At 42.8% G+C, this 72,089-nt stretch overlaps 1 long non-coding RNA gene and 1 other non-coding gene across 3 annotated transcripts; both read left to right on the top strand.

The window, feature by feature from the left end:
• The first annotated feature begins 15,956 nt into the window (after positions 1 to 15,956).
• LOC144240957 (uncharacterized) lies at positions 15,957 to 57,358 on the top strand. Of its 2 annotated transcripts, XR_013337898.1 has the most exons (5): positions 15,957 to 16,271; positions 17,116 to 17,266; positions 22,345 to 22,489; positions 30,689 to 30,903; positions 57,305 to 57,358. It is a non-coding gene; the product is annotated as an uncharacterized LOC144240957 (long non-coding RNA). The 2 variants fall into 2 exon arrangements; XR_013337897.1 differs by lacking the exon at positions 57,305 to 57,358 and having other exon boundaries at positions 30,689 to 31,067.
• Positions 41,617 to 41,724, top strand: LOC144241040 (U6 spliceosomal RNA). The gene has a single exon (XR_013337951.1). It is a non-coding gene; the product is annotated as a U6 spliceosomal RNA (small nuclear RNA).
• Positions 57,359 to 72,089: the final 14,731 nt, after the last annotated feature.

The following is a 72,089-nucleotide window of genomic DNA, read 5'->3' as shown; positions in this document are numbered from 1 at the left end:
CTTCCTTTTTGTTTTTAAAAAAATTTTTTAATGCTTATTATTATTGAGACAGAGAGAAACACAGCATGAGTGGGGGAGGGGCAGAGAGAGAGAGACACAGAATCCAAAACAGACTCCTGGCTCTGAGCTGTCAGCACAGAGCCTGACGCGGGGCTCAAACCCATGAACTGTGAGATCATGACCTGAGCCAAAGTCAGATGCTCAACCAACTGAGCCACCCAGGTGCCCCAAAAAGTCTCTCTTCCTTTACTTTGGATTTGCCCAATGTTTTTCTCTGATTCACAGTTGTTTATTTGGACTCCAAATGTTCTTAGAGAGGGAAACCTGCCTTTTAAGATGTTCCCCCTGGGGTTACACTTGAGATTATGCACGTTAAAATGGAGACCCTGAAGGCCTCAAGTCATAGGCAGACGCTGGGCCTTAATCACTCCTTAGCCATATCATGGAACAGATGCAAAGGGAGACATGATGAGGCAGGTGTCCGTTTTTGTTGCAAGAATATGTGGCGTGCTCTCCCATTACAGTCTACTCTTGTAGACATAGTGCGTGGCTTCTCTCATCAAGAACTCTCCAGTGTTTGCCCGACAATGACTTTGGACTGATGAAGATGGTGCCACCAGCAATCTAGCCTCCAAACCCTCCCGCCTCTTCTCCGTATTTTGAGCACATACTACTTTTTACCTTCGATGGCCTCCATGAACCGCATTTCTTCTGCTGTTCTGGCAACGTTACCTTACATACTGGTTTTTAATCTGTGACTTATTATTATGACACCACCACTGGTGATAATAATAGATTTCTTCTGTGCAGCAGATACGTTGCATATAAGATCACATTTCAGTCCTGAAAGGTAGAGCAGATAGCATTGGTTTCATCCTGTAGATGCAAAAACTAAAAGACAAGGAAGGTGACATGACTGGCCCAAGTCTCTCTGAAGCTCTACCAGCGCTGTGTGCTGCTTGAGACTCGTGGCTGTATGTAATGGGTCCAGTTTTCATTCTGCGAATAGAGAGGAGGTCCTCTTGGGAATCAGGAGACGCTTCTTCCTCAGAATCCTTTCTTCTTTCTCAGCCTTCTCTAAGAAGCTCTCATTATTCTATGAGATAGAAAAGGAACTCTAATGCAAATAACATCTTCAAGTACACTCTCCAGGCTTATATCAGCCACAAGGAACAAAGGGGACAGAATGCTGAGAGCCACTAACATACCGCGAACACAGCCCCCACTCTGTAAGAACTGGTCACGTGTCACTTGGTATTCTAAGCATCTTTCACATAGTTTTCCATTCTGTTCTCCAAAGTAGCCTAGCTACATGGATGGCAATAAACAACATTGCAAAGGAAATGCAGTGTCAACCGGAGGGGTTAAAAATTATTTGAAAATAAAAAGAATTCTTGATTTATTAGGAATTAACAACTACTTTTATCTGAATTCCTTGAATGAATCAAAACATATCCATCTGTTTTGTCTCTATTTTTTCCCCTTTTTTTGGCAGGAGGCAAGAATAGGAGGGGTTTAAAACTTTATCAAAAAATAAAATATTCAGTTTTTACAGGGAATTCAAAAAGGATATAAAATGTTGTACACTATAGCAATTCAGCTGTTAGGTGTCAATGCTATATAACGTATATTAACATATATAATGTAGCAGGACTACATGTACAACTTCCAGAGAGTTTTCTCTATATATGAACCCAAATCCTATTATTAGGATCTTAATAATAGATCCTATTTTTAGGACCCTGTGTTCATATTAAATGAGCTTCATATTAACAGAGTTTAATTCAAAGCCATTTGAAAATTGATAATGAAAGAATTTAAGTCAGGAGTGAAAGGACCTCCATTCTAGTCTCTTCTCTGCCTCTCATTCTGTGATCTTCGACAAGAAACCTAAATTTTCTGTAAAAATAGTGACCAGAAATGCCCATACAGACCTCCCATCTTTAATGTTAACATTTACACCTTCACATAGACTGAAATTACACAGAAGCAGCTTCTAAGGACTCCAACTCTCTTTTAGTTGATCTGAAGGTTAGAAATAGAATAAAACTAACTGCTGAATTTACTCAAAGTTTCTATTTTTAAAAAGAACTTATAAGGAAAATGTGAAAAGCTTGATTTGGAACTTTTTGCCCAACTTTTTATATAATAGTAACTATTATAATACAGACTAGTACTTACTAAGTACTTACTATTTGGCTGGTACTCTAAATGCTAATGCTTTACATACACGATTTCACGGATCCTTACAACATATGCATGTTATATGCATATCTCCCTTATTATATAATATACATGTATATAATGTATAATATGTCATATAATGCCCCTTGCTAGATGAAAAAACTGAAGTTTAGAAGATTCAATGGCTTTCAGAAGACACACAGCTGTTTAAAATCTAAGTCCATCTGACTTTGGAGTACTCACTAAACAATGATTATTACATAGGATGTTAGGGCCTTAGTCTTCAAAAAATGTAGAGAGATATTAAAATGTGAAAAGTAATTGACAAATATAAGTAAAAAGTTAACTCTTAAACTATCAACTTACTATAGATATACTTTCATCTGCCATTCCTTTCCATTTAATGTTATTTTTACAGTAAAAAGAAAGGAAACTAAAGTGATACTTTGTGTGCTTTGAGTAGAAAAAAAAGGGAGCAATGGTTGAACCCATTGGATTTCCATTCTGCTACAGCCAATCCTTTAAAGAAATGATTTTGTAATATAAATGAATGTACACTTGTACCAGAGGGAAACATATATAGTCTTTAAAGTTATTCAATTTATATTGCTACTCAGTTGTTAAAGTGTTGGTGAATGTAGCATGTATATAAATATGACACCAGTGACAGCTATAAAGATAAACCTTTTATGTTGTAACTTCTCAATTTAAGCACACAAGACTAAATTTGGGGAATAAATCATGATAACGGGTAGCTACTACATTCATATGAAAATGAATAAATGTCTTATACTATCAGTTTATTAACCTATAATGAGTAGATACTTCATCATCGCTTTGTAGATTTTTTGAAATGCCTTGGCACAGTTGTGTTATAGATAATGCAGACTCATCTGGTTGCTAAGAGATTAATTTTATTACCTAAGAAATTGATTGTCTCAGTACTCGATAGTAGATTAGACTGAAAGAATGTGTGACTGACCCAACACATTAGCCAGCTATGTGACAAACCCAGTGGGGGTATGTTCAGTTATATTCTTCCTTTATCTGGGGGAGATAAGAAGGGAGGAGGATTATAGGCAGTAAGAATCCTCAGGGTGCAGTGATGAAAAGCCTCTAGGAGCAAGTTCCCAGGATTCTGCCACAGTAATAGATATTATGGGAATGCTTCTTATCTTCGGGGGAGAGGAGGTACCCAAAGGCAGCCCCTCACATGGTATACTGTGGGCAACCATTTCTCTAGTGAATATGAGGGTCAACACAAGATCCTTTGGCCACCCTCCTCACCCAGACAATTCCACTTGACCCTCCAAGTTTGACTGTGAAGTTCACACCTATAGGTGCATCTCTTCTGTGCTTCTAAAACTTACCCCAACCAGGGCATTCATCACTATTGTAATTATTTACTTTTCTTTTTTCCCTGTGATTCTGTCAGTTCCCTTAGAGCTGACCAAAATAAATTAAAAATAAGAAATAAATTAAAAAGTCTTGTCTCTGGAGTTCCTGGGTGGCCCAGTCAGTTGAGCGTCCGACTTCAGCTCAGGTCATGATCCCAACGGCTTGTAGGTTCGAACTCCACATCGGGCTTTGTGCTGACAACACAGAGCCTGCTTGGATTCTCTGTCTCCCTCTCTCTCTTTGTCCCTCCCCTGCTCATGTTCTCTCTTTCTCTAAAATAAATAGATGTTAAAAAAATAATTTTTTAAAGTTTTTTGTCTTTATATTCCTAGAACTTATTTCAAAGCTCACCACATAGAAGTGCTTAATAAACCCAGCCTCCCTTTCTCCTTGGAGAAGATTAGATAGCCCTCACTTATGGAGCAAGTGCAGGCTTATTTACTTTCCCAGTACCTCTGGAGAAGAGCAGACTTGCCTTATTCCAGTTTGTTTAGTTGACTTGGCAGATTTTAACTACTTTGCTTAAAATCGACTAGCTTCCAAGTGGCAAAGCAAGAAGTGAAATCTCGGCCTTTCAGGTCTTACTCCAGTGCTCTTTCTCTTTAACCCCAGGTTTAAGATGTGTTTATTTAATTTTTAACACCCTTGCCTCAGTCCAACAGGGAATTTATTCAACAGATCAAGTATGAACCATATGTCAGGCACTGTTCTTTATTTAAGAACATAGTGATGCATAAGACAGATCAATAGGGGGTTAGATGATAAACAGTAATTATTTAATTGGTCTATGTACAAATGAAATATCTAGCAGCTGCTCTTTGCACTATTTTGTATGTTTTTCATTTATAGATGAAGAAACTAAAGCACAGAGAGGTGAAATAATTTGACCAAGGCCACACAACTGGAAGTGGCAAAGTTGGAATATGACCCCAATGTGGTTCTCGAGGTCTGTGTTCATAACTGCTCTCCCTCAGGCTGCCGGTATAAAATGTTCCATAAAGTTAGGTTATGATAAATGTTCTAAAATAAGTGAAGCAGGGTAGGAGGCAAAGGGAATAGAGGACGATGCTGCTTTAGACACGGTGACCAGGAGCAGCCTTTCTGAAGAGGTGACACTGGGGCAGAGGGAAAAGATAGGGTGAAGCTTGGAGAAGGAGAGCATGGCAGGAAGAGGGAACAGAAGGTGAGATAGGAAAGTGCTTGGTGAGTGCAAGGAACAGCAGGAAGGCAAGTGTGAACAGGGAGACGAGTGATGGCAGATGTATTTAGAGAGATGATCAGGGGCAAAATGAGGGAGAGGTTGCCTTTTATTGGCCATAATAAAGAGTCTGGATTTTATTTAAGTTTGATTTGTGGTCGCTTATAGAATTACATAAAGAGTAAAAACAAAATCAAATGAGATTTGAAAATTATGCAACACCAAGGGTAAAATTAGGTATAAGATGTACACCTTACATTATGCTAGTGAAGTAGGTCATATACTTTGCTACTGGCATCAGGCTACAAATTTGAGCTTGAGCTTCCTTGTGGCCATTGCAAAAAGGGAATTATGGACAGCGCCATAGTATGAAAAGATAAGAAAGAAAGAAAGAAAGAAAGAAAGAAAGAAAGAAAGAAAGAAAGAGAGAGAGAGAGAGAAAGAAAGAAAGAAAAGAAAGAAAGACACATGTCATTTAGAAGCACACCTACACTTAGTACTGAGACCTTCGGTTATTCTCTAGCTGACTGAGAAAATAAGTTGGAATCTTGAATTGGTCAAAAGGAATGTTAATGCACTTTGTAGCTAGACAGAGGTATTTTGTAATTGCAGGAAGATATACAAAGTTTTACTGGTTTGCTTATGGTGGAAACATTGAAAGTAGATATGAAAATCTTCCTGTGTTTCTCTACATACAGAAATTTCAGTCCACATGATTTGCAAAGACCGTATTTTGAGGCTCAGAACATGTCCATAATGCTAAAATATTTGATTCAAGAACTGGTTGGTTACATGGTTTAGGCCAATCCAAGGAGTGGGGAGGGGAAGCAGAATGGTCAGTCTTCTCACACCATTATTATGACCGTCGAGAAAAAGAAATAGACCACATACTGGTCCCCTAGAGGCCAGGCAAGGGCAAGGTGTTTCTCATTTCTGCCGGGTAAGAAGAGAAAGTAATTTGCTCTCTTATTGGATTCTTTTGACAATCATCACTGCAAACCAGTTTTTTTCCTGCTTACTAAAAAATGGAGAAAACAGGCAGATTGGCTAACGAAGCCAAGAGGGGGGAGTTTCTCCACTAAGCTGTGTGCTCATTAATACTCAAAATACCTCCTGTGTTTTGAGCCACTTACTCCATTCAGACAAGTTCCATCTCCCCCCGCCCCCCAATACATTCCCAAGTAAAGCTCTTTACCTTCTGGAAGCAGGCACTTGATAGGATTTAATGGGACAAGGAGCCTCATAGGCCTTGGGTGGTGTGTCTTAAGTAGGTCCCAAAGTTTTGACGACCTAGTAGAGGGAATAATTGAAAGTTGTCCAGGCTATTCAGAAACTACATTATATTGTAACTCCAAGGTTCTAATGGGTCCTAGGGACTAAAGAAAGGCCAGGGCTGAGGATGGAGAACACGGGATCATGCACAGGGGGAGCCGCTGATGATGGCTCCAAGGAAGAGAAAGAGAAAGGAACAGGGGTCATGAATGAACCCACACTCTTGATCCCATCGCCTTCAGTTCCCTTCTGACCCTTTGCATCGCTTGAGTCTCTGATTTCCCCTTCCTACAACCTTGCTCTTCTCAGGGAAGGGTAGGGAGGACTGACAAAAACACCATCAGGTTTGTTGTTAGAAAGTCATGTAGCCTGTCCTGAGAGCGATTGCAAGAACAGGACAGGCGGGAACAAGGCTCAGAAGGAAAAGGTGGTGAGGAGGCGGTAAGTGTAAGGGACTCACCATGAAAGTGAGTCAGAGATGGGAGGGAGAGAAATTGTATGGTGGTTTGAAGATGCAGAGGGGGCAGGCACGTTCATATTCAGTTTCTAATTTGATCCTCATGAAAGCCCTTAAAAGACAATAAGAAGGACAATTACATCCATCTCCATTTTATAGATGAGGAAGGAGACTAAAGATAGTCTCAGGAAAGTGAGTTTGAACACTCTAGTTTCCTTCGTGCTTCCCTAGTCCTGACCTTGCCCTTCATAGCTCTATCACAGTTGTAATTACGTACTTGTGTGATTGTTTACCTAAAGTCTGTCTTCCCTGCTAGATTGTAGCTCCATGGACGCAGACTGAGGGTCCCATTCATGGTCATCTTCGTAGTGAATCCTGTTTATCATGGAATCCTCAATGCCGAGACATGTAGTTGGTAGATTTGCTCATGGAGGTGCCAATGGAATCTCTTGAACAAATCCATTTCTTTAAAGAAAGTTTACAACTTAAGGGCACTTGTAAAATTGTAGGAATTGAGATGCTTGGAGTCAGAAGCTTAACCAACTGAACTACTCAGGAGCCTCATCATTCAGCTTTATTATTTTTATGGAAACACTCTCTGCCTCTTTACATTCATAGTTCATCTGCTTTAAATTAATTAATTTAAATTAGTATAAGTACTAATATAAATTTATCAAGTACAACACTAAAAATAAATCTAGAAATAACTACAGCTCTTGGAAAGTATCCCACACAACTGATAGGAACAGATACTCATGTGCTTGTTAGAGCAGCAGCTTTCAAACTCTATGAATGTACATTCAGAGTGAGAAAGGCATTTGCCAGTGCAGCCCAGGACACACATGCGAACACACACATGCACACACACTTGCACACAGCCCCCATACAAATACAAACACACACATGCCCCTCAAACTTAAATTTCAGAAAACACAGCTTTCCCTTACAATGTATCATGCACTTTGATGGGGCTTTTTAAAATCTATTTTACTCCTTTGTTGTTTTTTAAACTCTGCATGCAAACTAAATCATTTTGATAGCATGCTCATGGCTCTCAGCCATGGAGTTTGCAAAGACCCTGTACTAGCCGAGTCAGTTTTTAGTCGGGAGTGTTGGGTGTGCTGTGGTTCACGGCCAGGGTGCTTTATGGAGGGGATGGAGGGGGTCAGTGGGCCTGGCAAGCCAATTAAATGGAGGTTGGTTAGAGTTTCGAGTGTACGTGGAAACACTTTGTAATCGTATAAGGAGCTCTGCCTGTGTAGGGGTTGAAAGCAGGCTTGGATTTCCTCTTGAACAAGGCTCCCTGGTAATTGTTCTTAATCCCTGTGCCAGATCCCCCAGTGGTCCCAGATAACGGGGTATGAGATGGATTTCCTATGCCTCTCTCAGGGTAGCGGAAGCCAACCCAAATAGAAGCGCTGTGCTCTGGGCCAGGCACTAGAGAGACCCAGGACGGCGCTGGAGACAGAGCGCCGCCAGTTTTTGATCCGCAGGGACACATCACGCTCCTCCTCTTGCACACAGCAGTCCGGCAGAATCAGACCAGATGAGTGTGTGTCCCATGCTGAGAGGGCTGTCGGCTCCGGCTCGCCGGGGTGACTCGCAGACCATTCACCTTTAAGTCTGCGAACTCGTCAACCCTGATGGAAATGATCACTCAGCTAGCTGTTTGTATAGAAAGCATGAAGGACTCCTCTGTGGCCTGAGATGAAACCCAAAGACAAATGGAAATACTAGAAAGGAGAAAAGACAAGGAAATGATCCTAGGCTGCCGTTGCCCACCCAAACCAGACATGAGTCGACCGATTTCCAGGCAGTCTGAAGAGCTCCGAAGCTTCTATCAGCTTGGAGGTGCTATACAAACACAAGTGCTTTTTACTCCTGATTTCATTGTCTGGCACTCTGAAAAAGTATGTCCTGGAAATGTTCATTCCCATCTCAACAAGACTTTCGACACCTGACAAAACATGAACCTCATTGTCAGCTGAGGCCTCCTTGCCCCTTAATATCCAGAGAGGATGGGCTGGAAACTTCATTCCACACTTCGTGGCCAGTTGAGAACCTCCTTGTATATTTCTATGAATTCTTAAGAGTTAGGGGATAGTTATTTTGGATTTGAGGGCTTCTCAGCCTAATTGTTCAGTTACGTGCATCTGTATATGTGACCACGTTGACCCAGATGTACAACTGAGCCTTCCCTTGATCCCCACAAAACTCTGCTCACACAGGCATTTGTGAGCAGTGGACACATCAAGAGTGTTAAAGAGATAGAAGTGGGGTTTCCTTGGAGGGGGTAACTATTTCCGTGGATTTTTAGACAATCTCATTCTTACAATTTTTGCCCTCTTTCCCCACCCTGAGTCTTCCACCCACCCCAGGCACTTTTTCAAGACATCTTTACTCCATGCACTACCCACACTCTCACATTATCTGCCCGGCCTCTCTGCGCCCTTCCACACCCAGGAAACCTACCTATTTTTCTCTCCCTCTATTAATCAAAGCAGTTCCATTCTCTTTGACCCTTATCACCAAACTCAGCTCTGTTCCTCATCTTGGCAAAGCCAAATCACACCCAATATTCAATGGTGGAAGAAAAACAGGGTAATTGCAATAAAAATATTTCATTTAGGAAAGGAAAAAATACAACAACGTACTGTGGCCACTATTTAAAACCGGTGATATCTCATGCTGGACAACAATAGCCCATCCTAGCTGCCCCGCCAGTTGAGTGAGCTCTATGATCGGTCAGTTTGGCTGCCCCAGCTCTGCTCTCTCAACGGCCCTCTCCTGTACACTGTCCATCATGGCTCCTTGTGAGATAATCTTAGAGGAGAGGTTCCCCTCCAGAGGTTGCCCACCTCCTGTTGGTATGCGTTTGGGACCTCTCATCTTAGGGCTTGAGCAATTATAAGGCCAATTACAAAGCCTTTGAAGGCCAAGCTTATGTTCCTTTGGCAATTCAAGTTGCTTCAAGTTATTTGTCCATTATTTTGGCTAATAGTAATCGGAGCACGTAACATGGTTGCTGAGTGCCTCTCATGTTCCAGCACTCTTCTGAGCTCTTTATGTGTATTATTTTAACTAAATCTTCAAAAGAACCACATGAAGTAATACTATTATCATCCTTCTTTTGTAGGGAAGGAGATGGAGGCAGAAAGAAGTTAAATAACTTGCTCAAAGTCACACAGCTAATGACATGATCGAATTCAGCCAGACTGATTCCAGAATGTAAACGTGTGTGTGTGTGTCTGTGTATGTTTTTTAAATTGAGTATAGCTGACACATAATGTTACATTAGTTTCAGATGTACAATGTGATGACTGGACAAGTCTATACATTATGCTGTGCTCACAAGCGTAGCTATTGTCTGTCACCATACAATGCTCTCACAGTATCACTGATTGTATTCCTATGATGTACCTTTCATCCCCGTGACTCATTCATTCCTGGAAGGCTGTGTCTCCCACTCCCCTTCACCCATTTTGTCCATCCCTCCATCCTCCCACTTCTGGAAACCACCAGTTTGTTCTCTGTATTTAGGTCTGTTCCTGCTTTTTATTTGTTTGTTCATTTAAATGTTCTTTAGGGGCACCTGCATGGCTCAGTCAGTTAAGCATGACTTCAGGTCAGGTCACAATCTCACAGTTCGTGAGTTCAAGCCCCCCTGTCAGGCTGGAGCCTGCTTCAGATTCTGCGTCTCCTTCTCTTTTTGCCCCTCCCCTGCTCATAGTCTGTCTCTGTCTCTGTCTCTCTCTCTCTCGAAAATAAATAAACATTAAAAAAATTTTTAAATGTGTTTTAAATTCCACATGTGAGTGAAATCATATGGTGTTTTCCTTTCTCTGACTTATTTCATTTTGTACAATAGCCTTTAGATTTATCCACATTGTCTCAAATGGCAGGAGCTCATTCTTTTTTATGGCTGAGTAGTATTCCATTGTGTATGTATGTGTGTGTGTGTGTGTACGTGTACTGCATCTTCTTTATGCAATCATAAAAACCCAAACTTTTTCATACTCATGTCATTTGTTTAAACAAACCTTGGTAGAGTTATGGTACCTTCAGTATAGACCAGGCGCCCATGCTTCTATTTCTTAGCAGCATGTCCTTTTTTGCATATTAGTCTTTGCCCCTGGGCAATGCTAAACAATAGCCTAGGTGGGGAGGAACAGCCAGCATGCCTCTTGTTCCCAGAGGTTGGTCCAGTGGATCACTCAGCACGGTGAAATCTGATGATGACCCTCTGTTAGGTGGGAGCTCTCAACCAACCAGGGTTCAGGCTTCTCCCAGATCCTAACCTTATCTCCCCCTGAGTTGCTAGCTTTTCCCCTACCTTCGCTTGCATTGACTGTAACTTGGGAAAGATAATTTAATTTTGCCAAGCCTTCAAAACTCAAGAATACCTGACTGACTGCCATCTAGCACTGCTGACCAGGGGCTAACGGATCTCTCCACACAAAGTTGTGGTTTCCCCATCACACTTTCAGATGGGTCACCTTGTAGAAAGCTTTTTCTTTCTTGTAGGCCCATACTGAAACCTGCAAGGTATAATCCTGATGTTTCCTTACAAGTCACTTAAGGCTTGAGCTTTGATAGGAATATGGTTTAAATCCTAAGATATAGTGGGCCCATTGGCCATGAACAACTAAATTACACTGCATTAACCAACACCTCTAAAATCTCTGTGGTTGATAACTGCTCAGGTTTATTTCTTCCTCATGTTTCATGGTCTTTGGTGGTCAGCAATGGGTGGGGGTGGGAATGCCCATACATCATCTATGCTCAGGAATCCAGGCTGAAAAGAAGCCAGCATCTTGAACATTGTTGGTTGCCATGTGAGTGCAAGGAGTGTTCTGGAAAATCTCACACAGCATTAAATGCTGAATACTACTCAAAATTTATTGGCCAGAACAGGTTGGTCACATGGCTCCACCCAATCACAGGGGCCATAAAATTCAATTCTAACATATGTCTGGAAGGCAAAGAACTGCAAATTTTCAGTGAGGTACCAATGCCTACAAGACTAAACTTCATCACCACATGGCAGGGGTAGTTACCAACATTCTGGCCAGGAGATCAGGAAGACTCAGCACTCCATCTTTCCTCCTGACATAACCAGTTTTGTATTTTAGGTTTAATCCCTTGTGACTCCCCACCTGAATATCTGCTGTATTCAGGATTATATGGGTTGCCAGTAACAGAAAAGTACTGCAAGTTGGCTTCTAAAAATATGGGATTTTTGTGCACACTATTAAGAAATGTAAAGCTGTATTGCACTTTGGACATAGCCGGAGCCAGAAGTTCAAATGATACCTCTAGGATGCTGTCTGTCTCCATTTTTATTTTTGGGGGCTTTGGTTTTCTTTATGTTGGTCTCATTCTCAAGAAGGATTTTTTTTAATAGGTGGCAGAAAGAGACAACCGCAGCCTTGGGCTTACATCCTATCAGCTGAGCAATCTTCGTGGAGAGTATGCCCTGGTTTTTCAGTAGCATTTGCAGGAGTTACTGGGCCAACTTAAGATACACACACAGCACCCATCTGTGGCCGTGGAAATATGGTGCTCTGAGTGGCCGTTGTGAGTCTCATATCCAACCCCAAGCCTAAAGGGAGGCAAGTTCTACCGGGACTTTACAGACCAAGAACAGACGAAGAACAGTTGCTAAGAAAAAAAAGAGATGCATCATAGTTAAAAACAATAGATATTCACTATAGTTATTTGCCACCTGTATCCCCATTATCTGGGTGAAGAAACTGACTTGCTACAATTAGATGTCATTTGCATCCCTATTTTATGGTTGAAGACATTGAGACTTTACGAGATTAAGTAGCAAGCCTTAGATCATTCAGTGGTAGGCTTGAAATCCAAACTTGTCTGATTACAAATGACGTTTGATTATTTGCTGTGCTCTGTTGCCTGCCCTGCATTCCTATTACTAATCTAATAGCTGAAATGTATGACCAAAATGTAGCATGAGCCTTTGAAAGTTTAAAGAAAAAAAATTAGATCTACAGTATTTCTTAATATCATTTGGAAAATGTTGATGAAAAACATGGACTATAATATGATATGAACCCCCAAGCCATCTAAATCTTGCTACAAATAGAAAAAAAACAATGATTTTTTTAAGTTCATGATCTCCTTTAGAAAAATTAAATGGTGAAAATGAGTTAATTGATAAATACAAATTCCTTTTTAGAAAGGACACAGATTTAATATAAAATAATTGCCTCTTTATGACTGATTTATCTTAAGCCTGACTGCATTTAAATTATATCTTGCCCTTATTCAGACCTTATCTAGGGAAATAAATGAACCTTTCATTCTGGAAGGAGATAGAATGGAGAATGCCCCATGAGGAGACAAAGAAGAAATAGTCTGAGTTCTTAAAAGATGGATTGAGATCCTTTTCTCTCCTCCTGGTTGGTGAGGAAGACATACATATCCCACTGCAATAAATCGTGCATCACTTATAAAGCAGTCACTTGTAATGTAGATCTATTAGGAATGCCTCTCCTCCATCCCCCAGAGCCCACCACCACTGTCTTGTCCATTCAGAGCCTCCTTTGGGAGGCTAATGAGCAGTTACCTCCCCCCGCGGCCCATGGGGACACCACTGTGGTTGCTGTCTGTGGAGACAGGGTGCAGCTTGCTCAGCTCCTAAGACTCCATTCTCATGTGGAGTGTTTTTCTTTGAAGTAAAATATGTGACATTCCAGACTTTGGGCTCTTCTCCCCAGGAAAATGGAAAGCAAACACTGAGAGAATCGCTCAAATCCTTCAAGGCCAAATAGCTCCAACTGAGGCAGAAAGGATGGGGAGGGATGCGGGGAGGCGCAGAATGTCTTAGTTATTCTACCTCTTTTCCTAAGCAATCAAAGTTACTGAATAATTGTTGATATACCACTTTGTATGTGTTGACCTAGACAAGTTTACATTTTCAATTAAATGGGCTCAATTATCTCATATAATTGCATTGTATATAATAGGGGCTAGAGAGCTAGACATGCAGCATTATCAAATTTGGGGAGCACTTAGGTAAAGTCTCTTTCTTTCTCTTTGTGATAACCTGGGTGTTTACAAATACGCAGTTCGGGGATAGGTCTCAGAAGGGCAATAGATAGCTGACCCGAGGCTGGGCAAGTCCTTGTTGTAACCAGCCTGGCCTTCACTGGTGACCTTAATGAGAGTCTTTTCCACAGGATGGTGGGAATGAGATTTTGGATGAAGTGGATTCAAAAGACAATGAGGGTGGCTAAAATGAACACTGAGTGCAGAGACATCTCTTTCAAGGACTTTTCCTGTAACTGGGTGCAAAGGAATCTGACTATAGCTACAGGGTACATGAGATCAAGAGAGTGTTCTTTGTTTTATAGTGAATGGGACTGTGGGAGAGTAGTATGCTTATGGGAACAATCCGGTATCGAAAGAAAATCTGGAGATTGCTGAGCTGCATCCTTAAGTAGAGAGAAGGAATAAGAGTGCACAGGTGAAGAGATCAACCTTGGGCAGTTCACTCTTCCTAACCAGAGAGCACCCACAGTCTAGGTACAAGGAGATGGAAGGACGTGATGACAGTAACTCGTGAATGTTCTCTTCAGATTACTTCAATTTATTGGTGAAATAGACAATAAGGTATTCAGCTGAGATGAGGATGGGAGGAGAGGCATTGGAATTTGAGGAAGGAGGACAGAATATGAAATAGTCATCTAGTTGAATGTCAGGATGAATGACCTAGATGAACAACCTGAAAAAGCCTATTTCTGGGTTGTTAAGTGATAAACCTAAACATGACCCCACAACTGAGGCTGTCAGTGCAGACTTTGAATTCTGATTGGATTGTTGTAAGGTGATGATATAATGTCTGATGCACAGTGGGGGAGGGCCACAGGTAGTAGATTACCTTATGGGATTTCAAATATTACATAGTCTATAAAACAAAAATATTCTCAATTCAGTAAAATAAAGACAGTTTCCCTAGAAAAAGATAGACCTGAAATAGAACTCTTTGGGAGATGGGTTAGAAAAAATATTTCAAGGGCTTGAGGAAAAATCATTGCAAGTTGAGAAGCCAAGAGATAATGCATTTTCCAAAGGAAGAAACATAATCTAAATCAGAACATTGTTTAAACGCTGGAAGACAAAACCCATCAAGAATATTTTTACAGTATAATTTTGGAAGTGCAGAAGCATTAATATTTAAAGCAACATTTATAAATAAACTTTTAAACAGAGTTTTTTGACCTGACTTGCACACTCCCGTAGGATGTCATTCAGGTAGTACATACTCCCTGAATTTACACACCAAATGTTGTGTGTATATGAGTATATGCATATTTCTGGAAGTGAGCCTGTAACTGTCACTGAATTCTCAAAATAGATTCTGATCCCAAAAGAATTACTAATGACTTTCTAAAAAAAGAGAATGATCTACATCAGAAAACTTGAGGGGCGCCTGGGTGGCCCATTCAGTTAAGTGTCTGACTTCAGCTCAGGTCATGATCTCGCAGTTTGTGATTTCAAGCCCCATGTCAGGCTCTGTGCTGACAGCTCAGAGCCTGGAGCCTATTTCAGATTCTGTGTGTGTCTCTCTCTGCCCCTCCCCTTCTTGTGCTCTGTCTCTCTCTAACTTTCAAATAAAAACATCAAAAAAAAATTTTTTAAAGAAAAAGAAAACTTGCAATACTGGCAGAATATTTTACCTCAGAAAATTTCTGAAAAGATTTAGAAACAGCATGGAATGGCAGGAAATACAATGGACCAGGAATCAAGACTTTGGATTCTAAATTTGCACCTAATGAGCTGTCTGATAAATGGACAAATCTCCTCATTGCTTAGGATATCAGCTTCCTCCTCCATAAGAGAATGGAGCTAGAATGTGCTACCACTAAGATATTTTCCAGTTATAACATGGGATGATTACATGGACATGATCACATGCATGATTTTTGTGAACAAAAATGAAGACTGTCTTTATCTAAAATAAAGACTTTGGAAGGGCTTTGTGGCCCCTTCTGGATCATCCTTTTCTCCCTGTAAGTCAAAATGACAAACTATCTACTAACTAAAGAAAAACAACCAGGTAATATCTAGAGGATACCTGGGCTGAGTTGAAAGGGGAATAGGCTGTGAATAAGAGTGCTTCCAATCGAGAAACATTTGAGTTCCTCCTAATTTTAAGGTTTCTTCACAGAGTATATATTATAGCAAATTTCACTGACAGAGCAGTGAATTTGATGATGGTGCACAGCTGGCTGTAAGTCATCTACTGGGTCATCTGTTCCTACCATCTTAAAGCACACCTCAGTTGCTAGGAAGCCAGGTGGCTCACAATCCTCCTCGCCTCCTCATAGTCACACTGTTATGTAAGGCCCTCCCACAATGCATCAGGGTTTGATTGTGTGACCAGGGGACTACAGCAGAAGTGAGGCTGGGTGACTTCCAAGGCTAGTTCATAAAGGCATTGCAGTGTTTGCTTTGGTCCTTTGGATCACTCACACTGAAAGAAGCCACCGGCCCAAGTCAGGCACCTCTGTGGAGACACCCATGTGGGGAGGAAGCCAGATCTCCCACTAACGGCCAGCACCAATTTACTAGTAGTGTGAATGAGCCACTCTAGAAGCAGATCCTCCAGTCCCAGTCAAGCCTTCAGATGGCTGCAGCCCCAGCTGACATCGTCACCACGTCATGTCTCTCACGAGAGACTCCAAGCCAAACCCTTGCAGCTAAACTGCTACCAGATTCTTGACCCGAAGAGACTATGTGTGTATTAAATGTTTATTGTATGTTAAAGCCAGTAATTCTAGGGGTAATTTGTTACATGTCAATAGATAACTAATATAGTTGCTTTACTTTTCTTAGAGTCTACAACAAATAACACATATGATGAACAGAGAAATGGAAACCCAACAGTTTTTAGTAGAGAAATTGATAGGTATTGTAAGTAACGATCATTATAGCTCCAGCGATAGTCCTGTGTGTTCCTATGTTTCTGGATGAGCAATGCTACTCTGGGCTATCCAGAAACTTCCCAAAATGTGTGGTGAGAATAGTATTTCTGCCATACTAAACTAATGTATTTAGCTCCTGCTAATCCCTAATTCCTAGTTGCCCCAATACCTCCTCCCACCCCAATTAAAACAAGCAAATTAATCACTTCAATCACTTCATGGAAAAAGTAGAATCAGTAAAGAATAGACAAGTTATTGCTCTATTTGGAATTTTCAAAAACAATTTTTTTAAGTTTATAGTCCCATGATAACCTGAAAGCATGTGCTAAAATGGCAAGTTGTTGCAGACAACAGAAATTGAATCTAATGAAGCAAAAAATATATTTATAGGAGGGATGTCTGGGAGCTCATAACAGATTTGGAAATCAGGCAAGAATCAGTTTTCCAGGAGCTTTGCATTTTTCCATGACCTGGGAGCCAAGAGTCTGTAAGAGCAAATTGGGTATCTGATCTCTCGGCTCTCCTCAAACTCACACCATGGCAGAACCTTGTGTCTGGTCGCATGGAGCATTTGGTCAAGAAAGAAGGAGACACTGATGCTGAGCAGCAGGGTGAAAAAACAAAAAATCAATAGATGCCCCTTTTATTTTTTTCAGGAGCTAGACTTCGTCATGAGAAGTAGCAAAGAATGTTCTCCTAATTCCCGAAGTTGGGTCTTTACATCTCAAGGGCCACGCCCGGTGGCACCTGATCATCAAGTTTGCTTATCTAAATCATGGACTATGAAAGGAGGATCATACTTGTCAGGTAAAGAGAAAGGGAAGGGCTCATATGTTGGGGGAGTGGGGGAGGGGCAGCCTCTGAGAAAGGAAGATAGCCAGGAGGTCAGATCGGTGTCCTCCCTTCTCTATTCCCATGCCTGGAGGACTGGAACTTCAGCAGAGGACACTAGGATAGCCTTAAGGTCCTTCTAGAGTAGGAAGCTATTTTCTTACTTTTCTTCCAGAATAGACCCCACCAGCTAGATTCTCAGTAGGAACCACCAACAGGCCTCAGGGAACCGGGAGAGGAAGGAGATGAAGGAACCATCAGGCTCTGAAAGGCACCTGGTCACAGGTAGATGGGCCACCCTCAGTCAGCAGCGACAGATTCAGCAAGTCCAAGAGAATACCTCAATGCCAGGAGGATGCATGGGCTTCCCCTGTAAATCTCCAAAATGACTCTTAGTGTGAGGGAAAGTAAGAAAAGCCCTTGAGAGGAGAGAGGGCATCCCAAGGAAGCCATGATGATTATCAGAAGAGAATGATGTAGATTGAATTGAGAAGAATGAATATTTTCCACGACCAGCAGAAATGGAGCCTCATAAACAAATATGTCTCTCCATTGAAGGCACCCCCATGTGACAGTCCTTGGTCTTATCTCTGCAATGCACTGCGCTTCTGGTCTTTTGGCCCAATCTCCCCCAGCTCTTGATGCTCCAGATCTTTCCCATGGGAGCTGGAAGAAGAAAAGGATTGTAAAAGGTTCTTGTTTGAAAGTTACTATGGTTGTCCAGGTATGATATGGCCCTGCCCTCATTCATGACCTCATCCAAGGTCATAGCCAAAGGGAACCAAACAACTGAGTCTTCACAACAACCATTGGAAGGTCCTTTGTGCCAGCCTCCTAGCTCTGCCATTCACATACTGGGCAACCCTGGGCAAGCCCCCTCATAGTCTTGGCCTAGGCTTCCTTGTTTTAAAAATAGGATGGAGGTAATAATGGTGGGGGGGTGGATGGAGGATTTTTTTTTTTTCTTTTCATGTGCTTGTTTTGTTTGCCTTGTTTTTTTATCTGGGCCTGAGGAAATGGGGTAGAGGATGGGACCAGATTAGACTTCCTCAAATGATCATCCAGCCACAAGATTCTAAGGCTTTACGTTACAGCATTTTCTCCTGGGAATGCTATAAGACCCAGAGATCACTGTATAATCTATACTTCAACTGATTTGTAAACAGCATGAAAAATGTTCAGCAAATAGACCAAAGGCAAGAAAGCAACCCCTTAAATTCTAACAGCTGACGTTCTTCACCAGTAGACCAATGAGGACATGCTTTGGTTCTAAGCATAGTTAACAAGAACTGTTACCTGTAGACATGAGTACGTATTTCTTCCTAACAGCTGGAGCCCCAGTAGCTGGTCTAATGTTACTTTGCAGACTAAAAAGGCCAACAAATCGAACCCTAATTGAGTACCCCAGCAGGTGGTCCACCCTGTCAGCTGCACCCTACAATCCAGCAGCTGTAACAATGGCCAACCAAGGTCCACACTCAGGTCACAGCCCAATGCAAACAAGCTCACAGACTGTCTAAATATTCTAAAGAAATAAAGACAAATGAAAGTAAGCTGATGTTCAAACTGAAAAAAAAAAATAGCGGTAAGTAGGTGAAGGAGAAAGATAAAATATTTTGTCCCTTCTGACAAAACACAACCATGTAGAAAAATATTTTTGCTATATCGATGGCTAGAGTTAGTAGTGTGGTGTCTGTTTTGACTTTTTTTTTTGCCTGTTCTCCCAAAGGTAGTTTTATTTTGCTGAAAAGGCAAAGAAACGGATTAGAAAAATTAGCATTAATTAAACTTTATTTCCTTTGGCCATGGGCCACACAGTTCAAATAAAGTGCAGCCTCTAACTAAGTTCCTTCAGAAGCAAAATTTAGAATGCATGCTTAAGTTCACCTATGTTTTTGTTTTTCTGACAAGAAAACAGAGAAGAGCGGGGATAAGTATAGAAAGAAGGAAGATGAACGGGAAGAATGTCTTCTGTTTAGTTTCCTTTATTTTTTGCTTTTAAAAGAATTAAGTTGGAGAGGAGGGCAGAGCAGATTGCAAAATTATGTTTAAACCATATAAAAACATATGCAAGTATGTAAATAAACAAATACAATACCCATCAGTGAACAAAAGCTCCATTTTTCCAATGCAGGTCAAAACCCTTGGCATTATCTTTGACCCCTGGCTCACACATCCCCCTAGACTGCTTCCAAAATGGATCCAGATTCAGTCTGCCTGGGTGGTTCAGTTAAGCGTTCAACTCTTGATTTCCAGTTCAGGTCACAATCTTGTGGTTCATGAGTTCGAGCCCCACGCATCGGGCTCTGCACTGATAGTACAGAGCCTGCTTGAGATTCTCTCTCACCCTCTCTCTCTGCCCCTTCCCTCTTGTGCTCTCTGTCTGTCTCAAAATAAATAAAATTAAAAAAAAATGGATCCAGATCCAATTGCCTCTCCCCACTTCACCATTACCCTACCAGTCCAAGCCACTATCATCTCCTCTGCAGAATATCTAAGTAGCCTCCTCAACTGGTCTCGCTGTTGCTTTCCAAGAATTTGTTCCCTGTTAAGTCTGATCTGGTTCCTTTTTATCTCTGTGACTTCACCTACTGTTGAAGTCCAGCCATGAGCTAGTCCTGAAACATGCCGAGCATTCTCTCATCTCGGGGCCCTGATGCTTCACACTCCCTGTGTCCAGAACATTCTTTCTCTGGATTTTCTTTCAAGGCTCTATTGAAGGCCTCAGGTCATCAGAGAAGTCTCTCCAGCCCACTCTTAATAAAATGGCAAATCTCTGCCTGGTACTCCATGGCTCTCTTGCCCAGTTTTCTTTATTTTTGTCTACAGCACATACTACCACCCAACATGTCTTTATTTGCTTATTTATTATCAAACGTCTCTCCCATTAGAACTTACACTCCTTGAGATACTGTTTTGCTTGTTGCTGTATCCTCAATGCCCACAATGGTGCCTGGCATATAGTTGATGTTCAATAAATATCAGTTGAATAAACAGATGAATGAATCAATAAATAACTAAATCAAATGAAGATACAGGAAAGAAAGTACAGGAAGCTATGGGAGAGTTCAGAGAAAAAGAGAATACACAACCTCCGAATACATCTGTAAGGTAATAGTACAGGTGACCATTGGATACTTTTCTCAGTTTTCCTAGATGTATTATTTCTGTAATAAAAAGTTAATATTTATCTTAAAACAACTTTCTCAAATTTAAAATTGCAGCTAGGATTTCAGAATAGAAAACAGAAATATAAGTCGAGTTTTTAAAAAAGTAATGTCTCGCAGCTTTAGGAGAAGAGACACATCAGAGAAGGAAAGGCTCTTGAGAGGAAGGCCCAAATAGTCTCAGCGATGCCGTCACCCACAGAGCTGTCCCAGCCAGACGCGCGGGCTCCCTGCCACCAGCTGTGTCTCGCCTTGGGCTCCCAGGCAGCAGCACTGACCGTCCCCTAGAGCTGCCTTCCCCGCTTTCCATTCCTACCACCACTATCGTCACAAACATCCAGGAGTCACTGTCATTCCTCACTCCCTTCCCACCTCCCCAAGTCCATCAGGTCCTCTCCCTTTCTCCTCCTGCATCTTTCTGACCTATCTCTCTGGTCCCATCCATACCGTCATCGCCTTAGGGCAGTGCTGGATTCAACTCCCTACACCTCATCCACCTCCTCAGGCAGGCTCCCCACGGCTCTTGGGGAGGAGGGGAGTGTTTTTCTAAAATGCAAACCTAATCATCCCAGTCTCCATACATCTAAAACCCCCCAGCTTAGCACACAGGGCCCCTACTGGATCTGACCCTGCCTGTCTCTCTAGCCTTCCTCCTTCACAGGCCTATTGCCCTTCATTCCAGCCTGACCCGACTCCAGCACTGGCGCCTTACCAGCCTCCTGGGCCACCTCTTGCCTCCATGCCTTGCGCATACCCATCTGTGTTCTTGGAATGTCAATCCTTGGCCTACTTAATGGGCACCTACTCTCAAAAACTCACCTCTCTTGATACCTTCTCCGGAAAGTTCTCACTGGCTCCAGTTGCTCCAGATGCTATTCCTCTGGGTTCTCGGAGAAACCTAAGTTTTGTTTTAGCCAATGGTTTACTCATTGGGATCTTACATTAGACTGTTAACCTCCCAAGGAAGAGCCCATGTCTTAGACTGAATATTCACTTTAACATTTGACTCAGTGTTTCACATGTAGTACACATTTAATAAATAATTGCAAGAGGAGAGGGACAGGGGATAGAAGGAAGTCAGGTAGGTAATTAGATTGAGTCTATACATATGTTGAGAGAAAAGTACATAAGATCTTAAGATAATGCACACTAAGCCTCTGTCTGTGGATGTTTGCAAACCTTGGAGCTGAAATATTTTGAAGCGAATAGCATCTTACAGTCAACAGCAGATAGGCCATGTGTATTTCAATCCCAGTGGAACCACTTAAAAGCACATTACTTAACCAATTTAAACCTCAGTTTCCTTATCTAGTAAATGAGAGGAAGAATATTGTTTCTCTGATAAAGCTGGTATGAGGTTAAATAGGACAATTCAGGAAAAGGGCTCAGCACAGTGCCTGGAAGCAGTAAATGTTCAATAAATGTCATTAGTGATAACGATGATGATAATCGTTAGGAAACAAGACTCCAAACGTTTTTAACAGAACAGTGAGAGGAGGCCGAATAATAAAACTATCCAATGTATCAAACTGGAATCTCAATCAATGGTATTTCAAAAGCCAGCCCCAAATCTAAACCATCATTTGAGGGCTTGGGGGTGCCAACCAGCTGTTCATTACAGTATGCAAGCCAGAAGCACAAGAAAAGAGAGCAGACTGTTCAAATAGCTCATGATTTAACAGCTTCTCAAAACCATGGTTTCAGAATGGTCCCACAGGACGCCAATGTATGTTACATGGAATAAATTGTTCTCGAATCAAATAAGATCATGAAATTTTGTAAACCAAGCCCACCAGTGGTGTTTTCCGCAAGATTTCTCCGAGCATCTCTGAGAAGGGGATAGCAGGATTTGTCCAACGTTTTTAACCCTGACATCCTATTTTTCAGATCATCTCTTGAGGCTTTTCAAAAATGCCCCAATTTAAGGAAAACCCAAGGATCTAGCATTTACCATTCCAGTTCAACTGGGAAAAAAGAAGAGAAGGAAGGCAGAGAAAAGAAAAGAACATACAATGTCCAGATAATAGTATGGGTAAATATTTTGTACTTTTCTCAATTTTCCTAAATGTATGAAAGTGTGTTAATTTCATAAAGCACAGATAACATTTGTCTTAGAAAAATTTCGTCAAATTTAAGACTTAGCTAAGATGTGAGAGCAGAAAATGAATCAGAAAGTTGTTTTTTTAAGTCAATATTTCACAATCGAAAAAATTCTTTTTACATTTATTTATTTTTAAATGTTTTATTTATTTCTGAGAGAGCGAGGCAGTGTGAGCAGGAGGGGAGGGTCAGAGAGAGAGGGAGAAACAGAGTCCGAAGCAGGCTCCAGGCTCTGAGCTAGCTGTCAGCACAGAGCCCGACACGGGGCTTGAACCCACGAACCGTGAGATCATGACCTGAGCCGAAGTCGGACTCTCAACCAACTGAGCCACCCAGGCGCCCCTACGTTTATTTATTTTTGAGAGACAGTGAGACAGAGCACAGGCAGGGGAGGAGCAGAGAGAATAGACAGAATCCAAAGCAGGCTCCAATCGGTCAGCACAGAGCCTGACATGGGGCTTGAACCCATGAACCGTGAGATCATGACCGGAGCCGAAGTCGAACGCTCAACCCACTGAGCCATCCAGGTAACCCCATGTTTCACAATTTTAGGAGGAGAAATCCCCTATGCCTTGTGAAGTAACAGAAAGACAGAAGGGCCTAGTTAATGAATGCGCAGTCGCGACAGTCTGAAAACGGGGGCCTCCCCAGAGAGACGTGATCCTACCTGGGCCCGACAGCTCAGGAAGCCCCTCCTGTTGGCTTGGGGCATCTGCTTGGACCTGGGGAGCGGAGGGCCAGGTCTCAGCAGACACCTCACTGAGCAGATCTTCAAGGGAAAGCTGGGTTGTTACTGAGACCCCAGCACACCTTGACCCTTTCCTCCCTTCAACCCACACAGCCTCCAGGAGGGCAGCTTCTGATGGCCTAGGGCCCGGCTTCTCCAGGGCACTGGGTTCAAGTCGGGCTACCAAAGGCCACACCAGCCTCTCACTTCCATCACTGCTGGGGGGCCCAAGCTCTTTCTTTTGTGTTCCCTTGCTTTCAAGTATATCTGGTGACTCTGTAAGTTTCTCCCTTTCATTCCAAATTGGTTTCCTGTCATTTTTATGAGAAGGAATTTATTGGTGCCTTAAAAAAATATAAAAATGTCTTTGTGCCTAAATCTTTCTTTAACAGGCTTCTTTACAATGTTTTGTTCTCTATCCTGGTTTTTTTCCCCCCTTTTTCTGAATTCAGTGCTTCTGGGCCCAACTAAATGGAAGCAGATCTGGTAAAGCCTGGAGTGCAGGTGGAGTGGGGACAGCCAGGCCCTGGGGCTGCTGAGCCAAAAGCTACTACCCCTCGCTAAGGTCTATTACTCACTCAGCCACTCGGCAAGACTCTTGCCCCAGGCGGCCCATCCCGGGCCACTCTGAATAATACACACACCAGGCGGGGAGCCACCACTTACACAAATAGCCCTGAGCACCTTCAGACTGCCTCTCAGCTGCTAGGAACGCAGATACCCTAGAGAGGGGGGAAGGGAAGTGCAAGCTAAATTCTGAGCCTAAATCTGCAGGCCTCACAGGTGCTTTCTCTGTAGGGAACATGCCAGCGGCAATCTGGACCCAGGGCCGCAGGCGTGCCTCTAGGTAAGGGATCTGCATGTTCCCAGTGCTAAGCAAGAGGCCCCTTCTGGATCAGGGCTAGTGGTGAGGCCAACGCCCATGAGGGAGCCAGGGGAGGGGGTGGTTTGAGGGACGCATGCCAGTGAGCAATGCCATGTGGGCTTCTCACCTCCTCCAGATAGACCAGGCATTGACCAGGGCCAGAGGGTACAGCCTGCTCTCTGGCCCCACCCGGGCATCACACACTCATATATACTCCTGGAAAGAAAGGCATAAGGTAGGCTTAAAATTATCTTGACAAATGTAGGAGAAATGCCTCCCATAGGACTGAGCGGAGAAGACCAGTTTGCAGAATTGTACGTAGCACAGATTTGAATGTATAAAAAGGATAGCTCTCCCACATGCATGCAAAAGGCAGGAATGGATAAAGCACAATGGTTTCCTCTGTTTAGTGGGATTAGCAACAGTATTTATTTTTCCCGTCTCACATATCTGCGGCTTTTAATTTTTCTACAATGAGCATTCTCACTTTAACAACAGAAAATGTCCCTAAGCCATTCGTTCAAAAATCTGGTGGACACCTCTTAACAGAGTGACAATTATGGATAGGACAGGTATGTGCGTGTGCGTATGTGTATGTGTGTGTGTGGTTATATACATATACACAACATGGACATATATAAATAAATGTGAACAAATGTGTATGCCCATGTATGTCTGGGACTCTGTGTGTATATATATGAGATATCGTGTTATAACATACTTAGAAAATGTAACTCACATACCATTGATAACATCAAAGACCCACAAATACATACAGTTGAGCTATTTAGGGAAACCCACAGAAATATGACACACCTGGAGGTCAACAAAAATAAGACAAAGAGACACCCACTAGCCATAATAGGATTTGTTTTCATTTTCTGGGGTTAAGTGACTTCAGTGAAATAATCCATTTATTCTTCGTGAAGATGGCCACCTTGACAGGATAAAATGGGGAAGGCACTGCCTGGAGCGGAAGCTCTGTGCCGCTATGGTGACAGGGACCTTAATTGATATTTGTGCCCAGAGGCAGCTTCTCTTTTTCTCTTCCCGAGTGAGAGACTGCACTTCACAGGAACGGAACAGGGCAGGGTAGGAAGTTTTCTCTTGGGGTAGGGCAAGCCCAGGCCAGACGCAAAAATCCGTACATACTCTGCTGGCGTGGCTGCCTTCCTCTCCCCATTCTGCCAGGCACTGGTCAGTGTTCCCTTTAACAGCGCCCCTCTTGCCGTGTGGCCCCCAGGGTCCTCCGTGGGGAAGAGCCTGGAATGCCTTGGCTGGCAGGCGCAAATGCGCATCCTCTGCACCTGAGGGTTCTCAGGACTGGCACTCAGGGCATGTCCTGCTCTCGCACTGATAGCTTCATGTAGAGCAAGGCAGAGCCTACAAGAGATGAAAGGTTTCATTGAGCATGACCTAATCCTCAGAAACATATAGGTTGGGTCCCGGAGGGAAAGGAAAAATCTAGATGTCTGAATTTTCCCTTGAGTTTCTGCATCCATTTGGAGTTCTTAAAATTTGATCCTACCTTTGATATTACCTGTCGGGGGAATGGCACTCTTCCTTAAATCACATGTTAAACAATGATTGCAAGTATTTTCTTTAGAGATCTTTTGCTATTTTTCTTGTTGGTTCTTGTAGGATAATTTTAGTTGTGCATGTATGTGCGTGTACGGTTAAAAGAGTTGTTCATTCCAACAACTCATTGGCAGAATGAGGCTTCCAGCAGGTGCTGGGTAATTTCTGGAAGACTTTTAGCCCATCTGTCTGTTCAGTTGTTTGTTCATTCATTCAAAACATGTGAGTCAAAGATTGGTTGTAACTAGATACATAGTGAGCTTGGAAATCCAAGTTATAGTCAAAAGATAGGTTTACTTTCTGCTATATAAAAGACTATAGCCCTTCATTACTAGCACAATAATTCATTATAAATATTTCAATTTAAAAAACTAAGTACTAGGGGCACCCAAGTGGCTCAGTCGATTGAGCATCAAACTCTTGATTTCACCTCAGGTCATGATCCCAGGGTCATGGGACTGAGCCCCTTGTCGGATGCTGCACTGAGTGGGGAGCCTGCTTAAGAGTCTCTCTTCCTTTGCCCCTCTCCCCTGCTGTACTCTCTTTCTAAGATAAACAAACAAACAAACAAATAAAGTGCTGGACCCTCTGGCCAAGATTTAAATCAAAGCAAGCCCAATGAAAAGTCTTAGCCTTTGTCAGGACTCTGGGTAATAGGAAAGAGTAACCCAATTTCATCTAGCTTACAGCAAAGGGAGCCCATTAGTTCCCCCAATTGTGGAGTTCAGGATTATGAGATTTAAAAGTAAGGTTCTGCTGGATCCATGGGCTTGGATGATATATAGGGTTAGTTGTCTCTTTCTCTCTCTCCTTTCCCTCTCTCTCTCTCTCTCTCTCTCCCCCCTCCACTACCCCTTCCCCTCCAACACCCTGTGGCTCTTTCTCTACAGATGGAAAGATAGTCCCGACAGGTCAAAGACCATATCCTTACAGCTATTACTCCAAATCGACAAGGCATATACACACTCTCTCAGCATCTATGTAGAAAATTTCAAGAAAGATGGCCATTTCAAAGCTAATCACTCTGGCTTGGGAAGACAGGACTTAGACTAGCCCCTCAGGACCACATGCCCCCTTCTGCATTTGGGGGCACATGGAATGCCAGTACCATAGGATGCTACGTGGTGGGACATGACTCTGGGATTTGTAGATCTATCAAAATCCCATGGATGAGGGGAAGCATGGTTCCCTAAAGGAAAAGTGAGGTGTGCTTACCTGAAGGAGGAGAAAGGAATACCAGACAAATGATTTCTTAAAGCATCATTGGAAAACATGCCTGAAAATGCATTGATCTGTTTGAAATCCTTTTAAGAAACTGAAAGTGAGAACAGAGAAAAAACCAAGACGATAGAGCAGCATTGAATAGAATATTATTAAGAACATATAGGGACACTTGAGTGGCTCAGGTGGTTAAGTGTCTGACTCTTGGTTTCTACTCAGGTCATGATCTCATGGTTCGTGGGTTTGAGCCCCGCATCAGGCCCTGTGCTGACAGTGCAGAGCCTGCTTGGGATTCTCTTTCCCTCTCCCTGCCCCTCCCTCAGACACTGTCTCTGTCTCTCTCAAAATAAATAAACTTTAAAAAAAATGAACATATATTGGCTCACGAGTTTGCTTCAGAAAATACCTTCACAGTGAAAATCTAGGAATGATGGTATCTTGATTAAAATGTTTGTTTTTATAAAACAGAATCCAAACAACCTCAGAGTCCAAACAACTTTTCCTGGAACTGAGGTATTCCCCCCCCCCAAAAGAAGTCCAAATTTAATTAAGATGGGATAGACAGCATCTGGACATTCCTGATCTTATATCTTGACATAATTTAGCCTCAGAGGCAGCCATGTTTTCTTAGAAGATGATCCTTCCTTTCCTTCCCATGGGCTTTGTCCTGGAAAGGGGAGAGGAGAGAGGTTGCTGGAATTTGTCCCACACCATCCACCATCACACATCTTCTCCCCCTTAGGGACTCTGAGAGAGGTAAGGAAGAGGTGAGAGAGAAACCCATTGCTTCATGAAGGTATTAGAAAGGCCCTTAAAGTCCCAGGACTCCGACAAGAGTGCCTGTCACCAACTGACTCTGGCTGTCCTGCTTTACACAGTTTTATGACTTCTAGGCTATTTCCATCAGTTATCCTATTTTATGGCTGCAAATAAGATACATTGGGTTCTCTCTCTCTCTCTCTCTCTCTCTCTGTCTCAGTGTCTCTCTCTCCCTCTGTCCACCCTCCCACCATTAGGATCACAGATTAGAGGACTCTCTGCTTATCTATAAACCAAAATAGATCATTCCACAGGCTGGTGCTCTCTCAGACCTCTTGTAACTTCACCCAGTAACAGTTTCTGCAGGCAGAACAGGAGACCCCAGAGCCTGTCTCAGAGGCCAAGAGTCTGAGCTGGTGCCAATATCAAAATGGGTTCAGCAAACCCGTCTCCCTCAGAGGTCTGACCATGCCTCTGTGACAAGCGGCCAGTCTCCCTTGTGGTCCTGGGTACACAGACTTCCCTCAGGTTGAAAGTCCATTACCTGTGTGACTTGGACAAGTCAGTTCACCTCTCTGGGATCGCCTATAAAATGAGCAGACTAGACCAGGTGATTTCTGTGGCCCTCCCAGTTCTGATGCCCCGATGCCATTTCCCACCACCATGATTTAGGGGAGTTCTATGCAACCATAAATAACTCTTTCTGGTGTCTCTCAGATAAAGGCCAGATCTAACCTTACCCTGCCAGAGGGTATGTCTGTAAGAGTAAGAACAAAAAAGCAAGGACAGGTAGGGGTTCAGGCCTCAGCTACAGTCAGATTAAAAGTGGTACAGTTAAGTCAGTAGCATCCTTTATAACGTGGCCATTTCTTTCTCCTTCTCCCCTCTGGGATTAAAGCTTGTGTGCTGATTGTTGAAAAATCAGTCATTAACGGCCAGGAAATGACTTCCCCATCCATCAGAACACTGCTCAGCCATGTTTCAGCTTTTCCCTCCTTTCTCTATGTAATTATTCTCATCCACCACTGATTACAGTTTATAATAGCCATAATTCTCTCCAAATCAATCATTACTTTACTCTACCATGGGGTTACTAGTAGAAGCATGAGGGAATGCAGTACCCCCGGCTGGGTTTTATTTTTTGGAAATTGCCTGCTTTCGTCTGGATCTCATTTAATCATCTGGATGTTCAAAGAAAAGCTAAGATTTTAATTCAAAGGCATTTTTTTTTCTACTTGACCTTAACTCTTCTTCTTATTTTTTTTAAAAAAGAAAATGATGGATGGTTAAATAAGGTTGATATTGTACAAAGTCTGTCAGTGTTGTTGTTTGGAGTGATTGGTAGGGGACACGGTGGGAATTCTTGTCATGAATTCACATGCTTCTTTGACACTTCACCTACCTGAGTGCTGTTCAGGCTATGCATCCTGTAGGATTTCCTGGAAGGGTCAAGAATTGTCTTTTCCCTCCATGGCCCAATTAAAGTCAACTGGGGTAAAGAAAGTTTTTTCTTATGCACTCTGGGAAGTATAGCAATGAGTCATTTACACGTTAGTGAGAATTTAAGGCAATTCAGTCTTAACCAGTATTTACCATGTAAATACACAGACTTACTATGTTCAGTATATTGTGCCAGTGCTTTGATGAGTTAAAAAAAATGAATACGATCTAGTTCTTTGTATCCTGGAGCTCACAGGGTGGCTGAAAGTGGTAGGAACATAGACATACAAATAATCATTTCAGCACTCACTGTGCATACGTTGGATTATTAGGGTACAAAGTGCAGCAGGAGAATGAGAAAAAGAGACTATTTATACACTAAGGATCTTAGAATTCCTAGAGGAGATGTCTTGAGCTGAACCTTGGTGGAGGGCAAGGACTTGAACAAGTAGTCATTCCAGGAGGGGACAGCAGACATTAATCACAAGGGCCTGGTATGGGAAGAAAGGATGGAGGAGACCAAGGCCTGACTGGAAAGGTCTAGAAGAGTGGAATGACCTGGGGCCATGAGATGGTGTGAAGGCCAGCAGCCTGAAGTCCAATGGCTGGCTGGAGTATCAGGTAGCCCCAGAGGAAGCTTTGGGGTACCATTCAAGTTCTTCTCAGAGAGGTCTAGCAATACTTGCTGAGGCAGCATTTCAAACACAAAACGATAGGACAAAGCATCACATAATTTGAGATATATTATTGGAAATGTGACCTCATAGCTAGTGGTTTGGTACCTGCTAGTTATAATAATAAAAGGAGCAATTTTACAATATTGGACTCTCACCCAAAAAGGTGGTCTTTTTAAGCCCAAAGAAAACCAGGTTGAAGTTGAAGCTCTAACAGAAGACGTTTCACTTAGAAAGTTTTTAAATATTAGCATAGTATTTGGGAAGTACTGGATCAGCATCAACAGCAAATGTTCTCGGACCTATTTACACAGGGGAAGGGTTGTATCTGTGGCAGGAATAGGGATGGCACTTTGACCTTGCATACCTCCTTACTAGTATGTGGTTGGTTTATTGGGAAACCCATGACCTCTCATACAGCCCCTTTCACCCTCATTTGCCACATTTCCCATATATAGGAGACATGAAATAATTCATGCAGCAAAAGCCCAGGGGTCTACAGTCTGGGGGAAAATGTTCCAGGTAGCTGCTAATCTGGAAGTTATTTTCTTTCCCTAAACCGCCAGGGTGGTCCATATCAGTGGTTTCCAGCTTTCTTATTTCATGAGCCAGTAAAATTATTTTTTTTAATTGGATGGTAATGGGGGGAAACATGGGTTTGCCTCCTTTTCATTTTGTCAAGTCAGGGTATGAAATATAACTGCTTTCATCTCCTCTCTCTATTGTTTCACACACACACACAAGGCACATCTTGATACCAAAAACACTAGCAAATCACAATCTCCACATAGAGGACAGTCCTTTCGATTGAAAGCTTTACTGAAGAAAACTTTCTTCATTGTCCTTACTGTCCTCATTTCACAACAGAACGCTCAAAGATGCATCTTTGAAGAGCATGGAGCTCCAGACAGGTTCTGACCTGTGTGAACTCTCTCTCACGCTGCTAGAAGATAGCTCAGAGAAATGGTTCTGAGGTCACATCACCAGAAACATGTTGGAAGAAAGGAAAGGGACAGCCTCATTTTCCAGCATTGCCCAGATTCATCAGGACGCAAACCAGGACTGCATTGTCAACTCACAAGGTGATGTTTGAAAACAGCAGGAGACAGAAGCTAAGAGGTCTATCTTCTCAGTTAATGTATCAGTGCTATTATGGAGAGATGCCCATTCTGTTAGGCTCCTTGTGGACTAGCGCAAGTTGTGCATAGAGGCCAGCCAAGTACACAAGTGTGTTAAAAGGGTGAGGCCGAACCTGGCCAAAAGTATCACCTTTTGAAGTTACTCTGGGCTACAGTTTTCATTAATCCTCAGCCTGGGGGCAGAGAGAAAGAAAGGATTGATGGTTGATAATAATTATTACCGAATATCTACTATGTGCTCGCCGTATACTATGTACGTATGTACACTGAATACCTACTATGCTCCCCACAAAAAACTTTACCGCTACACCATGTTATTCAAGCCTAAGTTTATAAAATAGTCGTTCAACATTGCTCGTTTTTAGCGGGAGAAAACAAGACTAAGAGAGGTTAAATTCTTGGCCTCTGATTACACAGAGGTGGGAGAAGAATGCATTTGCCTGACCTGGGAGCCCACTCTGGCCTCTGCAGCAAGAACTAACCCTGGAGGATTTGTGCTTGGCTTGTGTGATTGTCTACCACGTGTGTGCATGGCCCGAAGTTGTAGATTTAATATGCTGATTATAGCACATTCCCTCATACGGCTTTTCTAAGTCTCAGTGAATCCTTTGTCATTTTTATAAATGTCTCCAGACATTGTTACGGTGAAATACAGGTGGGGGTGTGGCATCAAGAGGGCCAACCAGGGAAGCAATGTTCCTCACAGAAGGGGCCACACTGGGTCAACCCCCAGACCCATATGACTAGATCACTCTTGCTCTCAGGACTGGATGGCTGCTGATTTCAAGGGTTTTGAGAAAGCTTCCCCAGCCCTGCAGATGCTAGCCTCTGTCTGCCACATCTACCAGATTGGATGCAAATTCCCAGCAATATGAATTACCTGCTTTTCTCTAGGGTTTTGCTCCATCCCTGGCCCCAAATATTTCATAGCAGCAGTGCCAAAAAGAAGCCCTGAGAGAGAGGGAAGCTTGCATATTAATTCCAGTGGCAATGTAATGAGAATTTCATTCACTTACTCTGAATTCCCTGGTGTCCCCCATTTTCCCCTTGGTTCATTAACTCTCCGTACCTTGCCCGGCTGCTGAATCTCAAGGGAATGGATGCACTCTCAGTTCCTCCAGCAGCTTGCCTGGTCCTCTCCTCCCCGCATGTCCCCCAGGCCCTCACACATACATCTGCACCTGCCCATAACAGAGGTCTTTATCCAGGCATGGAGTGTGCATCCTCACTCTTCAGGAGAAGACAGCCTCCTTCATGTGAGGGCTACTCCTGGGTTCTGCAATCCTATCAGGCTCTGCTGGGCTTCCCGTCTTTGACATTGGGGTGTGTGTGTGTGTGTGTGTGTGTGTGTGTGTGTGTGTGTGTGTGTGCATGTGCACGCACAGCCCCTGTTTCTCACCCCCACCCCAACACAACAGACGTACTCATTTATTTCAGAGAGAGACCTAACTCAGTTGTGGTCAAAATATGACAAAACGCTTTTCCGTAATCTGAGCCCACAGTTCCAGATGAAGATTTAGGAGTATGAAGACTTGTGCAGGGAGGGGGAGGGGGAGTTGTGGTTGGGGGAGAGAGTGTAAACTGGAATTTATAATCCACCCCGCACAGGTTAGAGCCAGGAGCTGACAGTTTCATTCTCAATTTAGGTGAAGAAGCAAACATGCTTTTACAGTAGAAAAAATCTCATTTAATCTTTGCTAACCACTTCTGCCAGAAGGTGCCTCTGAAGTACCTGACCAGGGGTGTGTGTAGATGCATGCGCACACGTTAACTCGCCTCATAAAAGGAAATGTTCCTCCCTGTCCTGTAGATGTGCTCTGGCTGCTCTAAGTTGGCTGTAGTGATGAATACACTCTTCAGGCTTCGGAGGGGCAGGGCTGACTTCCTGGGTGTGTACACGGGCCATCACACGCGGGAGGACTCTGTGTTTGCCAGTGCTGTACTGTTCCTGTCTTAAAATCCTTAACAATTTATATATAACAAGGGATCTGCACTTCCGTTTAGCACTAGGACCCATAAATTTTGCAGCTGATCCTATTGAGAAGCAGATTGTAGATAGAACAATGGCTAAAAACACCACGTATAAATGAGTTGTGTGATCTTGGGTCAGTCACTTTGCCCCACTGAGCCTCAGCTGGGCTCAAATTTGGTGTTTCTCAACTCTGGATGTACCGTTGACTCAGCAGAGGAGCTTTGGAGGGGTATCAATGTGCTAGAATCCATTTGGAAAGGGTACTGGCATCAGAATTGTTCTGAAGTTGCGTTTGAAGTTCTGCAGAGGATTCTGATGCAAAATTATTTCTGAAAATACAGCCTGGGTAATCTAAGCTCTGTTTTTGGTGATCATGTATTCATTTTCCTTGGTACCTGTTCAAATTCCTGTGATTATTGTATTCCATTCTGTAATACAGGCATGCTTGTTTTCATTTAAAGCTAACATTTTAAGTTTGTTATAATCTAGTAAAAGGACACTGCAGGAAGATGCATCATATTTAATTTGTGTATGACTCATGCCTTTGCACCCTCAGATGTGTGTGCAACCCACTTTGACAGGCCCAGGCCTACACTGGTGATGGTCTTTAAGAACCCTTATTTTTTCAGTATTCTTTGGGCCTGTGGCCTGTCTCGCATAAATCTTTCCGTAGGTGGCTATGTTCACGTGAGAAAGGAATTCCTTAGATGTGTGTGTCCTGCCCTGCTAACATCACCAACCCTGTGCCTTCAAGGAAGTTCAATGTCTATTCTAAAGATCAAGGTCAAAACAGGGAGTGATTGGTGTAGGCCCAGGGAACGAATCTGAATTCTCAGCTATGCTCCAACAAGTTAACAAAAGAGTTGCACCCTTAGTCACATCAGGAAACATCAGAACTGCTGAATGGTTTATACCAGGTTAGATGTCTTAGAGCTACCCTGGGATTACTCTCAACAAAAACATGAGAAAGGGCAGTTTGCCTTCCATATCCCTCGTTCTTTTCAGAATCCCTCAAAACGACCAGTATGTTCAAAATGTATTCTGCCAGCCTAATTAGGCCTGCCCACTGGGGGATCAGTATATTACATAACCCAAACCACCTTTATTCTGTCACATAGCCTCCCTTGGAATAGGATTCGATAAACAAATTCTCACTAAAGTGTCAACGACTGATAGAGTCTACTTAGTTCTTTCCAAGAGTAGTATATTGCAACAAGGCTGCATTTACTTAATCCAAAAGAATGTGGCTTTAAGGTAGAATTTTAGGCACGAATGGCAATCAAAGATGGGTATAGTTAGACCCAGAGCAGGCTTCCTGGACCTCCTCAAATAACACGATTCCTCTGGCCTTTGGCCATATGTTTGTCATTTAAGCAACAAATAATGCTATCAGCAGGCAAGTCTTTGAACATATGAAAGTATGTATTAAAAAATCAACCAACCAAATCAATATAAAACCCAAGGATATCATTTGAATTCCTACCCAATTGCTCAAAGATAGAAAGATAAATTAAAGGTGCTTCTGTAAAACCTGGCAGATAAACAAGGAGTTTAACATTAATGCTATGAAAATGAGTAAAGAAGCAAAAGGTGAATTGCAGCTAAGGATCTAAGCATAAAAGGCAAATCTGTGGCGTCCCCAAAAACACTTGGGGTCCAAGAAACCAGCAAAGGGCCTTGAAAGATTTAATAGAGAAACCAGCCAAGGTACCCTGAGGAGAGGAACTAGGTATTGAAATGAAGCCCACACTCCCCTCAGCAGACCCTGGGTCCCACTACACAGGTATGTTCACCCAAAAGGAGCTCCTTTTTCTAATATGTCCTAATTTTCACAAAGATTTCTCATAAGCCAGCTGCAACCCTGGACCCAAACCCACTTAATCTGTGGTCTGTCCACAGAAAATTTAAAAGCAAGAATAGCCAAAGGAAGCAGAATGTCACAAAAATTCAGACCTACACCCAACAAGGAAGGCATTGGGGGGAAAAAAAAGAGCAAGCAAGCAAAGGAATTGAAATTGGTAAAAAGAAACACATTTATTGTGTCTCTGAAATGTGTCCATGGTACCAGGTCGACCCTTGCCTGGAATAGACGAACAAGAAGTAAGACGACCTAGCTCTCCTTCCTGCCAGGACTGACCTATAATTTGGGAACGATATAAAAGCAATCTGAGTGCAGGGATAAAGAGGGGGTACCTCTTGCAATCCACAAGCCAAAGAAGTTGCCCTTTTTTATTTTGCTAATTTAATGTGAAAGTGAAATGGGCTCCTTTGCAACCTTGACAGCTAGCTTTCTGGGAATGTGTCTAATATTGGACATAAAATGGAGACATGAATCGATGAGGCTCATTAATATTCATAGACAGCAGATTAAGGTTGGTGGAAAAAATTATTTATGAAGCCCGGGTATTGTCTTCCTCTCACCAAAAGGATTTTGTTTGGAGAGGATTGAATTGGGTGACAGGGCTATGACAGATTAGGTATGAATTTGCAGATTTCTTGGTTTATCTCCCACGGAAAAGAATCTAAAGCATTTGCAAGCAAAGAATGTGCTGGGCTGAGAGCAGTCAGTGCTTCAGTATCACGGGCCAGTAGGTGTAATGAGGTTCAGACACCACGGGCGTGAGGGAAAGCACTTGGAAGGAAATGAAAGAATGGATTGAGAGTGTGGTTATGTAACAAAGGAACAGGCTGAAAGCAAAATGGGGCTGGGCTGATGTCAAGAAAGGTAGGGGGATAAAACATAGCTGGTTCCTTTTTTATTATGCATGTGGGGGATGGGAGATAGCACAAAATTGAATAATATGTAATTTACAATCTTTTCTCACATTAAATATGTATTTGTTGTGCTGCATAAGAAGCCTTTGTGTTATTTCTGACCGTAGTTAGTATATGCTGTTTTATAATCTAATAAAGAGTGACAGTCAATGAGTTAGGAAGGTGTCTCAGATCCTCAAATAAACTCTGTTAACAGTATTCTATACTTACACAATTTGAGGATTTATTGCTAGTCCCTTATCTCCGTGAGCCCTTTCCTCCTTTATCTTTCTGATCCTTTACAGGCTTGTGGAAATAAGCTGTAGACATCTGCTGAAATTTTAAAGTGACAGGTGAAATTTCTTTTTTCCAGAATTAAGCATTGAGAGTGGCAGAGTGAGAACCTTAGGATAAGACCTTGAATTGTTCCCTAGGGCGTACAACATGCCATGGATGTTTTTTAAAGGTGTTTTCTGTTGATTGTGCTTCAAAGCATGTAGTCCCCTACGCATGGACCCAGCACATTACAGTCTGTCAGTTGCCGTGGTGTTGTAAACATAGTTGGAAAAGAGAGAGTAGTCCATTTGGGACTGTCTATCAACAGGTCTTAATTTAAGTAAGATTTCCAGATCAATTAAGTTAAATTTTTTTTGGTGGATATGAACAAGTGGAATTTAAAAATGTGCTATCAGGAATTTGATAGGCCCATGTCTGAGGACAGTAGGCCCGGAGCCAATCTAAAGAGAGCTTTATGCAGCGGCTCCAAGGAGGTAGACAAAGTCAGGGTTTGGAAGCTGGAAGAATCTTTAGCCACGATGTGCCCTCATCTCTTCATTTTGAAAGTGTAGATGTGAAGACTGATAAAGAACGAAGCCAAATGGATAAACAGTGTGTGGTACATCCATGCAATGGAATATTATTCAGTCATAAAAAGGAATGAGGCACTGACATGTGCCTCAGCACGATGAACTCGCCAAACTTCATGCTGGGCGAAATAAACCAGACTTAAAAGGCCACATATGTTATGGCTCCATCTCTAAGCAATGTCCAGACTAGACAAATCCAGAGAGACAGAAAGCAGATTAGTGATTGCCAGCGGCTGGAGGGGGGAGAATACAGTGGTTGACTACTAACAGATGGGGCCGCTTTGGGGAGTGATGGAAAGGTTCTGGAATTATATAGTGGTAGTGGGCGCATGACCTTGTGAATATGTTAAAAATCCACTGAATTGCGGGGCACCTGGGTGGCTCAGTCGGTTAAGCATCCTACTCTTGGTTTTGGCTCAGTTTCATTCAAGCCCCGCTGACAGTGCAGAGCCTGTTGGGATTCTCTCTCTCCATCTCTCTCTCTCTATCCCTCCCCTGCATGTGCTCTCTCTCTCTCTCTCAAAATAAATAAATAAATCATTTTTTTAAAAAAATCCACTGAATTGTACGCTTTAATAGAGTGACTTTTATCTTGTATGACTTTTATCTCAATTTTTTACATTGAAAGAAAAAAGGCAAAAAGAAAAGAGGAGGGGACTTGACAGAGATGTTTAGCAAGGACAGGAACCTCGGCCTCCTCATCTGAAGGGAGGGTCGTTTCTGGAACCATGCTTTTAGGGTATAAAATAACATACATGAAATAACAAAGAAAACCAATTATATCAAAATGAAGTTATCAAAATATTCTTCAGACAACAGATTTGTGATCTAGTAACGCATGTGCTTCTAGAGCGGCACATTAAGAAATAGTTACTAGCAGCTGGTCTGATGACTATCGTCATTTCAAAGTTGTGATGAACACACGTGATTTCACACAATCCCTTCAGCCACCTCAATGGGTTGGGAAATCTGTGATTTCTGTTAATGATAAGATCACAGATACTAATGCTGGTTTGCTACTCACGTTCATAATTGAACAAAATGCTGAATTCCAGTTAGAAGGTAGTGAAAATAGAAATACCTATAATTTTTTCACCTCTGAGATCATAGACCCTCAAGTTATACTTATGGGTCACTTGGGCGTTCACAGACCCCAAGTTTAGAATCCCTACATTGCCCCACTTTGGATGGTATCCAGGAAAAAGTGCAAAGGACTCAAAATACTTAATAAGCCATTGTTGGTTAATTACTTAGGGAGGATGCTTTCCCATCTCAACCGCTAGCGAATAGCAAAAGCAGCATCTGAGGGCACTTCCTGTCATTCTTTGAAGAGCACATAATAAACTACCTGATGTAGTAGGCAGATAAGTCCCCGAAATGCAAATAGGCTTCATTGTGTTTGTGTCAACTACCAGGTTGTAGGGAATGCCAGTGTGCTGTCTGGAGAATGATTCTGAAGTTCTGTTTCCTGCTGGGGGTATGGGTAACTTCTGTGATGGGTCAGTGTGATGGCTTGATGTCTGCTCTGGAGCCCTGAAGGATTAACTCTAAGCCCTCCGTGCTGAGCAACTTCTTCCTAAACCTGCAGCCTCTCTCTTAATATCATTTGTGCCACCAGGAACCTTGACTTTAGCAATTCATTGCTTAGCAATTCTACACCAAATGTGTGATGTCAACACTCAGGTAAATTAACCATGCAGACATTCAGGGTGGCTTTTCTTTTTAAAAACAAATCCCATTGTTTATAAGCATGACAATATGCTTCCAGTGAAATGAAGCTTATTAAGAAGCTATCATTTGGAGAACGATATTAACGCGTCGAGTTCCTTCAGAAACATGATACTTATCCTGTTTAAAATACTGTTAAGCTCTGCGTTTTAGTTTACTCAAGCCCCAAAGGTCCTCGCAGAATGAAGCGAAACTCACAGAGAAGCTTCCAGGCACCACCAACAGCCAAGGTTTGGATCTGCAGAGCCCCCAGGTCAAGTGTTTCCCCAGTTCTGTGGCTCTCCCTCCCAGGTGAGTCACAGCTTATCATGTAGCGAGTTACTGGGTATCTGATCAACAGGGGGCCGCCTTCTAATCTCAGGTGTGGGTCCACTGTGTTTGGTCCTCTTCCTTTGGTTAGTGAAGAGAACAACTACTCAGCAAGGCCTGCAAGGGAACATGGCTTCTGGAATGTGATTGTCTAAGTTGTTCTCCTCCGTGTACCACACAGATGAGGCCAACATGATGCATGTGTATATACGCAAACGTGATGTCTTTGATTTGTGTGTATATATATCGTGTGTGTGCTCGCGTGCGTACATACAGATCTCCACTGTCCTTCTCTCTTTGGAATTGCTTTCCCCTCATTGTTCAGGATGAGATGGAAAAGAACATCCTCCAGCTGGTGTGTAGTCATCTCAATTCCCTGCCCCTTAACTTTAATCAGGTCTACTGGACAACTTAGCTTGGCCTTCCAGCTTCTACTTAACGATTCTTCAAGTTAAGAGTCTATCCTTCTAAATAAACTTATTAGCGGTGAATTTGACTCCTGATGCTTCCAAAGCCTGACCGTTAGTGTGTTTTGAGATTGTCAGGAAGCTCTCCTCCATCCATTGATCTCCCTCTCTTGTGAGTCTGAGGTTCCTTTGATTTTTTGACACTTCAGCCAGGTTCCCATAAGGTGAGAACACCTCCTGGGATGCAGTAAGAGGGTGGGGATACAAGAGCTTCCCTCTTTGCTCTGTCATCCAGGGCAGACTTCACTAACAGAACACAGTACTCTTTCCTATGAACCTGGGTCTGGCCTCAAAGTCCATCTGAGGACAGCGAGCCAACAACGGAAGTCGACACTCAAGCGGAAGTCTCACCAACCTTACACTGAACCCACATCAATGAACAGTGAAGGCGTGAGGTTCACACAGCTGGTAACTCAACCATCGTTCAGCCCATTTTCCCTAGACCTCCCCTGCCTTCTCCTCTGAACATCATTTTCCCACCTTCGTGTGAACCATGATCCCTCCCCACTGCCCACTATCTTCACAAGCAAGTGTAGTTTTCTAGCACACCAGGCATTGTTTTAATCGTCAGTGGTGCACGATGCTTCAGCATTACAAATCCCCCCCTTCTTTCCACTGTTTGCTTAAGACTTTACAGCTTTCCTGACCATCATGCCAGCCATTGGACAGCGTTCCCCGGCCTCATTGAGATAATCCCCTCGCTTAACAGAGGCACTCATTTATACTTTTATACCGAACAACCCTGTCATAGATATCTCTCCTGGAGCCAAGCTCTTGTCTCCAGCCCAAAACCATGCCGCAGCACAGCCCCCACTGCTGTGCCATAAGCTTCTTGATTGTCTGATATCTCAGGGAGCAAAGGGTCACCCCGACTGTGGAAAGCAAGCCTGGCAGTGAGGTCAGTCCCATAAACTGGTGGCTTAACTTAGCTGCAGCCTCATCTTCTGCACAAAAATCTCCCCCAGGGTTGTAGGCTTCCCAGGGCAGGGAAGAGAGTGAGGAATCCATTCTCCTGTCACCTCTCACCCAGGCAAAGAGGGGATCTAGACGATGGAATTCTACTCTTAGCTTTCATCTTCTAGAACGCAGGTCAGCCTGGGGCCTCCTGAGCCTCGTAGCTGGTAAGCATGACTTGGGAATCTGAGAATCTGCTGGTGGTGTGCAGGAAGTACAGTGGTGTGCAAAGCATGGGCGCCACCCCCGGCCCCCACCACTTCCCTGTCCCTGCCAGCCTGGAGACAGAAAGTGAGCTCAAAACAATCAGCCAAAGGGATCAACTGTTTCCCAGACATGGCTTCTGGAAGAAGTTGCAGCAAAATACTAAGGTGCCACGCAGCTAAGAAAAACATGGATAATCCCAAATGTTCACATTTCCTCAGTTTCAAACTCTTTATGGTGTCTTTTCCACGGCCGCTATTCCAACAAGCAGAGGACCGGCCGGGCTGTGAAAAGGGCCCTAGATTTGGAATGAATAGCCCAGGGTTGAGTGCTGGCTCCTGCATTTGCGGGTGGTGTGACCTTGACCAAGTCCTGGGCAGAGTAATCTCATGGAATCCAAGTGCCCCACCGGTAAACAGGGAACCATTAGAATATCTTGTGCCTGTGGCAGTTATGAGGTTCCAATAGCGCGATGTAGGCTTGAAAGTCAATTATGTACTACGATTGGCATTACAGAGGCAAGGACTTCCTTTTTCTCCATATTTCAACAACCTGTGATCCTCTCGGGGCTCCCTCTCCCTCCAGCTCTCCTGCCTTGCTGTTTCCAGCATTCGCTGGGGCCACCCAAGGCCTGGTTAGTAGGGTGCTCAGTGGGGTGGATGGGGGGTGAATTCGTGATGCCTCCATCTCGCCCATGCAGATGGGTAAGGCAGCTGAAATTAATGACATTCCAAGCCACTGCAGCGCTCATCTGCTTAACAATCCAATTTCTAGGACATTTTAGAAGTTGTTAGCTGACTGCCAAAAATGAGGATCATTAAAAATAGATTCACAGCTGTTCAGGAAGCCAGAGATATAATTTTACCTTCATTATGCCTTATTGCAGATGTTATTGATTTAATCTCATTGCATTTTACTGTGTAATATCAATTCACACTGTCTTTGACTTGGAAATTAGGAACTGTATTTATTCTTCTTATTCTCATAGCGTAGCCATGCTTCGACTGACAGCCTCAATGACACCAGGCTCTAAGGTGGTGGCACCATTTAGGCAAGGCCTCATTGTCAGGGTGCAAAGCTAATTTAGTGTAGTTGCCCGAGAGAAAAATAATCTAAACATGAGGACACTGTGCCTTTCAGGAGTGGGTCTACCCACACAAATAATTTAAATACGTGAATCAAAAGAACACTTGGGTTTCCTTGCATGTCACCAAAACATTGGCTCGATGAATCTTCCACTTCTCGGGCAATTTTCTTTTATCTGGAAATTTCACACTGAAATTTGCTAGAGTAGAATTTTATCTGAAATAAATTAGAATATTGTTTCCCAAGAGGTGTTTCTCAGAACATTTGTCTTATCATATTCTATGGTTTAAAAAAAAAGAAAGAAAGAAAAAGTCCAGTGTTCCTCCTTCAGAAGCACATATACTACAATTGGAATGATACAGAGAAGATAGCATGTACCCTGCTCTAGGATGACATGCAAATTCATGACATGTTCTGTATTTTTATATAAATAAAGTAAAATAGATTCTAAACTGAAAAGATCTGGGAGAGCCTACATGTTAAGTCCTTCTTTGAAGGTGTGACAATATATGGTGGTGTATTAAAGGCTCCAAGCATGAAATAAATTTGCTTGACTTTGTTTAATCCAACATTTTCTAAACTAAAGTGATGCAGAAGTGTTTGTTTTCCCAGCCATTAATATCTCTGAGTGCTAATGTGCTTAGGAACACCATCTGGGAATCTCTGCTTTGAAACAGTACCGGAAGAGGTAAAGCCAGCTCATTCCTAGGAAGTCCTACACCTTTGTTGACTGCCAGAGTGGCCACCATCTTGAATCTAAAGGAGCCATTCCTGATTTTCAAAGGTTGGGTTCATGAACTTTTTTCACCTGAGTGTCTGCTGCTTCATCTCTCTTCCTTTCCCTGTTTCACTGCCTCAGCCTCCAGACTCAGGTTCTATCCCATTCACTCCCAATTTCCAGCCTCCCTACCACCCTCCAACCCTGCCCCAGGATAAATGCCAGGCTCATCACTCTCAGGTGCAGTAGGGTTCAGGGACACCCTTGCCTACTCTGTTTTTATTATGTTCAGGCGTTTTCTCAGTTGAGTAAGTTTGCTCTGCACGAGTGAGAACATTTGTTCATACAGGGTGCTCCAAAGCCTATGTGACATCAAGTGTAAGATGATTCCAAATTTTTTGTAACATTAATATGTTTCATGGCCTTTAGTAGCCCATTTAGCCATTCTGATGCACAAGCGTCTCTGTCTAGGTTTATAAGGGCTTAGAAAAGGGCCCCATATTGCCAACAATGCTGTTTGAAGGGGTTCCGTGTGCACCATTTGATCTGATGAGCTCACCCTGGAGGTTTTACCAGCTACAGTGGACATTGTCAAGGACAGTGTGGCTCAGGATTTTTCCTTACTCCTTTTCTGCCCACTGCCTTGCAGATCTCCAGATGTCACTCATTTCCAGGCTAGCGAAGGTCTGTGGGGACCTAATATATTTATGTCTATGTCACTTTCCTTTATTTCATAGAAAATATACCCTTTTGTTCATGATGTCTAACATTTGCTACTAGGTGGCAGAGAATGTTAAACAACTTCATTATTATCTCTCTCTAGCCTTCCTTGCCCTTGCCTACCCCAACTTCACTGAGTGCCCCACACCCACCACCCCAGTGGTGACACCGTATCACTTCTCAGGATGACAACCGTGGGCAAAAGTTTGGGCAGGATTTAGGCCCAAACCATGGTTCAGAGCACAGACCTGATCTTATTTGGTACTTATTCCCCATAAGTCCCAGCTTCCCAATACGAGACAACTTGTGCCCCCTTAGATTGTGAGCCACACAGTGCCTGGCCTTTCACTTCTCCACATATCCATCATGGTGCCTAGCACCAAGCTCAATGCCCACTTACTAACTACTGGTTTAGCATCTCCCAGCCCATAAGGGATGGAGCCAGAAGTGGACCCAAAGTCTTTTGATGGGTAGATCCATCACTCTGAACCAGTTCTGTCCCACGAGTGTGATTCTGCAGAGCACTCAGCTCTCTCCTCCGTGGGGCCACTTCATTCTCACCGTGATTCATCCAGTAACATCGATTGAAAAGGTAGCTGGGGCTCATAACTACATACATTGTGGTGCCACAGAGAATTACGCAGATTTTATAAAATCATTGCCTATGCAGATAGCCTCAAGAATTGTATTTGGGGCAGGCAGGGACCACAAGTATGTGTACAAACCCATAAGGTCATACGTGTTCCAACTTGAAAGAGGTCTTTGAGGACATTTAGAGGAACTTCCTTATATTTATGGTTTGGAATCTGAACTCCAAAGACAGATACAGCTCAGAAACACAGTTGCTAAACTAAATGATGCTAGAGAATTGCCCTCTACATAAACCCAAATGAGAGAGTTTACTGTCAATTCTTTTACTGATACCCAATTTTCATTCCAGAATTTGAGTTATGTCATATTTTGGTAACTCTGATGTGATTCAGAATTATGTCCCTTTTAAAATCAAACTGAAGTGAAATCTCCAACAAAACTCTAAAGAATATGAGACAGTGACAGGTTAAAAGGAAAACTAAATTTGGAGCCATACTTGAATGTCCTCAAAATTAATGCAAAAGCAAAATAGAACTAATCTGTGCACTATAAGGAAATACAGTGAGGAATTACTAGTTCTACTTCTAGCATACTTATATTAGTATATTATGTAAGCATATACTTATATATGACAGACACAGATATATTAAGAAGGGAATAGAAAAATTAAAATGCTTCTTTACATGACTTAAGCTACTCCATTAACATTGCTACTAAACAAAGGAATTTAAGGAAATAAATTAAAAACAGACATAAAGAAAACTAGCAGAGCGGCGCCACCTAGTGTCGATAATCTGAAAAAGCATCTGCCCTTTCTTGCGCCCTCTAGTGGTAGAATTAACCATTCGTCATAGGCAGGAAAACTGATTCTAGAAACACGATGTTTGGTTTCTTTCCTCCGCTCTGGATGGGAGACAGAAAGAGAGAGCATTTCAGCACATTTTCTTAGCAAGATGTACCATCATTCACTATATTTCAGACGAAACAACTACGGAGATCCAACTTCCGGTTGACCACAGAATAGTCTTCTTATAGACATGATTTTAAGTGAACTGTACTCATTAGCCTTTAAAATCTGAATAATCTTAAAAGTTATAAGCCCTTCTGTTCCCATGACATTCTGTACAACATGAAATTTTACGAGCACCATCCCTGTGCCAATATTTTAGTAACCTTTCAAAGCCAAAACAAACTTTAGTTAAAAAAACCAACAAACAATAAAAACCTTAAACTAAATGTGAAAGAATTTGAGCCAGAAATAAGATTCATCTTCTTCTGTGCCTCGGTTTACCCATATGTAGTGTGGAAATGGTTCTAATTCCAGTCTCCCTACCTTCCTTTAGGAGTGAGGGAGAGTTGCCAGTGATTCGATTGGATGCATTATCCCTAGATGCTATCTAAAAGTAGAAAGGATAGGATTTAGAGACAAAGCTGAGATACTTTGTTATTTGTATTAAGAGTTAAAAATGTTGGCGTTGATGTCTAATATCAGCACTGCCTGAGTGAAGGAAAGAACAGTGAACCAGAGAACGAGATGAACTTTACTAGTCACATGATCTACCCTTGGATAAGTCATTTACGTCTGGACTCTATTCTCTATAGGGCCTGTTCTGGCTCTAATATCCTACAGTTAGATAATATGATTACAATCTCCCTGTCGCTGTCCCAGCATAGATCTTTGTTACCTCTTATCTGGACTATTGCAATATCTTCCTAACACATCTCTCCTGGCTCCTATCCATCCGGCGAGTAATCAAAGAAGATGGGTATTTCCAGCATAAATCTTCCTAAAGTGTAAGTCCAGTCATCCCATTCCCCTGCCTAAAGGCCTGAAATGGCTCCCCATGGCATTTTGCAGGGCGACCAGTCTCAATCGGCATCTGTTCTGTGCCAGGCAGTATAATTGGTGCTTTCTGCGCCCAGTGTCATCACATCCACACAATGACACTTCAGATTGGCAGGATGTGTCCATTTTCAAGGGATGGAGGTGCAGTTCAGGGAACTGATTCAAGTCCACATGAGACAGTGAGGAGCCTAGGATGCAAATCTAGGTCTATGGTCCTCAAATTTGCGGTGTTTGTGAGCAGTTAAGGTGTACACTCTGGAGCCAGAAATGCTTGGGTTGGAATCCAGGCTCTGCCAAACATGGTTCCACATTATGTGACCCTTGAAAATTTCTTAACCCCTGTATGCCTCAGTTTCCTTCTCTGTAAAATGGGTGCTTAGTGAGTGTTTTGTGTTATTGTTACCACCTTTTCTCACTGAGAAGGCATGAAGTGCCTTAACATTCAAAGTGCTTCTAAACTTGGTTCCAACTAGATTTCCCATTTTTTCTTCTACTACTTTCCAAAGAGTCCAATGCCGAATTGTTCCAATCCTTCTCCAACTGCACCTCACCCCCACATACTTGCAAGTGTCCTGGCCTTCCTCCAGGGTCTCTGCTTTTGCTGCTGCTGGTGTTCTACCTCTTCAGAAAGTCTGTTTCCTCCTCTCTACCAACCTCTAGTATTAGCACAGTGATGGGCATATAGTTAGCAGGTGATAAATGTTAGGTGTTATCAGTATTATGATAATTGATGGGACTGTTGGTAATATCCTTCAAGGCCCAATTCCAAGCTCACCTCTTTCATGAGGCATTTTCCAATCCTCACATGAGGTGTTATCTTCTTCTGAACTACCTGACTGTTGCCTACCTACCACTCAGCCCCCTCGCTGGCTGTGCTGCCCAGTACAGTAGCTGCTGGTCACATGTGGCTACTGCACTTGAAATGAGGCTGGTTCAAAGCGAGACCTGCTATAGGCATAAGATATATCCATATCCCCAAACTCTGTATAAATACAAGAAGTAAGAAGTTTCACTGGTATTTTAATTTTTTTTAATGTTTTATTTATTTCCGAGAGAGAGAGAGACAGCATGAACAGGGGAGGGTCAGAGAGAGAGGGAGACACAGAATCTGAAACAGGCATCAGGCTCTGAACTGGCAGTCAGCACAGAGCCTGACACGGGGCTCAAACCCATGAACTGTAAGATCATGACCTGAGCCGAAGCCGGACGCTTAACTGACTGAGCCACCCAGGTGCCCCTAACAGCTTCATTTTTAATGGCTACATAAGTATCCCATTGATGGATGTATCATACTTCATTAAGCCAATCTGTTAATGTGCCAGAGATCAGTTAGAGGCTCACCAATCCATGATGCTCAAGAAGAGAAAGATTAGGATTCCCAGCATCCCTTGCAGTTGGTTGTGGCCACATGACCAGCTTCTGGCCAATAAAATGTGGTCAGAATGATGTAAGCCATATCCAGACCATAACAAATCCAGGCATTTCTCCCTATCCTTTCCCTCTTCATTCATCTGTTGCATGAATGCAGGGGTCTAGATGAGTACTTTGAGGTTCTGAAAGATAGTAAAACTATAAGACAAAGAGTCTGGATACCTAAATCACTACACAGAAGGCCATCAATTTTTCGTGAGTGAAAAATAATCTTGATTGCGTTAAACCACTGAGATTTGGTATTGTTAGAGCAACCTAGTGTTAATTCCCTTAATTCCTAGTATTGGGCATTTGGATTACATCTCAGTTTTGTTATTAAAATCTGCAATGTTAGGATAAATTCCTAGAAGTAGATTCTCAAGTTCAAAAGATTTACATTTTTACAATTTTTGGAAACTATTGGCAAATCTCTCTTCAAATTTCCTGTATTCCTTACCAGACTGGAAGCCATGATAGATTTCACTTTGACTGCTTCTAAGTATCTTACAGGTTTGGTTAAATGCTAAACAAATGTACATATGCTCAAAGTACTTAAACAAAAAGAAATGCTTCCAAAATAATGATTCCAAAATATTGATTTCAGAAACAGTGAATTGTACAGATGCCTTTAAGAAATCTAGGTTAAGTGGCATGCCTGGGTGGCTCAGTTGGTTAAGCATCTGACTTTGGCTCAGGTCATGATCTCACAAGTTGTGAGTTTGAGCCCTGCTTCAGGCTCTGCGCTGATGGCTCAGAGCCTGAGGCCTGCTTTGGATTCTGGGTCTCCCTCTCTCTACCCATTGCCTGTTCTCTCTCTCTCTCTCTCTCAAAAGTAAATAAACATTAAAAAAATTTAAGAAATACAGATTAAAGCAAAATGGCAGCAAATAACATCAATGTACTGGGCTGGGAACTTCTTTTTCAAGAGAAGATGTGTTCATTCTTCTAGTTGTCATGGTGAAGCCATAAATCGCCGGCCAGTTAGGGTCCATATCTCCCACACCATGGGTTGCTGATATGCAGTTGCCACTTGAAATTTTTGCTTTTTGCATTCTTTTGTTCCTCCATGGAGTCTCTGTATGAATCTCATTGCATATATCTGTGCTATGCATTTTTCATGTATCACAAACAGTGATTTATTTGTAGCTACATTTAGTCCTTTAAGAAACATAAATATTAGATTTGGGAGGGGTGAAGTAAAGACTACATCATCATGAAGATTCTTTCCGAATCTAAAATTCAGCGTGTGAGGTTCCGCAAAGAAATGGATACAATTATCAGGTGCGTGGGCCTACTCTGAAAGAAGTCACAGAGCAGCCTGAGGCCAAATTTTAGTCTACGGGGGTTTGGTTTTCTAGAAGCCCAAGCAGTGACAATCGCCTATCTTTCTGGCAATCACAAACCAGTGCTGTTTCTTCATGTTAAAAATCACTGAAATATCTCCAACCCCTCATTACCTGAAAATGCAAGTTTATGTTCAAAATTCTTTCAGAAAAATATGGTTTACCTTTGAGTAGATTTGAAGTTTTCAAGTCCTCAGAATGCTGAGAACAGCAAAAACCAGATTCTAATCTTCCTATAATGAGGCAATTCTCATGTTATTACGGTGAAAACTTCTGCTGTGTACAATGAAAAAACATAGTACATTCTAAATTTTTTTCCCTTAATGTTTTATTTATTTCTGAGAGACAGAGACAGAGAGAGAGATAGATAGAGAGAGTCAGCGTGAGCAGGGGAGGGTCAGAGAGAGAGACACACACAGAATCTAAAACAGGCTCCAGGCTCTGAGCTGTCAGCTCAGAACCCGACACGGGGCTCGAACCCACAAGCTGTGAGATCATGACCTGAGTTGAAGTCAGATGCTTAACTGACTGAGCCACCCAGGTGCCCCAGTACATTCTAAGTAGATGGGGTCGCCATGACTCTTGCTCTTATTTCTGGAAATTTTATTAATGGTTGAGAAACAATGACCACATAGGAATGAGAAAAAAATTCTCTATTCTTTCTTGAAGGAAATCAGAGTTATAGAAAAATGGGTTCCAGAACACCTCAAGATAACAAACCAGCTGCAAGGTTAAAAATATTATCTTTCTATTTGATGCTAAGCAACGTTGTTGGGTTCCTTTTCTCTAGTTGAATGACCCTAACTGGCCTGGCTATGTAGGGTCACAAAGATACTCCTCACTGTGGAGGATGAGGAAGAAAATTGTGTCTTGTAACTAAATGTTATGCTTCTTGAATGGGTCTGAAGAAGATGGGCTTGAGGTGCCTGGGTGGCTCAGTCAGTTAAGCATCCGACTTCAGCTCAGGGCATGATCTCAGTCTGTGGTTTCGAGCCCCGTGTCAAGCTGTGTGCTGACAGCTCAGAGTCTGGAGCCTGCTTCGGATTCTGTATGTCTGTGTGTGTGTGTCTCTCTCTCTGCCCCTCTCCTGCTCATACTCTGTCTCTCTCTGTCTCAAAAATAAATAAACGTTAAAAAAAAAAAGAGGGAGATAGGCTTAAGGGGAGCCAAGCTGCTAGCATAAGCACTAGTTTGTTTTATTTGGACCGTTTCTGTTCTTCTGTGGTTGTACGGTTTTCTTTAAACTATAAATCCATCACTTTCTCAGACTGGCCCGATGGCAGGGTCCTAGGTGAGAGTGACATCCACCAACTTCCTCTACAATCTCTCTCTCTCTTTCATACTCAGGCAAGACCAAAGCTAAGAAAGTTCCCTCTAATGGACAAGACGCTATCAGGCCAGAGCGCACTAGAGCCGAAATATGACACATGAGTAAAATGAGGCACAAAGAAGAAGTATCTTATTCTCTGAGTTGACTGTCTTCCACCTCCCTACCCGTCCTGCCAGAGTGGAAGTTCTCCAAACACAGGGATCTCATTCTCCGGTGCCTAGAATATGACTGGCATATAGAGAACGCTCAAAAATATATTTTTGAAAGGTAGAGAGGTAAAAGAGAGAGCCATCAAACTCTTACTGGAGAAAATTTTTAAGAGCAAAAGTGCCAGATCTCCTAACACCCAGGTGGTCAGTATTTATGGATTTCCTATAATAAGCTAGATGCAGTATCCAGAAAATAAACAACAGTAGGAACAATCACAGAGTAAGATTCCAATCATTTTGTAGTCAGACAGTAGGTGTCTTCTAGTTTACATCAACTTATACCTGAGAAGCTGATCTCAAAAGAGGGCAGAAAAGTACTAACTGGCATTAAAGTAAAGCACGCGCCTTTCACTGGGAGCGTGTTCTCTGCTGTTTTGCACAAGCTACTTCCCCTATCGCTGTACCAATTTATGGTACTAGAACGGCTACCCAAACTCATATCAAATGACACACTCCAAATTTCCTTTGCCATTTAGTATACATTTTAAATAATGCAGTAGCAGTGAGACTTTTAAAGTAAGGAAGGCATTTAAGGGATCCATTTTATGTCGTGTTCATCAACAGTAGGGGGGACTGGACAACTCTGGGGACAAAGAATCGTTAGAAAGTAGAATTCTTTTTTATTGTAAAGAGTTTTATCCAAGAAAATCTCTTGGCCCTTCTTGTGGCTCCTGTCGTTGGTGATTCCTCCTCATTCACCGACAAGCATCCGGCGCTAGGCCTTTGTCGTTATTCAGTACATGCAGCACTTATTACGTTTAACACAAGGCTTCACATCTGGGTTGAGCATCTATCCCCCAAATGCCTTCCCTACCCTCAACACTGAGGCTCGTTGCCCTTCCTGTCTCCTTTCTTTGTCCTGGCCACCTTCATTTTGGCTTGAGCTATATGCGGCACTTGGGAAAATGACTGCCCTAATCATAATCTTTAAGATCTCTACAGAAAGTGTCTATAACTGGAATTTCCTCATTACTTTAATGTCCTTCTAGTCATAGCTTCATGGGCCTATTATGTGTAAATTAGAAACACATTATTCCACCAGCAAAGCTTTTCTTTCAAATGCATAGAATTTTATAACCTGTCACAATCTATTAAATTCCGAATTGTTTGTACTGAAACTGACTTTTTTCTGTAAGAAGATGTCAAAGGATCTTAATTTCAGCTAATTCTGGCAACCAAAACGAGTCTCCTCTACTTAATAGCTGGCAGTGGTCTCTGCAGTAAAATGCTTCCAGGAACAATTGGAAATTACTAAGATAATAGTGTGTTTCTTTAGATTAGTATCACCTCTGAAATGTGAAGCTTTTGCCAATTCAAAGCTGCTTTGCTGTCTTTCTAAAACTGAATTTCCTGAAAAGTTCTTAAATATTAAGAGGAGTTGATGTAAGTAGACAAGAAGACAGCAAACAGGAAAGCTAATGGACAGACTGTGAGTGACCTGTGGAGAGTTCTAGAATTTCACATGGCCTACTTCCAAATAAGGGAAAACTTGGCAGGCAAGAGCTTGGAATTCTCTTTAGTTTGTCGCTCTTTGCAGAACCCAGTGCTATTTTTTATTACTGTTGCTTTATGGCTTCATAGCCATCAATTGGGATATTTCCAGAGATGATACGTTTTTGGGTGGGAAAAGCATCATGTCCTTCACAACCACCTCATGAAGTGTGATATAAACTCAGCCCGGGAGTGAAAAGTTTGCCATGAGTCATCTCATCTCTGACTTTGGATGTTTCACTCAAATAGCTAATCCTAGGGAGCTATTGTGGGGCAAACCCAGAAAAATTCTATGCTTGATGCTTGATGAGGAGTAACTGATACGGATAGCCAGGCAGGATAGTAAGTGTTCCATGTGCACTGGCTTATATAATCTTACGGAAAACAAAACAAAACAAAAAGAAAAAGCCCATGAGGCAGATTGTATTATTTTTCCCATTTCATGGAGGGAAACACTAAGTCTGAAAAGGAAGAGTTAAGATGTGAACTCAGATCACCCTTTAAGGTTCTTGTTTTGGAAAAGATCCTCAATTTCTCCAGGATGGGATGACGGGATCACAAAAGAGCTCCAGAGACTAGAGCTTTCTCGTTGGTGCTTGTAGGTCTTCTTACCTTTGTGTTGCTGCCGAGCATTTATTCTCCATTAAATAGGGGACCTTTTGGTGTGAAAATGCTAGTAAAGCAGAAGAGGCGCCATATGCAAACAGACACGTTATAGACAGATTCCTGATGCATTTTGAATGACTGATCGGTTCTGTCACTTTGGGACTGAAGAGTTCAAAGTGATGGGGTGTCTGCGTTGCGCCTGTGAAGTTTCAGACAGACAATCGGTCAACATCTGTGAATGCATCATGCCCACGGCTTGGCCTTGTGCACACAAACCAATTGGTGGATGTTTTCACTTTTCTCTCATTTGTTTGTACGTGATATGATTTTCCTTTCCTTAATTTTCCCCTTTCTGTTTGATAAATCCTGCCTGAACAACTCTGAGCTTCTCATTAGAACCGTTTTTACCAGTTGTGCTCATGGCAATGCCAAACGTGGGTATGTTTAAATTAAGTGTTAATAGTGAAAATAATTTACATTTCACCCAAAATAATGGCATATGTTTGCCGTGTTTCATGGGCTATAATCCCGTTATCTGCTTTTCTCTGACTGTGATTTTCAATCAAATTCATTCTCAATAATAAAATTCCCCAAAATGAAATTCTCTATTTTATGTTGACTTGAGACACCTGGGCAACACGTCTCTTACGAGAGTTATAATTTGAATGTATTACACTTGAATGGAGCTGTCTTTTAAGCAGGTGACCTTTGGGTTGCAATGAATAAAACTTCACTCAAACCACATGGAAAACAAAATGTACTTTTTCGGGAAAGTGAAAGATTTGCCAATTAATCAGAAAGTCAAGTAATCAGAACATCCTTTCACAAAGTTCTAGCTTATCAAATTTCATTTTTCCATTTGTCCATTCATCTACTTATCCATTCCATTAAGAGTGACTGAGCATGTACAACGAGCCAGGTACTGGGGACACATGGACAGGGGCTTCACGATCCTTGCACTCAGGGAGTCTTGTCATCCCTCCCTTAATGCTCCTTCCTTCTGAGCATTTCTGTGTGTGTGCTATCGAAGAGTTGCTAGAAAGTGATGCAAAACACAGGAGAGGGGTGAGGAGAAGCTGTAAAATGGAAGAGATCACTCATTCTTAAATCTATTAAAGATTAACATTGGAAATCCAACATTAAGAAGATATTTCTGTGCAATGCACTTATTATTAACTAAAGAACCAATGCATTTCAAAGCTTAAAAAAACTGAGCTCAGTAGTCACTGAGACAAACCTAATCGTTTTCTTTGAATGATACTTACAGCTCTAATAGAAGAAATCTCTGAACATACCTGTTGTTATTAGCTCTTTCTCCTCTCCAACTGTGTGGCATCCTCACAACCTCCCAGAGGGCTGGTAAAAGTCCAGATTTGTGGGCTCTATCCCCACTTTCTGATTCCTGAGGTCCAGGAGGGAGCCTGCAAATTTCCATCTGTAGTAAGTTCCTGGGTGATGCTGATGTTGTTGGTCCAGGGACCACATTTTGAGAAACAGTGTTGTAAATAAATGTTACTTAAAGTGCCAATTGCAGATGGGAACTGTTCATTACCAGCCTGGGATGAGATAAGTACAGAAACTGAAAGGAAGCAGTGGGAATCTTTTATAATTTGACATTGCCAAGTCAAATTATAAGTGCATGATCCAAGTGCATGATCAGTGGGCAAATTTCACTGAATAGCTGAGCTTGTGGCTGTCAGATATGCCTTGTGAGTCACATGTGGTATAAGATACATTATATAATACATACGTATATATATTATATATATATATATCAATCACACACACACACACACACACGGAGCCCACATTTTATTCTGTAACAGACTGGGAGTAAAAACACAGGTGGTTCACCACACATAGTTTGAGAAGCACCACTCTCTAAACCACTCATGAGTCAGAGTCACCCCTTCTCCAACAGTTTGGGGCAGGTGGGAGGAGGAAGAGGCCATATTTTGGCCTGACGCCCTCTGCCTGAGGAGGTCCAGAGGAAACAGACCCTGGGTGTGACGCCACACGTCCGTGGAGTGGATCAGCCCAGGGGCCAAGGAGATTGTGCTTATTTGAGGCTGGAGGCCTGGGAAAAGAAACTGACCAGTCAGAATTTAGGATAGCCAACCCTCTGCAAGGGTCAAACCACATAACAGGAAGGTTGGATGCTTCCCAATGAGATCAATACAGGTACCTCAATTGCAGGCAGCCAAGATTTGAGACTCAGTGCAGGCAGCTCTTAATTGTCACAGAGTCATCTGATCCCAGGTCTGGGAAGCTGACTTAATACCTTGGCTTAGAAGCTTGGGCATGACTAAATCTGCAGGTGGAGACCAAGGGCAATTCCTATCATGGGTGCACCCTAGCCCTGGAAAAGGGAAAACAAAAAATCATCCTTCTATCTCAGCTACTTGGTCTGGCATTTTGTTTTACCTCTTCAAACATTTTTATTAAAATTTCCAGTCTTCTGATTTCTGTCAGGATTCAGTTGTGTTTAGCCTTAAATTCTAGGATCCTCTTGGGCTGGCTAGAAGGAAAGCCATGTGATGGGGCCTCCATGATTTCAAAGCTTGATGAATGTGCCTCAAACTGACTCTGCTAACTGTCTTTTCAAATGGATCTCCTGATAGCTCTACGATTTTACCAGCTGTGATTTATTTTTTAATATTTTGCACTTCAAGCTCTGATAAATTCAGTGTTCTTTCTGAGCACTTGTACAAATTAGCCTGTAGTCAGAGGAGGCTAGCATTTTTACATGTTCAATACGTCAAGGCCTGATAAACAGTCATTACAGCTGTCTGTTTGCTTTTCTAGTCCCCACTAAAGTCTGCTCTTCTCTAAAGCCCTCCTAGGCTGGAGTCACCCTAGGAAGAGGTTTCCATTATCTTGTATCCAGAAATAGCCACCAGCTTTGCTCTAATGGCTTCCAGTCACCCATTTGAAAGAGTGACCTTACATGCCCACCAGCTACCTCCCAAGGCCTTGGCCTCACAGTAGGAAAACTAACTGTCCCAGAAATGGGACACAGTGGTACTACCAAGCTTCTCATAAAGATATGAGTTCCAAGGTGATGAGCTAGAGAAGCAGGAAAGAGAGTAACACAGACGGCATGCACTGGTCATGGGTCAGACCTGGGTTTGATTCTCACTGTATCATTTGGAATGCTTCTGATTGCAAGTAACAGAAAACCCAAGTCAAACTAGTTTAACAGCAGAGGAAATTTAGTGGCTTGTATTGGTCCAGAGGCAGAGCAGGCTTCTGAGGTGATTGGTCCAGGGGCTCAAGGACATCAGTGGCTCTTCTCTCCACTCTACTGTTTCAGCTCCATCCTTGGACTGATTCCCTAAGTTCCCTCAAGGATGCAAGACTGGCTGCAGGTTGCAATTGGGCTTCCTTATTAGGGGCCGTCAGGGGAAGAAAAGGGAGAACTGGTCTCTCACAACCAGTGAAAGGAAAGTTGGTAACTTAACTATGATTGGCTAAGAGAATGCCCTGGCACTGCATTGGCTGCAGTCTGGTTTATTTGAGCCAATCACTGTGCAAAAAAGCTAAGACTTCCATGATTGATTTAAACCAATTAGAGTCATTCATTAGAGTTAGGGGTGGAGCTGATGGCTCAAGATCAAAAGTATCTACACCTCAGGGGAGGAAGAAATGGCAGGTGGAGGTCAACCACCATGCTCATGATGCTGGCTCTACTACTCTCATCCCTTTGACCTCCTCATTTAACCTCTCTGAGCCTCACTTTCCTCATCTATAAATTGAAGATTACCTGATACCCACCTCCCTGGTTGTAATAGAGATTAGGAAAGAGATAAGAATAGTAGGGAGCTTTGCCATGTGCCTGGCACACCATAAGTGCCCAGTGAAAATTAGGAGGGAGAAGATCACCGGAAGTAAGTATCCATTGTATTTGGACATTACATGCTTCCATAGGCTTGTCTGTCTCCAATAGTTCTTCCCCCTTAGTGGATACAAGTGAAATGGTCATAAATGGACACAAAGACTGTCTAGAGAGACCATTTTATGATGATTTATCCAGACATTACTTAGGTGGGGGGAAGAAAAAACTCAAACTAGGCAGTTCTATTACATTCGAAGAGTATCGCTGGGTAGTGATTTTAAGAATAATAGTAATAATGATAATAATAATATTAAAACAAAGAAAGTAAATGGAAGAGAAAGATGAAAATGATGATAGAATGGGAGTGACTGCAATTCACTGAGCACTGTTGGGTGTTATAGTGGGCACTTTGCATGAGTTGTGAGCCCTTGACGTTGGTTTTATTATATCTATTTGTACATGAGAAATGGAAATTTATCTAAACTAAGGAGTTTGCCCGAATTCAGTAGGCTTTGAGTGAGAAAACCTGGATGGGAACCCAAATTACTGTGACTCCAAAGTTCATTTCATGTCTGCATTTCAAAACTACTTGCAAAGGAGGGTGCCCTCATTCATTCACCCATTCATTCATTCCCTCACTCAGGCTCCCAGCAGCTGGCCCTGGAGCCCCTGGCAGTATTGGTGTTGAGGAAAAGAAAGACGAATAAGACACAGCAGTGCCCTCAAGAACCAGACAGTGCCCATGTCCTGGGATTCCTGGCTTATTCGAAGAGTTCCCAGGGCAAGATTGTATGCGGCCGGGTTTTGCGCTCTTTCTCAGTCAAATGAGAACTGTTGAATCACTAATGATGATGGAGGCACAGCGTGCACCACAGTCTGCAAGACACAGGGACCGCCCTCTCCCCTCAGCTCCCTCTGCCATCTGCTCTCCTCAGTGAGATAGTTTCATCTTGAGCTATCTCAGGGCGAAGGAGGTCGAACCATCAGAGGTCACCTTAACTACCCATAACTCTGCTCCAAAGAAATCATTGTTTCAGAGGAAAATGACTGTGACCAGTCAGATTCTTCTTTATTCAGAATCTAGACTAGATGAAGAGAATGGGTCTTGGGGGTTTATATTGTTGATTCTGTTCAATTCACCCAACTGTGTTGAGATGGCCTGTGTACTGGGGATATGCAAATGAGTATCACAGTGCCTCTGGCCTCTGGGGTCCACAAGCCGGCAGAGCAGACAGAGGCACATAGAATGTAATATGTATTAGAATAGAATTGTCTAGTATGCCTCAGTAGGGCTGAACAGGTTGTTAAAATTGCAGCAAATGAGCCCAGACGGGTAAACACATGCTATCCTGACGGCACATCCACCTGCTCCACTGTATCCATCTTCTGTCTTTTCTGTCCTGAACCCATCTCAAGGAACTTCTTCCCACTCAGTGGCCCCAACTTCCCCATGATCCCTAAACAAGGGCCTCCAAGACCCGGCCCCAGCAGGGCAGTGGCCCTCTGTTTAGTTTGGTCTGCAGCTGGGCATACCAATTGTTAAATGTTTTGAAGGTCAGCTCTGAATGAAGGTACATCTCATGTGCTTCCTAGAGTCCAGGGATGGGAAGGAAAGTTGGGGTCAATGGAAGGGAGATGCCCCCACGAACACACATGCATGGAATATCGGTCGTGTACTCAGATCTCTGGCCCGCACCTTGAATCATGCCCCCCGGAACTTTCCCAAATGTTCCTGCTTTACCCTCATCCTGAAGTCATCCTGCTCTGAGTTGGACGAAGGCAGCTGCTTACTGCTAAAGTCAGCCAGAGGGAGCAGACATGGGTCAGAAATAGAGGTCAGAATTGAGGTCTGCCTCCTGGGAATCAGCCTCAGTGTCCTCTGAACTTTCACTTTGGTTTTTGCAGAAATAAAGGACTCAAGAACCAGATGGCTGGATCCTTTTATCTGAGGATTGGAACTCTATCCATTAGGATGATTTTGGCTACTAGTAAAAAGAAAAAAAAATCAAACTGGCTTAAACAAATGGGAAAAATCAAAGGAAAAACACTATGGATCCCAAGCATGGCTCTGTCTCAGTGTCTGAATGATCCTAGTGACCGCGGTGTCTGTTTTCTGTCATCCTCAGTTACCTCCAGCCTCAGGTAGGCCCTCTTCATTGTTGCAAGATGGCAGACAGCAAGCAAAGTCAGAAAAAGGTTGTATGTTCTGGTGTTTCTGTCCTCCAGAGAAAGGAAATCTTTTCCCACAGCCCTCCAGGTGGCTCAGCCTTCTATCTCACCATCAGAAATGGGTCACATGTTCATTCCTGGCCAATGGCCAGTGAAGGGGTTGCAGGCACACTCTGGCTTTTTCAACCAAGATTCCCAAATTCTTTGCCAGCAATCAAGAATGTCTGCTACTAGAACCTACTGAAAAGAGAAAGGTGGAAGTGGAGAAGATGATGTTGGTGAGTGAGGTGTGGAACATGGGAGTGTGTCACTAGGAATTAGAAGTTAAAAGGCAAAGGATTTTGAAGTAAAGAAATCCGGTTTGGAATGCTAGTATTACTTATGTCATTGTTTTAGTTGTTAATTACTATGTGACAATCGACCCCCAAACCTGATGCATTAAAACAACTACCATTTAGTTTTGCTCACTGATCAGCAGATCAGCTTGGTGGTTCTGCTAATCTGGGCCAGGCTCAGCTCATCTGGACTCTTTCAAGCATCTTCAGGAGGCTGGCTGGTGTGGGATGGTCTCTGCTGGGGCACTTTGTCTCTGTCCCACACGGCCCCTCCTCCTCTAGCAGGCTGGGCTGGGCTGCTGTGTACCGACTGCGTGCCCGAGTTCCAGGACAAAGAGTGGAAGTGTTGGAGGCCCAGACTCAGAACAGGGACACTATCAACGAAGTCTCATTCCATTGGCCAGAAGCAAGCCATGAAACCAGTCAAAAGCTGCAAAGTCACGTTGCAGTGTGGACCCTGGGAAGAGCGAAGAATGGTAATCACTTTGGCAATCAATCTACACCATGACCTTTGCAAGACATTTCTTTTCTCTGCACCACCATTTCATCACCTCTAAAATGACGGTAAGAATAGTATCGACCTCAAAGTCTGACTTGAGGACTAAGTGAGAAAATGCATGTAAAGTGCTTAACACAGTGGTGGGCGCATCGTAAGCATTAAATAAGTACTAGCTTTTATTACGCTTGTATTGTAATTAGTCTGATTATCATTATTATTATAGTTGTTTTAATGATTATTATGATTTTGAGTATCTGTCTGCTGGGTTACGACTCCCCCTAGGATACAAACCTAGTGAACTAGCTTCCAAAAAGCCCAGACTATATGGAAACCCTAGCTGGTTTCTCAGAAGCCTGTTAATCAAGGGAGGGTGATTTCTGAGAGCTCCCCATCTGCCTTCTCCCTGCTGTTTGGTGAGTGCTGTTCTCTCTGGGTTTTTGCTGTGCTGGCTGCTTGGAGCTCCCTGAGCTTTGTCCTCATTTGGAACCCTCCAAGGAACAGTGGTTAGCTGCTATTTCAACAGAAACCACTAGTTTGGGCCAGCCTGCCTCCTGGAGAAAGGGAGCAGGCTTCACCCCCGGGACAGCGGATTTTCTGCTCCTTTCCGCTGTTCCATCTGTGCCCGGTGCCGAACTCTCTAGAGGCGATAACGTGGTTTATGGTGCCCGGGGTGGGCTGTGTGCAGAGGAAAGAGAAATCTCGCACCCTCGTCTCACACTGACTCCCACCCAAGCCTCCAAGAATTAAAACCAGTTGGCCATTTCTTGGAAAAGGGAATTTGTCTCTTAAATCTGCAGAAGAGATGTTTTTAGGGTCTTTTTTTAATAGTTGTTTTGTTCATGATGAAAAACACCCCCCAGTGCAAGTCCCAGCGTCTATACCCCATGCAGACTCTGAAAGCACCAAGGAGGAAAGACACAGGAGCTCGTTCCACACGGCAGCCTGCTAATTTCATTTGCCACTACGGTTTTCCCATCTGCTAAGGGACCAGCCCAGACAATTTTCCACGTATAATTCACAGTCCTTCGTAATTGAAGCTCAGGCAGAATCAACAGCTTGATCAAAATGCCACGGCAAGGATTCAAAGGAAGGCACTTCGTTTTCCGTCCTTGCTCCATGCGAAGCCGGTGCTGCCCTTCCGTGCATGCACCTCCCCTCTGTCCTGCCCTCTGGGTCTCTCGTTCTCTCTCCCTACGTTGTGTCACAGCCTTCCCAGTTTCTCCGTGTCTTTCCCCTTTATGGAGCACTCGATTTCTACCTCACAAATGCACTGCCACTGCGACCATTGTCAGGGCTCCACCACATAATTGTGGCCCCCACCCCCAGGTCATCTGGCCATGGCCAAGATGGATGCTCAGTTTGCATTATTTATATCTTTCCTCTGTGTTCCAGTGATGTGCTTTTGCATAACATATGTAAAATTCTGCTGACATTGGGAATTCGTTTGCTTTGAGATGCTCAAAAAGAGGGGCTGGCTGCGACCTGCTGTGTGTAAATTCACAAGCTCTCAGACAGCTTGGCTTTGTCTCCCTGAGAATTGGAAGATGGCTTCTTGTGAGAGTTCTTCAGATTACACTTGACAGTCAGGTGAGCACTTTTGCTTAAGAGCTTTGGTTCTGTCTGGGCTATTGGTCTTCTGCCTTCAAAAGGACAGGGCAAGGTACTAAGGCCCATCTGAAAATTCGAAAGCAAGCCTGTCCCCGCACTGCAACTCCAGCCAGAGACTATCAGAGCAAGGAGACCTCAGACCATCTGATTTAATCTCATCATTTTTAGAGGAGGAAATTGAGGCTCAAAAACATTAAATGGTTCGCCAAGGGACTAGACTTAGAATGTCACCATATTCCGTCCTTAAATTCCTTCCGGTAAGACAATATTGTTACAAGGGGGCAGGCACCCTTGTAAGCACTTTACATGTTGTCTCGTTTAATCCCCATGGAAGACTCATACACCAGGACTTGTTTCTATCATTCTCTCTTCATAGGTGAGGAAACTGAGGCACAGAGAGGTTAAATAACTTGTCCAGGGTCACACAGTACTAAGCAGCAGCACTAGGACTCAAACCCAGTTAGCCTGGCTCAAGAGGCCCTGAACTGCCCACTGTCCTAAGGCCTCTCTGAGCTGCCACGCTGATTCCAGAAGAATACCCGAGCTCCACAATTTGCATCATAAGACCTGATACGGTTCTGCCCCTCCTGACTTTCTCTGCTTCATTTCTGCTCCTCCTCAGAATGTAGCCCCATGTTGGGAAAGGCAATCTTATGCCTACTGTCTTTTTTATGACTTAAAATAACATGCATTGCTGTGTTACCATAGTAAGAGGCGATAGCGTCTTCACTAAGGAAACTCCAAAGAGACCGTCTGTAAGTACAACATACGATATATATTTCATATGCATAATTCTGATGCCCTTATACATCATGTCATGGGATGGATTCAGAAACCGTAAGTGATAACTCTGTTCTCTATGACAGTTGTTTCCAAATGTCACTTCGTGACAAAGCTTTCACGGACTCAGAAAAATAAGGGCAAGCATGTAATAAGTGTGAGTATAATGTGTGTGTGTAATTATCAGTTTGTAAATGTCCTTTCTTGGGAAGCAATGTCACTTATTCAAAGACTGTGGGCTCTTGTTCTTTTAAAATTATCAAAGGCAGGAGGAAAGGGCAAGAAATGTTCTTTTGTAAAATAACAGGGTTTGTCACATTGAGAAAATCTGGGGATATTATATTTGAGTTTCTTCATTTTTTGACATTTTATTAGATTCTTGGTTTATATACTTTATTTAATTAACTTATTCAAAAGCTAAGCAACCTCTAGGTCACCTTACCAAGATGATCCATGGTCCTAAACTCTTCAATCCAGAGTATCTTCTCAGAGCTAGTGGGGCTCAACCCTTTTAGAAGTACAGAGCAGGAGTGCCTGGGTAGCTCAGTTGGCTGAGCGTCTGACTCTTGATTTCGGCTCGGGTCATGATCTCATGGCTCGTGGGTTTGAGCCGTGAGTGGGGCTCTATGCTGACAGTGTGGAGCCTGCTTGGGATTCTCTCTCTCCCTCTTTCTCTGCCTCTCTCTCTCTCAAAAATAAATAAATAAACTTTAATAATAATAAAAAATAGAAGTACAGAGCAGACCTCTGTCTCTTGGTGGCCTTTTCTTCAGAGCCTTGCCTCCACTTAGGCTCTCATGCTCTGACACAGCCCATGATGGGCCCGTTCTGACATGGCCTTTGGCCCAAATTACCCACCACTTTTCTACTTCTCTGGACCTGGGCCTCACCTCCTAGTTGGAGAGAAGGTTTAGGCAGCTGTGAGATTTCACTGCAATACATTTTTTAGGGCTTTGGCATTCTAACACAGGATGCTTATTGCTCCAAAGGGTAATTTCCTCTTGTGGAATTTTAGGCAGTGAAGCCAACTGTGGCAAAAAGCTCCAAGCAGCACTGGAGAGCTAGTCTTGAGCACTTCAAACGAGAACCGTCAGGGGGGCCCCCTGAATGTCTATCCTTAATCCAACCTGGCTGCTACAATCAACAGAGCAGTAGCTAATGATGCGCTAGGAGACTTAGCCCTTAGACATCGAAATCATTCAGATACCTGTGGAGGAAATGGGTCGAAGGAATAATGATCATGTACTGGTCTAACCACAGATTTCCTGTCTCCCTTTGTCTGTCTCACCCCCTGCAGACCTCCATCTCCCCTTCCACTCTTCATTCTCTATCTTCTCTTGTGTCAGAACATTTTATCCATATAGTTGAAAAATGTGTGTAGTTTACATATCCACACATTGAGACTCTCTGTAGGTTCTATGATCTCTTATGCAATTTGGAGATGGATTTTTAAACTCTTACAAAGAAGAACTAGCAGGGGCGCCTGGGTGCCTCAGTCAGTTAAGTATCTGACTTCAGCTCAGGTCATGATCTGGCAGTTCGTGAGTTCCAGCACTGCATCCGGGTCCTGTGTTGACAGCTTGGAGCCTGGAGCCTGCTTTGGGTTCTGTGTCTCCCTCCCTTTCTCTGACCTTCCCCCACTCATGCTCTGTCTGTCTCTCTCTCCCTCTCAAAAATAAATAAACATTAAAAATTTTTAAAAAAAAATAAGAACTAGCAGGACATCAAGGGCTCTCAGCACAACAAGCCTTATTAAAATAGTAATCTTCAAATTTTCTTTTGAAAACTTAGAGAATGACCATCAGAGGCCCAAAGAGGAGCAGGTATGTGTGGAGGAGGGGATACGTAGGAAAGAACCAAGCAATATGGCTTATGGAACCCATAAAGATAGAGTATCTATCAGGTTATGGTTCAAGAAATGTTTTTGCTTTTCTTATAGCGTCCAGTTATATGACCTGAGAGAATTAATGCTTGTCTTGGGAGACTTAGGATGACATGTCTGAAACTCAGGGTGTTACAGAGATTCTAGGAGATGGGCCCATGCTCACCCCAGCTATGTTTTCTATACCACTCCATCCCACCACAGGGCCCTTCTATGGACTTGGGATGGCAATCCCACCATTCACTATACTATTAAAGGTCTCCTTCTGCTTCATTACTTCTCAGAGTTGGGGGAATATACAGCTTGAAGTAGACCGGAGGATCCTACCTCCATCCCACTTCTGTAGTTAGCCAGGAAGCCCCACTAGGCAACCACAGCTGCCTTCTTCCATCACTCTCTCCATGGTCCCTTTATTCTCTGCCAGCAACTCAGCTGAATAGGCTTTTATTCGTAGGATGACCAAACCTTCAACCAAATGGTCTTAGTGCGTTTTGGCCTGGCCTCTAATGGGTTGTCTCAACTTCCCATTGTCAGGTATCATCTAGTTAAATCCTATTTGACATCATCATCTTCCATCATTTTGGTATGAAGATGTTCATTTACCCATCAGTGTAGCTTGGATAGAAAGGAAGATACAAACTGAAATTTAAAACCTTAAGAAAGGTACACAACTGAAGTACTGTCGGCTACAATAAGATATTGTTGCCAAATAGTTGAACTTAAATCTGATCAAACTTCTAGATTTAACTAATGATTTATAGAAAATTTAGGGGAAAGGGACCTGATATCTTTAATAAATTGAAGAGAGAAGTTGAGATTTAAAGCTAAAACTTAAAAGGCATATCAAACTATTGTTATGTGTAGACCTTACTGAATTGTGATTAAACAAAAATCCTCTTCCATCTCGTTAAGAGGTAAATATTCAGTAACTTCTACTTTTTGTGTTTGATCATTTAAATCAAAGTTTTTCATAATGGATTGTTATTTGTTAAATATCGATGGTAGAATTTTTAAAAATATAGCAGTAGAGGCAGAATGAATAAAAAGATTCATTTCAAATCACATACATATTTTTATTACAAAAAAGTAAAATAAAATTGTTCAATAACAAGACTTTTAAACATAAAAATACATTCTATTAGGATGAAATTATGGAGGGTGAGTAGAAAATAAATGAATTATGGAAGTTTATGAAGACAAAGAAATATAAAATTTCAAGAGTTTCTGTCCATTTTTTTTTTTTAAATAGTAAGATGGGTATCCAATTGCTATGGTTCTTGTATTCTGTGGATACATTTAAAAGGATAATGTAACAATAACAGCTTTATTTTTCAATGTCAGTATTTCAAACATACTAGAAACTATGTCCTTTGTAACAATTTAGATGCCAACCTAACAGAGTGACAAGTCTACATAAGTTTCAAAATTCTTTTAGGGGAGATGGGAGCAAAAGAGTTTGAAAAGCCCTGTTAAATACACCACCCCTCAGTGTTTTTTGAACACAACTTCCTTTTCTTGCATAATGCATTTCAGGAAGCCATACTTCAGGAATCCTTCAATGGCCTCTCCCTGACGCACCTGCTGTAGCAGGGATGTGCCTCCCAGGGTCATTTATTCCCTCATTCACTTAATATATGTTACTTGAGCCAGTACTGGGTTCAAAACCCACAGCCAGGCCCTCAGGGAAATAATGCCTGGAATCACATTCAGTGTTAAATTCTTCATTTAAATTTCTTTTGTTACAGAGCCTAACACCGACCAAAACCATTCAGCTCTGGCCTGACTCTGCTGGATGAAAATAGACACATGCAGTGTCCCCTGGCAAACTGAAACCATCTTGGGATGATCTAGCACTAGCACTATATGTACACACACAGGAAGAGTATTTCGTTCGGAAGGCAGGTCATTGCTCCAAAAATTGAATTTTTCTCTTAATTAAAATGGCTTCTTGGTCCTTTTGAAGGACCCCTGAGAAGGTGCATTAGAAACCAGTTCATAAGGAGGTCCGTGTCAGAAAACATTTCCTTATTACCAGTGAGGAAAACACACACGCACACACATGCACACACAAACTCAAGTAAGACAGTCTACAAGTTATATCAATATTCCAGATCTCTCACTCTGTGCCCCAGACTTTGCAAATGCTCCAAAGATTATGTGTACATGGGGTTTTGATCTGGAGATGATTTATCTGCAGCCGTCTGACCAGCTCTGTTGAACAGAGTCAGCTATATTTTTGGGGGCTTAGAAGATGACATTAATATTGCCCATATTTATCATGGAGAGGAGACACAGAGTGGCAAGCTGCAATTCTGGGTTGTGTGGGCTCAGTCGTGTGCAGATGCTGTTTTCTGATGTATGTGTTAAACCCACCAAGCTTCTGGCAATGAAACTTTTTACTCGGTGCTATGTATTTATATCCACCTGCCTTCCTTCACCTATAAACCCTCGTTTGCACATTCTTGCACGCTTCAGTGGTATTCTTGCATGCAACTATCCCTTTCTTTGATTATTCAAAGAAAAATCCCTGTTTGACAGAGACACCAGGGATGAAAACTCTCTATTCCTTCCTGACAACACACGACACCTAACTCCTCTTGGTGGGGCAGGTTGGGGAGATGCAGTCTGCAATCTAGTGTTTGGTTCATTTGTGTTTTGTTTTGTTGTTAGCAGTCAGAGAGCTGTCCCTTGCCCCTTCGCAATGATTACTTAAAGCATCAAAAAGAGATCTGGCCTACTGTTCTCTGAACCTGGCTCCAGGCATTATAAAACCCAAGGATTTCTGCTTGCCATCTTTATTTGCTCACTCATTTGACAAATTTATTGACCATCTATAATATACAAAGCCCTGGGCCAAGCAGTAGGCAGAATTATCTATATTTCACAGATTCTGAGACATGCATTTTTCAACATCTTATTGTCTCTGAATTTGGGCTGTTTCCATGGCAGTGCTTTTTTTTTTTTCTTTCTCAGTGGCACTTAAAGCAATTCCATGTCCTACGACCAATGGCCTCTTAGATTTGATGGGTTAATACATTGTCCATGACTTCTCTGCTTTCACCAAAAGGAGGAATATGCAAAATAAGGGAAGGTAAAACTTTCTACTTATCATCAGCTCTTGCAGGAAAAAAAAAAAGAAGTGTTGGAGCTTGTGTGATTTGAAGATGATCTGTGTGTTTCATTTACTCACGCTCTCCCTGGCCTTAGGAACAGATCATAACTGAATGTGGATTTTCTATTGTTATTCTATAGTTCTTAAATTTGCAAATGACTTTTTTATTGCTGTCGAGTGTGTGTGTCTGTGTATGTGCAGAGCTTTCTACCAAGAAACGTATTTGGAAATTGATTTTTGATCCGTTGTAGAAGCTGTAATATGAGGAGGCTGTTTCTTAAGATATATCTATAATATGTCAGTAGAAACTAGTTAGAATTATTTTTCACAGAGCAAAAAGAAGGTGTTTTTGTTACCTTTATTCATTCAAACATTTATCGAGTCCCTATGATGGGTCTGACGCCACAAAGCACTGTTAGGGGACAGAAACAAATGGGAAATTAGTTTTGCCTTCACAGGACTTACAATCTAGAGGAAGAGAAAACCTGTAAGCCACGAATGGTCCCCTAAAGAAGAATGAAATGACTCAAGGGTGACTCATGAGACCCAAGGATGCCTACCTGAGCTCCGTATCACTCCACAGCATTACACTGACTTTTGGGAGGTAATATTTATTTATTTAGAGACAGAAAGAGAATGAGTAGGGGGTGGGGGGACGGAGAGAGAAGGAGAGAGAGAATCCCAAGCAGGCCCCACTGTCAGCGCAGAGCCCCATGCGAGGCTGAGAGCTGAGGTCAGAGATCATGACCTGAACTGGAATCAAGAGTCTGATGTCCACCAACTGAGCCACCCTGGTGCCCCTGACTTCTAAATATGACGAAACAAACACTGTTGCATTTCCTCCAAGACATGGCTCTATCAGAAGAAAAAAGGTACCGGGGGAGCTCAGAACAATATCCCAAAGCAGACCTTCCACATTTGACAGTGAGACAGCACCCATCCACTGGGGGACAGCAAGGATTATTTATTTTGAAAACTTCACTGTCAGACAAATTTTTGTGCCTCCGAGAACTCCTGCCATTGCTTTCTATCCAATGATAGGTCTTATCATTAATGAATTGCACCCCTCTTCTCACCCTATGAAACTTGTCTTCTTTCTTCCCTGCTCGGCTTCTCCCTGATGGGGAGTCCTCCCTGAGGACTTCCGTGCTCTCAGCTGCTTTAAGAATCCTTCACCTTCAACCTCCTTACACAACACATTCTTCCCTTTTTATTGAACTACAAGCTCTTCCAGGCAGGAACTGAGCCTGCGTGGCACAGGGTAGACCCTAAAAATAAACGTTACTCTATCAAGGAAGAAAGAAAAGAAGAGAAAGAAGGGATGACACCCTCGCTTCTTGAGTATGTGAGTTTAATAACCTAAGGGGAATTGGGGACCTGCTACAAGCCAGAAATGGTACCCTGGGATGCCACGCTGGGACTCCCCTCATGGAAGTAGCTAGGGGCAGTGAATCACAACTTGATCTTTTGCCCCCAGAACCTGTGACAGGTGATTTACATAGCATGACAAATGGGTGGGGACCTAGTCCACTTACCTGGAATCCCCAGAAAGTCGACTTACCTGTCACTTTTCCCTCCCACTTGGTGTACACGTGATTGAAGGTGAAGTTATTGAAAAGATGATATCGAATCCACTCTCATTGATGGGGGTGAGGAGAAGCAAGTCATTTGCAAATTTTGCTATTTTATTTTTAGTAATTAATTTCCTGATACCACCCACAGACCCTTACCTGGCACTCTTCCCACCGGGTCTTACCTGCCACTTCCCGTCCCCCACCCCATCCTCCGCCCCAGAGTCAAACCAGAAGTCAGAACCCAAGTCAGCAGGAGCTCTTCCCTTGCCCAGTACCCTAAATGCCACCCAGCTTTCTGCTTTCAACTCATGAAATACTGATAAATCTGCCAACAAAAGTTTGCAGGTTTATTGGTATTACCTATTTAAAAAGATCACCCATTACCAACTTAAAAAGAAGATCATGCATTCTACATATGCTCATTTTATTGAACACACACACACACACACACACACACACACACACACAAAACCTTTAGTTTCTAATATGCTCAGGTTGAGACTACCTAATTTTTAGACCATCAAATCCTTTAATAATTTTGGTAAAATGAACCAACTCATAGCCCTTCACCAGTGATGTGTAGGTGGTCATGTTACACTATCATTTCCCCTCCTTCTCAGCCACAGAGTCCCCTACTGAGGCACCACACAGTGATGGCCACTAGACAGGTGGCCAGATTTAGCCAATGAAAGGACACGATGCCCGGCTAAAATCACATTTCAGTTAAACAGCAAATAATGTTTTAATATGTGTGTGTCCTATGCAAATGCAGGCACCCACATACTAAAAACTAAAAACTCTTTGTTGTTTATCTGAAATTTGAATTGACCTGAATGCTTTTTATCTGGCAATCTTGTCACCAGAGACCATTGGTTGGGATTCACCAATCCACTTTATAACCACTATTTCTTCTGATCAAAAGGATTTGACGTAATAAGTACCAATCATGGTAGCAGCTCAAGCACCATCTAGCCTATCAAAGGACAAGGATGTGGGGACTTACTAGCATCTCAGAAATCCCGTGTGGGCAGGTCCGACTCACCCGTGACAAAGACCAGCCGTAGTGCTAGGGGAGAAAGGGGGCCGTGGACAAGGAAGTACAAGAGGCAAGGGCGGGGACAGAGCATCTTCCGGGGACCACAGCAGACAGGACGTGCCAGGCTACCCTAGTGTCCCTCCAAGGAGAGTCAACTCTGCCCAGTCCTGTCTCCCCCATCCCAAGTCTCCAGGAAAGTGGAGAACATGACCCAGTTCAGCACTTTGGAAACCATAATATTCAGACAGAAGAACCCAACTGCTATCCAGCTTTCTTCAGCTTTGCATCAAGGCCCAGGACTTTGACACAAGTTCTCATAAAGGCTTGGCAGAGATCTATAGGTGGAAAATGGAAATACGTACCTTGATAAGCTCAAAGAAACAGTTAAATCTGAGTGTGGATCATTTAATCACGGTATCTGGAATATATAAACATGGCACATATTATCTCCCCCCACCTTTTTTTTTTTTTTCTGGCCTCAAAATTTGATCCAAGTCTGGGAGTTAAAAAGTCCCATTTTGTGTAATCAGGTTCTGGTTGAACATGATTGCTGAATTATTTTAAATTGAAGACACATGTCTGGAGGCCGAGCTGTATGTATTATTTCAGGATGGTGTCCATTAGGTCTTATCCACAGGGGCTATCTTCAACTTTTGCCACATTCAAGGCATTCTTTATACATCAGTATTTGCAAAATGGTGAATCATATATAAGGGAAAATTGGAGGGAATATGGTACTCGTTAAATGGTGATTTTTTGAAATTATCTTGAATGCATTATTCANAGAGTTTTTTAGAAACAAAACAATGCACAAATAAACAAAACCCAGCAGTTGTGCAAGACCCTTTCACAAGGCTACATCTTTGAAAATGTTACAACTGAATCAACATTTACTTTACTCCATGTCAGTCCCAAACACTTTAAATGTCTTAGTTGCAGACCTGAAATTGTTGCCGCTGCCACGGGCTTTCCCCCTTTGAATGCACGCGTCCCTGAACCCAGGCTTTTGTCAGACTTCACTTCACAAGGGCAGACAGTTGATTTGGTAAATTGTTGCATCATGTCAAGGGCTCCTGAAGGACTCGAAGGTTGCTGGCTCTCCGTGAGGGAGCCGTTGGGCTGAGGAATCCCTAGTGATGAATCAATCCCGTGGCCCAACTGCACCAAACACCACTGCCCTGAGGAAGGGTCCTCCATACTAAGAGCTGGGACATTGGTTGTGGGGTTGTTGGTTTTAACAGCTTTACTGGGGTATAATTTCCACCCCAGAGAACTCACTCATTCAGAGTAGATCATTCAATGATTAATGAATTTTCAGAGCTGTGCAGCCATCACCATTCCTCATTTTAGAACAATTCCATGATTCCAAAAGAAACCTTGTGTCCACTTGCAGTCATTCCTCATTCCCTCTTCCAGTCTTTAGCAATCACTAAGCTACTTTCTGTTTCTGTAGATTTATCTTTTCTGGATGCTTCATGTAATGGAATCACATAATGTGTGTGTGGGGGGGGGGTCTGGCTTCACTCACTTGAGAGAAGGGTCATCCATATTGGAGTATGTGTTGGTGTTTTGCTTTTACTGCTGAATAGTGTTCCATTCCATTGTATAGATATACCACATTTTTGTTCACCCAGGCATGAGTGGACACATTTATTCGGGTTACATCTCTTTTCAGGCCACTGTAAAGAAATGCAGCTGTGAATGTCCATGTGCAAATTGGGCATTTGTCAATGAATCTGAGAGGTACGATTGTCAGTGTCATTCACAACAAAGTGTTAGTTGGATTTGTTTCCTCCTTTTTTTAAGGGGCTATCTAGGCTTTCATTAAAACTGCCTGTTGGCACATTCCAGAATAAAGGAGGCTCCTGAGTATACTTCAAGAATTTTTTACCAGAGTGGGTACTGTAGCGATTCCAGGACATGACGTGGTTAAGAAAAAGGAAAGAAATTTGAAAATGTTGAGATTCAAAGCCACCTTCAAAGCGGCCTCGGCTTCTCCTGAGGAAGTCATAACCTGGAGTTTAAAGAGCTCAGACCCACGCCTGCCGGCTGCACAGTCGTCCCTTCTGGCAGCCTCGGAGCTGGCTGCCTGATCTCTGGAAGGTCCTGCTGACTTAAATAACGCGGAGGCTACTCAGGGAGAAGCGAAGTTGGAAGTGGCAGGGAGGTGAACAGGTCATAACACGGGAACAGAGTTGTCAGGCTTTGTTTATTTTCATGCCTCCTAAGACTTCAGCGATGGATGGGAGACACTGGCGATTCTGTCATCAAGGAATGAGCGTTGTACATGACGGGGAAGCCACTATGGCAAAGTGTGCCTTCGCGCCTTGCCCCCCAGTCACCCATGTAGAGCCGTGGGAGAGTCCTGTCATGAGAAATCCCTTCTCAGGACCCATCACAGGAAGCGGGCCTACAGAAAGACAAACGGTTTACAAAATGTGGTACTGATCAAAGTCAAGCCCAGCATTCTTGTCCTGGCGTGTCACTAACCTTCCCTGTGGCCTCGGCCAGGGCGCTAACCTCTCTGGGCCCTGCTTTCCTCGTTGCAAAATGAACGAGTTGACATCCGGATTCTTGCCTGCGGTTTTGTCTCCATTCTGTTTCTCTGGTGACTCTGAAAACGTCTACTTTTGAAACCCACATTTTAAAGTGAAACCAGTATTATCCTGTTAGCAATCAACTTACTGATGTCAAGAGACACGATCTGGAACACCAACTGGTGAATAATTAGCATTTGGAACACAATTTTTTTGAATGCCACACAGCGTCCCAGCGGCACTCCAACGCTATTTTGCGGATAGGAGGATTGTTGTTGATTTTTCAACATATTCTCTTGCAAGTCATTTCGCTTCTTTTGTGTCAGAGTTGGGAATTAAACCAACATTTTAGGGCTTCCAGACCTTTATTGTATCAATTAATCCGGATTGCCTGGGAGCAAAGAAAATAATCATTCAAGGGCCTATGTAAAATAATACACCATTAAAAAAAAAAAAAACCCAACTCTGACTCACTGGCCAAAAAAAGCCATTTTTTTCCTTGTTTTTGTTTTCTGGTCTAGGTTCTTACTGGGATGGTCATATCTTGCTGGATGAAGAGCTTGGAGGGGGTTCCATTTGGACAATAGGTGGTAAGGCTTTATTCTCCCAAGAAGAAAGAACATTCCCTGCTGAGAAGAACACTAGCCAGCCTTTTACCCCTCCTTCCTTGGTTGCCTGTGGTCTGTCACCCGGGAAGCAATGTGACATCTCCTGCCCAGCCTCTCACACAACCAGCTGTTGAAGGTTGACATTGCTTTCATTAGGACATCCAAGTACATCTTTTCACGGAAGCCAACAGTCTCTGTTCACTTCCCCATGGCAAGAACCAGCCATGGGTTTCACAGGGCCTTCTGTCCTTTCAAGTCCGTACAGAGCATCCCAGAGCCCTGGCCTTCTGACTGTTCTTCAAAGCCAGTGACCAGCCCCTCAGTAAAAGAAATCTGGGGACAGATGGTCTGAAATTGAAATCACATCATCACTAGCCTTTCCCAAATGCTGGCCCGTTGCTTTGGCGAAGCTCCACAAAGCTCTGCAGCACTCCTGCTGGTCTGATGGAGGCCTCTGTCTTCAGTGTGGATGCCTGAACATCAGGGCTGATAGAGAGGGGGCACATTAAAGAGGAAATTGCATTAATGTCGTGTGGTCCCTCCATGGCGA

The sequence above is a fragment of the Crocuta crocuta genome, unplaced genomic scaffold, assembly GCF_008692635.1.
Source record: "Crocuta crocuta isolate KB4526 unplaced genomic scaffold, BGI_CrCroc_1.0 scaffold197, whole genome shotgun sequence".
In the NCBI taxonomy this organism is placed as follows: Eukaryota; Metazoa; Chordata; class Mammalia; order Carnivora; family Hyaenidae; genus Crocuta; species Crocuta crocuta.
This window is presented reverse-complemented; position numbering and strand designations above follow the sequence as displayed.